This window comes from Tyto alba, unplaced genomic scaffold (genome assembly GCF_018691265.1).
Source record: "Tyto alba isolate M040663 unplaced genomic scaffold, T.alba_DEE_v4.0 Super-Scaffold_1000006, whole genome shotgun sequence".
NCBI classification, from domain to species: domain Eukaryota; kingdom Metazoa; phylum Chordata; class Aves; order Strigiformes; family Tytonidae; genus Tyto; species Tyto alba.
In genome coordinates, this window is record NW_024881272.1 from 11,575,422 (window position 1) to 11,647,510 (window position 72,089).

The 72,089-nt window shown below is 37.2% G+C and overlaps 1 protein-coding gene across 1 annotated transcript; it reads right to left on the reverse strand.

The window, feature by feature from the left end:
* Positions 1 to 33,752: 33,752 nt before the first annotated feature.
* On the reverse strand, positions 33,753 to 38,965 carry ZNF281 (zinc finger protein 281). Its single transcript, XM_042785717.1, has one exon. It carries the CDS (start codon positions 38,690 to 38,692, stop codon positions 36,059 to 36,061), a length of 2,634 nt encoding a protein of 877 aa, XP_042641651.1. The 5' UTR covers positions 38,693 to 38,965; the 3' UTR covers positions 33,753 to 36,058.
* Positions 38,966 to 72,089: the final 33,124 nt, after the last annotated feature.

The window sequence follows — 72,089 nt, forward strand, 5'->3', positions numbered from 1 at the left end:
TACTACAAATAAGAACAAACGAATGCCGGAAATGCATTTTACAGTACACCCCAAAACAAGGCAAGGATATGCCGCTTGCAGCAGCCCTGTGCCCACAGCAGAATCCTTGCTTGAGAGCCCAAAGAAAACCCGAGCAACAAAATATTTGATGGCAACCTAATGCTACTATGATACAGTGCTAATTTTCAGGAGAAAAAGAATGTCTATTAAAATACAGAATTTTGTGCTAGAAATGACAAAAAAAGGCATTTACAACTTTCACAGAAAAGGGAGAGTGCTGCATCCAGCTGCCTTGCACAGAAATTGCTGGAACAAGTCTTAAAACAGCTGCATTTCTTCTGAATACAGAGGATGAGTATCACACTGGTCAAGCCTCATGTTCTTATGAAAGCACTATATTAAAACATCCCAGTGCAGTTTCTGAAGAGCTCTGCTGTTTTGTACAAAAACCTGTTTGCATGAACACCAACTCTTTGTTACATGCCCAGACTGCTGCGCACGTGATCTTGTCTGTGTGTTATTTATTCAAATTGGAAATGTCTAATGTTTCCACGCAACATTCAAGATGCATGCTTGGGGGGTTTTGTTGTTTGGTTTGTTGGGGATTTTTCTTTCAGATTTAGTCCTCCACCTCTATTCTGCATCAGAGAAGTAAGATGGTTTATTGAACCCGGGTCTTGCAGTCAGAAACTTGCAGGGCCAACTGCTAGTATCTTATGCGATGCTGCAGAAGTCCCAAAAGACCCTGTACTTCAGCTGCCTTTCTATAGTATTCCCTACCTCCACAAAGCACTGCGAAAATAAACCCATGAATGATTGATAGGTGCTCACATATTATGGGGCTGAAGGCCATATGAGGCAGAAAGAAAATTAACATATTCAAAGACAGGATTACAACATGTTTCTCAGTTTTTTCAGCAGCTGGGATGTAATGTGTAAATAACACACAGAGTCATGATTGCTCAAAAGAAAAGTGACATTCAAAATACAAACAAGGAGAAAACAATCCTGCTGGCATACATCACAGCCCTTTATAAAATTAATGTTTTGGTTTGATTTTTTAATTCATCCAACAAAAGTCCCTTTCAGAATTAGAGAGATACAAGTTCCAGGTAATTAAATGTACCAGAGAAACCACTATCCCTGCTGCATTTGTATGTTAATCAGCCCCTCCCCGTGACTGCTAGCTGGTGGCAAAAGACAGCAGTTTCATGCAAGGCTGACAATGGTGGCAGTGACGAAGCCATGAAATATCACACTCTTTAATCACTGAAAAATCGACCCCACTCCTTTTTGATTTCTCCTCTGCATGATGGTACCATTTCTGGGTTATAGTCCCCCTGGCAAGCACCACCAGATCCATAAACTAACCTCACAGAGGAGTGAATTACTGTTGCTGTTTCTAGGTTAACATTGACAGGAACTAACACAGTCTTCAAAAACTTCACAAACTTTGGTTTAGAACTGCACACAATTGCTACATAGTGCACTGCAGGAACAGAGCTGTATAAGCAGATCCAGCACAGGTCAGATAGATGTGGTTTGTCATCATCTAAACCCTAACCTCTATCAGGAAGGGGGTGGGGAGAAGGGGAGGAGGGAGGGAGGGAGGGAGGGAGGGAGGGAGGGAGGGAGGGAGGGAGGGAGGGAGGGAGGGAGGGAGGGAGGGAGGGAGGGAGGGGTAGATGAAAGGGCAAAAAAAGAACTAGAAACACCTTAGACTATAGTATTTCTCGTACAGGTCCGACCCGTGTTAGATACAGCAATGTAACCTTGGGGAAAAAAAAAAAAAAATCAGTAAATAACTTAGAGTACTTTATAAGTGAACAACACAACAGCACTGCTCTGCACTGTCATCTGGGATACTCAGCTTCATTCATCATTATGGTCTCCCATCTCTCTCCCCAAGTCAGTTGGGACTCGAACTGCAGTGAAGAACAGCTCATTCATCCATGGGGGAAAGCGGCATGCTTCACATTGCTAAGGAGTTTCCTGTGATTCTCAGTGCCAAAGTATATTATTGTTTTCTTGTGACTCTCCGAAAATAAGAGGGCACTTTTTAAGCCCCTTTAACATTTGTTTGTATTAGAAACACAGTGGAAGAGCGATCCAGGCTGCTAACAGACCTCTACCAGCACTAGCATATGCATTCTATTTGCAAGCCTAACTCCACTCAAACTCTGGAGCCTGTTAGAATGGAATTACACACACAATGAGGTGCATTTAATCTATCACAGATTACCAATGGAAAGGTGAAAAGTAGTAGGTGAAGCCTTTGAAGACAATAACATCAAGGCCTCTTCCTCCAAAAACACCACGCAGGCAAGGTCAAGAAACAGTGAATGGGAAAGTAGTTGCCAAAAGCAGAACAGAAAAAATGTGCAGCCTTCAAGCAGTAGCATTGACTTTATTCAATATGACCCCTCCCCACCCCGCCCCCCCTCCCAAAAAAAGAAAAAGAAACAAACATATATCCTCAAAAAGAAGAAAACCTCAGTACAACACAAATAAGTTGTATGTCAGATGATTTCACTGTGATCATAAAAGTGATATGTAGCAGTAATAGCTGCTTAAAAGGTTGCTCTCCAAAGAAAATGGGCTTGGTCAAAATGCAGAACATTTCTCTAGCACGTCCTTCTCACAAAAATAATTACCAGAATAACTGAAGACAAACCATCATCGTAAAGTCTTTTCTTTTTTATCTTGGAAGTTATTAATCAAAACCTCTAGCAAATGGCAGACAGGATTCTGCAGAGTCTGCTCTGCCCCTGGTTACCAGGAGCTGCAGCAGCACAGCTTGCAGAGCGCGGCAGGGGGTGATGCAGCTGATCTAGACTTGTGTTATCAACTGCCACTCCCTGATCTGGGTAAGAGAATATTTAGTTTTACACAATCAGGCATTTGCTCTATCACTGAAGCTCTGTGTATAGAGCCTGAATGTGACACCCAAAATCATTAGCATGACTTCTGTGTCTCTATTTGCACAGAACATGAGGCAAAGCACAGCTCTTTAATAATACCACTACTTATGTTAACAAACTACTTTTGTTGTAATAAATAATGCAGTCTCCATTTTAACAAATGTGTGTGTCCCCCCTCCCGAGACAAGGCATCCGCAGCCGGCGCAGGGAGCAGGGAGGTACCGCTGCCACCTTTTGGTCACACATAGCAGTGCTGGAGAAAAAAACTGGTTTCTTTGTCGTTGTAGAACCAGGAGCATTGAAAACCTGATCGTAAATTGCAAGCACAACAGGGACCACTTCTGACATGAAGTTTTTGGACCTCTATGATTATGTATATTATATAATAAACAAATGACAAAAAGCTTTTGTTTATACTGTTTCTCAAACGAGTTCTATTTAGGCAATTTAAAGCTTTTGAGAATTTTGTACAAAGATTATAAAGACCTGAGCTTCAAGTCCAAAGACAAGTGATTAATGGTAAAGCACCTTTGAATATGCAAAATTCAACCATTATCCTTCTGTAAAAAAGAATGGGAATGGATGGTCACAGATGGGGTGGGAAGGGAGTGAAAAGGAAGGCTAATCAATTGCTAAAAGAAAGTCTGTACTGCATAGTAAAATTGGAAGAGCTTCCAGAGAAATACACTTGCTAGTGTGTAATTTATATAGACTTCTAATCTGTGCTCTTCTGTAAGTCTGTTCAAAAGGTCAACCAAGTGGCACTCAAATCTAAGCTAAAATGTCTATTGCAGTGTGCAGTGAGTTTGAACTTAAAAGAAAGGCTTTTGCACACTGCCAGTCAAAACCTTCTTCAGCCAAGTAATCCATATCAGAGCCCGCTGCATGATTCATGGAAAAACTTATTTTTCAAGTGTTGACTTGCAGGCAGCTCAGTATTCTGAAAAGACAAGAATTTGGTTTCTTTTCAAAAAGGGTCTGATGGATTAAATGGCAGCTTCCCTGTAACATCCTGTCAATGGATCCATACTCAAATGCTTACACCTACCCATACTTCATTCAGCTTCAGGCTTTGTTCTGCGACCAAATGAAGCAGTGATAAATAACTATCTTCTACAAGTCTATTTGGACGGCACTGACATTTATTTCAAAATCACCCAGATTTGTCCAAGTAAGCTCAATGAGTGACCTAGATCTGTGAGACAACATACCTTATGCCATCAACTCTTGAGGTACCCCACTGCTCCTTTCTTGTTCATTTCTAGTCATCCCTTCTACCTTTGCTAATTTGAAAATTTTGTTTGATACCAAGCTTTACATGTTATTTTTTCCACCCCCATTTTTAAATCAATTATTCAGGTCAATGCTTAAGAATCCGGAGCCACTGATCAAATCTTTACGAATTTCAGTGCAAAGCAAATAAATTGAGATGTACAGTTAAAGAGCTTTTTAAACAAGCCAGGGGTTTTAAGAAACAGATACCATGTCAAGGAGGCATAAGACCTTAAATTTCCTGTCCAGGTTGAAAGGTAAGAAACCGTCCTCTATCATGTTTAAATGTTCTCAGGCTTTAGACAATATATTGAGGTATAGGCTTCCAAAAAATCTGAGTTTTAACTTTACAAATTTCCAATCATCTTTGTAATAATAGTTCTCAGCACTGACAAGTATTGACATCTAAGAAACATTTAGGATTAGTCACTTTGTCCTAAAGCAGTAATTCCAAGTGGTTCAGGCTAGTAAGTAGAACCCCACTGCACTAAGTTTGTACATATTGCTAAAACTGCCTCCATCTCACATGGTTAGCAATGTAATGACTAAAAAACTGTCTGGCACAGCCAGACAATGAGTGCAAATCCAAAAGAACTGCTGGTAAATCGTGAGCAGCTAGACACCACTTTCTCTTGCCCATTTTCTATGCAACTAGTATCTATCCCTGTAACATGGTCAAGGAATGGTTTGGGTAGAATAAAGAAGATATATGGTGAAGTGAAAGAGCAAATGAATAGCCATACAAAACAACCAGGACATGAAACCAAGTGCCTCGTCACTGCTGTTCATTGCCTCACAGCTCACCTCCAACAGCACAGGCCTCTGCAAAATCATGAGAAAGCAGAAAACAGCATTACAGATTATACTTAAAAATATGTACATAAGTCTGAAAGGAGAAAAATAAAAAATTCCTACCACAAGAAATCCTACCATATTGATTCACAATTTGGAGGAAGGAGAGGGACCGTTTCTTTGGCCTGAGTGAACGCACAACGCAGCCATGTGCTAGTGCTGCTGAGAGCCCAAGCCACACAGCACACGCACACAGCACCTGGCCGTGCCAGGAGGAGTTCACTCGCTCCATGAGATGCTCGCAACTGAAAAAGGGACACGTTATTTCCAGCAGGTGACTCCTCCTCGGTGTTAGTGGAATGATGAGTTGCCAGGCAGGTGACTGAAATGCCATGCTCTCCACCCCTGCCTTGCTGCCTAGGGCCACGTTGGCTACTGGCATTAAAACAATCCTGAAGTGCTGAGACCTCAAAACATTCCCGAGATGCTGCTACTAGGGACACAGCCCCTGGTTTATAATCACAGAAATTAATAGTAATGGGGATTAACCTCATTCAAAGAGTAAGATAACACAGTTTCCACCAATGATCTCCACAACAGAGCATCTCACACCACCTGCGGGGCCAAAGAATAATCCATTTACATTGCCTTCACACCATTTGAAAGGGCAAAACTACAGGCATGGAACAAAGTCATAATAGTCAAATGCATTTGACACTTAGTACAGTCCAATGCAGACCAAGTAGATTTTCCTGAAAGCTTTTCTATTTCTACTAATTTCAAACTACTTGAGGTACAATTTGAGGATGGTCTTAAAAAGCATTCTTTTGTTATCAGTTTAAATTATTTTACTAAATTTCTGAGTTATATCATGCTCCAAGGAAGATAAAACTCTGCTAAAAGCCCACCATAACAGTCCTCTTCAGGGACTGTATGAGACAGAATTTCTGTATGCTCCTCCCTGATTTTATATGAATATTTTTGTTTATGAAATAGCACAAAAAATTCTTGTACTTCCCAGTGTTTGGAGAATATAATGATTTGCTGAAATTAAACTAACACCAATACCTTCGTAGAAATATTGTGACTTCAGTCAGGAAAGGTATTTCATTTCTATGACTTCAAAAACAAGCATCTACCATAAAAAACCTCAGTTCACTAACTTGAAATTACTTTTTAAAAAAATAAAATTAAGAAACTGCATTTCTGTTGCACTAACAGTTGAGTACTTAGAAAAGCTGAATGAGAATAACCAGACTAAAAGACATTTTTTAAGAGTTATGTTAAATAATTTGTTCCCTGCTGCAATCAGAATACATCAGCTTCTCTTTTAGTTTTTTTGGTTTGGTTTATTGGGATTCATGATCTCCCCTCCTCCCCCCCAATACCTGTATAAAACAAAAATTCACTAATTTGTCATGCTTTTTTTAAAAATCAATTTGAAAAAATTGGACGGGGAGAAACATTCAATGATACTAATCTTAGACTGAGAAGTTTAAATTAATCTGTTTTCTATTTATTATGTGTACAGATGAAGACAGAAAGACTATCTTCACCGTTCTAATATCCCTTCCCCTCCATTTCCCACACTATGTAGCTATTATACAAAGTGGATTTTGGTGATCTGGTATTTTTTTTCCCCCCTTAAGAGGCTGCCTTTTTTTTTTTTTTTTCCAAAAAAGATTGTAAGCAAGTTGCATAAAGTCTAGAATTCACAGTTATGTCAGCATTGCTGCTCCCAAACCCTTCATTTCATTTGACTAATCTCTGTAACTTAAAATATTAATTTATTTTCTAATCATATGAAGTTTATAATAAGCACAGAAGAGGCAATCTGAACACTCTTATTTACACTACTACTTTAGACCTTAAGCATTTCAAATAGAGAGGAGAAAATATGGCAAAAACTGCCTTCTTGTCTGCAGTATTTACATGCTTTACATAGTTTAAAAATATGTGGCTTATTAATGACTGATTTTTCAACCTCTCCAATAAGCTTTTTATTAACATGACAGTCCTTTACTTGCAAGTGTCAAGCAATTTCATACTGTGCATGTATCCTTTATGATGTTTAATACAAAAGATAGTACAGTATTTATATCCCTCACAATAAGAGAATGGATTGTTTTAAGGTTATACAGCCCAGTTGTGATAAAGAAAGAAGGAACCTTACAAAATGATAAATATTTTCATTAAAAAACTTTAAAACTAAAAGTTCAAAGATATGTTCTCCTCTCTTATATCTTGTCAAAACATGACTTAGGACCCAAAACTAATCTACTTTCAATTTTATTCCATATTTCAGTGCTGTCATAGTACTCAGCAGAGAGTATTGGAATACGATCATTTTTTATTTTGTTGATGTTACCGACAGCTTTATTTCACAAAGCAATCTTATACTATGTCTACCACTGGCAGGTCACAAAGGTCAAATAGTCTATCCTTACAGGTAGAGAGCTTATTAAATGGCACGTCTATTAAACCCAATGGACAACATAAAGAAACATTTCAGCAAAATACTTTTAACATAGTTCAGTGAAGACACAGTCGAAAGGGTATTAAATAATTTGAACCCAGACCAATAAGAATTTTTTATAAGTGTCTTCAAAATTATGCTTCATACAAAGCATTTCAAACAGACAGTAGGAGAAAGACCTGCAGAAAGATGAACCTCGTCTTTGCAAACATTTACTTTGCATTGGGCATTTGCAGCTGCACACTCGTAGCATATGTACTGCTATGTGGCTTACGAACGATAAGTTTTTGCTTTCTAGGACTGTTATTTAATTAAACTTTCAATTTAAAATTATCAAGAAATTTATAAGGTACCTTCTTCAGCAGTATTTATACATGTGATTTACATACTAACCTGGATCACTGTAGGATAATTCTTCAGAAGCAACATATTTTAGCTATTTATTTCCCAATAACATAATTAATCACATAATGGTTTGGGGAAAAATCCAATTACATAAATCAGAACAAGGCACTCAAAATCTTCATATAGTATCTTATAAAGTCTACATAATTCCTTTTAACTAAGAGGGTGTATGCTTTGCAAGACCGGAATATTTATAGACATATAATTGTGATTTTATCTCTCTTCCTGGCATCCTTTCATTATTTCACTATTTGCCAGTTACCTATCATATGTTGGATCTTGCTATTTCAATATTTGTATTTGCATGACTGAGTTTACAAAAGAATAACAAAATAAAGACATCTTTGGATTGCGAAACCTATACATTCAGATGTTCATTTTCAGACTTAACCCTTGCAGCTCTATCAAACAAAGCATTTCAGTTGCATTTCTAAATCATATATACTTATTTCTGCATAGCTAAATTCTGAGTATCAGTAGGCAGAGTCTGTGGAATCTCATATGCAGTTATTAGATACAATACTTGGTCTAGTTTTATCAGAAGATTCACCTCGTCAGATAATTAATAAGATACAGAAACATAAAACATGAGTTGTTAAAGTCTACAATTACCTTCCCTCACAGCTCCATTCTAAATGCACTGTCCTTGCTTTAACACATAGTAAATCATCTACCTAAATGTATTTGCACCCAATCATTTTTTAAAGTCACAATCTTTGTAGTGTCAACTTGTCAAGGGTCAAAGGGAAGAACAGGCAAGATTCCCAAATCAATCTGCTTGTAGAAACTGTCTCATTTCATTTCAAATTACCTGCTGTGGCTGAAGCAGTCTATGGACAAACTGCCTTCCTCCATAAACCATGACAGCACAGGTCGAACTTATGTGATCATTCATAAGGGGCAAGTCATGCTGGGTCTGTCATTAACTACTTTTAAACTGCTGTGCAGGGTTAAGTGATCTTGCAGGGCAGCAGCAGATATAAATACTAGTTGGACAGTTTAATGTCAGGCGACAACTCCTCTGGGATTAAAACCATGTAACCCAATAGTAGTGTTATCGATATAAGGATTAAGGTACTTTGGGACTGTTTCTTGCACTCACAACTTTTCCTGTGTTTTGCATGCTATTAAGATATCAGATGCATAAAATAACACCCCTTGAGAGGCTCCCTAAAATATTACCAGCAACACTCACTCTCTTCTGTGGAGGTATTCCCAGTTGGTTTAGTTTTGTCCTTGTGTAACTACCCAATCCAGGAGAGGATACTGCTAATCTAAGAACGTAAATATATTGCAGCAACAAAAACTATGTGGGGCTGCATGATTCATGGGCAAGGGAGACAGTTCAGAACTGATTCTCCTCAAAGACAGTTTGAGCAGGTGCCACAAATGTCCGTACTAACCAAGGTACTTCAGCAGATGCCCACTTTCAAATATGGGAGTGGATCTGTTAATTGAACCTGTTGCACAGCTAGCTGATACATATATAAAAGATCACTGCATGGCTTAATAAACTATACAAGTAATTACTACATAACAACTTACTTTGCGCTTTAGTCATTACTCCTCTGCTCACCATTATACTGATACACTCATATGAACAACAACAAAGGTACTTGTTAATAATTAAAAACAGCCATCATATTTTTCAACATCTGTGGTCAGCAAAAGCCAGAGGAGATCTGTTAGACTAGTGAATTAAGCTGGTCTCAGTATCAAAAAATAAAAGTTCTTAAAGGGCTACACAATTTTTCCTGATTCTTTCTTTATCACCATAGTCTTATTTAACAACTACAACATAGGTCACAGTATCCTTAATGCATTTATCTTCAGTCACGAAGCAGATGGGTATTTTTACAAGAACATGCAGGAAGAGACTAGCACTCCAGTTTGGTGAAGAAGACAAATTCTTGCTCATAGTATGATATATATGCAAAACCATACATGAAACAGCACGCTAACACAAGAGAGCTGATTCATCAGTGTCTCGTAAGGCACAACTGCCAGTGGCACTAAGAAAGAAGTAAACCTTAATCTAAATGAATTCCAAACTTAAGAGCCACCATAACTTAATACAGGAGGGTTCAAGAATACGTATGCTTTTGAAATAGAAAATATCAATACAACTTGTTCAGAATTGAATGTCACTTTCTGAGGCATACACAATGACACTGAGTTTTGGAGGTCAGCTTTCCAGTAGCAAAAGTGAGGTTGCAATGGTTGTTACAGATGGCCAGCCTGTTGGCATTACAGATCATCTCTTCCCTTATACTTAACTTTGCCTACTGATGACTTAGTGCTCTTACATAGCACCACACTTCTCGCCAGCATTTTTAAAAGGACAGCAACATATATCCACATCCACCACCCCCTTTCTTTTGCATCACTGGCTCTCAGGCCCCAGCTCCTTCCCTCCAGCTCCAGGTTTCTCACTGAAACATCAAGAGTCAAGAAGACTCTCTTCTGAACAACAGGCACAAGGATGTCATCACCACAGGAGGATGGAATTAAACAGGAAATCACACTTTATTCTTCTGCATACATCCCTCCACATGTACATAGCGTGTATTCAGAAGCTATTCTAGGAGTCCACAGGTGTGGAAGGCCCAGATCTCCCGAGTCCAGTTTAAATCCATAATGAACAAAATGGGGAGGAGAATTCATCCATAAGGATAGTTTCCATTGCCCTCCCGAGCACTCCAGGCCTGGCCACCCACTCACTGCACACAGCCCCCAAGGCAGAATTCAAAACTGCCCACGTGTCACTGTCCTGTGTCTGAGGACTGGCCCTAGGCAACCTACTGCTCTGGAACAACCATTGGGTCCCCAGCTTGTGACAAATACAACCACCTAATCCCACTTCTTTCTTTCCCTCCTAGAGAGAATCACATACCATTCTCAGTTCAGCAATCTCAAATCCAAAATCTGCTCACCAAATGGTACCTCTACGCTGACCCCTCTCCCAGATCAGACCCACCTTGTCCCTTACATACCGGCTCATGATTTGCACTTTCTTTGCACCCTCTGCCTCACTGTCAACCTCCACTCTCATTTTTAACACAGACTCCCAGAAAGCTCACTTTTGTTGTCTTTACTTCCTCCTCATGCTTTTGCCCACAGGGATTCCCCGTTTCCAGCTCAGATGCCCCAACAAGAGCCAGAAGCTGCCGTTGTTCAAAGGCCCGAACACCAGCCACGGCCACAACACGTACGTGTGCAGGCGGGGTCCTTGACCACTGTAGTTACTCCAGTGTATAGCAATGTTAAAGTTTCCCACAGTTTATAACTTTTCCAATTCAGACAAAATTTCGTAACGCTGTTGAAAAGACCAATCAATATAAGAGCATGTTAGATCAAAGAAAATAAACATAAGAATGTCAAAATGGGCAAAACTACCTGTTTTCCACTAATTTCACACATGAATACAAATGCATCCTGCTGTAATTTTTCAAGCAGTCACGTAAAATTTCAGACCAGTGGCTTCAGTTTAACAGTTATTCACAACTGAAAAGAAACATATGACAACATATGTTAGCAATATCAATCAAAATAGTGGAGTTCTGTCTGTGGCATCATGCTTCAGCCTTTTTTGGAGAAGATAACATCTTTTTTTGTCTTTATAAATCCACCAGCACATAACCAACACTGACATGAAATAATAACCCCAACTTACTCCTCTGATGAGGGTAATTTGCATAAATCAGGAAATAAATAACTTTACACTGGATGGAAAAATGACACATTGTCAATTTGTAAATCTATTACATAAAAAGGAAAGGACATGAGGAAAAAAAAACCCAAACACTGATGTTTGTGTGTGCAAATCACAGACATTCACTGCACACGCAGCACAGATAACATGTTTCTAGCTTTTCTGTCTACTTCATATCTGATAATCCAAAAAATAGAAAAAACAGTGTTAAGGATGATTCTTGAATACTGTTCTGAACAATAGTTTAACATTAAAAAAGAAAATACTGTTGAGACTTATAAGCATAAAGAATGTGTTTTAGAACTACAGATTAGGTTCAAATTATTTCAGGTCACTTCTATTTTCTGCTCTAGAATCTTTGGACAGTCTCCCAAATATGCATATATTATACCTGTTCTACAGTGATCCTCATGACAACAGCCACCATTGTTTTGTCTGTAAAAGTGGTATAGTGCTTGCTTCAAATTATTTTAGCCAATACTTATTAAGGGAATCAATCAGCCGATAAAAAGCTGCAAAGGATCTGTTACCCTCCATTTCCAGTCTTGCTTTCTAGAACAGTAGTAGAAGTAAAATAGCCAATGCAAGAGTGTTAAGTACTACAATTAGAAAAGGGAAGATAGCTCCAACAAAATCTTCTGAGGTCACAAATAACACATACTTACTATTAAAGAAAGTCTGCATTGCATAAACAACTACATAAAAACAAACTAGCTTAATTTTTTCCACTTTTTGTCCTTTAGATAGTATCATATAAGAAAATTCTGTTACATTCCAGTTCCATGGTGGTTTGTTGCTGGATTTAATTCTGTGGTATAAGCTTATTGATACCAATATAATAAGTATGCAAATCCTCAGAATATTTCCTAGGAGCTTTCTACATAAACTGTTGAACAAAGGAATTCAAACAGAATCAGTAGTCAAAAAAAACCCAAGACAAACTAGCCACTCAATCACCACTTTTTTTCCATCTGTCCAAGACTAAACATTTAGTAACAAAACTTCATAGTAACTATATTATTTGACTTACGGTCTCTTAAATGTATCCTTTCAGTGCTATTATTTACACATTTCAAATTAAAAGTACAACAGTCTCTAAATCTGAGGGAAACTTGCAAATTCCACCAGATTAAAAGAAAACATTGTAAACAGTGGGAGATTTGACTCAAATGATTTCAGGAGTTTTGATGCATGGGAATACATAGATACTAAACACCTTTCAGGATGCACTGTTTTGTAAATGATAATATATTTATTTTAAATTATTACTTCCATGCTAACACTACAGAAATTAGTAGAAATTATAAACTAATTTATACAGTAACAAAATGGTTTTCAACCTGTGGCACACAACTTAGATGTATTACACAGCTACACCATCACTGTAAAACGTTTAAGGCAGCCAAAAGACTAGATACCTGGTCCAAACCTTCAGGTCAAAAAGGGCAGACTAATAAAAAACAAAATGAAAGACAAAGTAGAGGAAGTTTGCTTGTTTAAAGATCATATTTCTCAGAGAAAACAAAAGAAAAATAATCTTTGAGTCATTTGTGAATTACATCCGTGACTCCTCAAAACAAGCTCAAATGCCATCATGAAAGACAAACAAAATTAAGAGAAAGACAAGTCCTGGGTTACCTCCTACCTATCTGCAACAGCTGGTTTGTTAAAAAAAGCAGTGAGCAGCTTCTTCACATCTCCCCTCGCTACAGTGTCCTAGCCATGGGTAGCAGAGGGAGGCTAAGGACAGTGTGGGCTGAGGATTCTGCACTAAGCAGGATGGAAATCGCAATTTAAAAACACCCTGCTAAATGAGCTTCCCTTTTTTTCTTATTTTTTCTTTATCTTTACACATAGTGGTATCAAGAAAATAATTTATCAGGTTCATTGCATACCTTCAGAGCTGTCGTTTATTTTGCAACTTCATGACATTGTAGCACATTTTCTTCCCCCTTACCTAGGGCAGAAAAACATAAAATCTAGAGCTGTTCAGCTTCTCCCCAGTCACCTGAAGAGAAATTTAAGCATATTCTTGACAAGTAATTATTGATAAAAAAAATCTTAAACATTATCTGAAAAATTCTTTACAGTTAAAAAGAAAAACAGAGTTGAAATGATAACTAGGTAGCCCTTTATACAATATACATAATTAAATTGAATTATTTAAATACTAAAACATCTGAGCCACCACAAACTCAATTGAAAAGCATTACCTGGAAGTTATCATATCTGCTATAAAATTATCGCCTTTGTAAGCCATGGCATGAAAAAATAACATCCAGTATCACCATGATATGGAAAAGAAACAACCCTGTTATCATTGGGATACAATGATCAGCTTAACCTACAGATACCTTACAACGCTGCCTAGTTGGTGGAAATGATTGAAGCAATTTGATCAAAACAGAACAACAACAACAAAAAAACCAAATCCAAACCTCTAAGAATCCTTACATTGATAACAGTATGCTCTAAATTAGATTAAAACTTGTGCAGATGCAACACGAGTTTAAGACAGTCCCCTGAAACAACGGGCTATGACTCCACTGAATAATAAACCATTACAGGACTTCTGACGACCCCTCCGTGAATGCCATCAAGTCTGTAGCTCCTGAGGGCTCATTCCTCCTCATGTCTTTTCTTTAAGGAGGAATGATTACAAGATACAACAAGTTTCAAACCTATCCATATGCAGATGTCAGCAAGCTATGTACCTTGTTAGGAAACAGAAACAAGTACAGTTACTTCGATAACACAGTATGCGATTACAATGAATATATGAATTAAAAACAGATGGCACAAGCTCGATTGAAAAATCATGTTGCTTGGCAGCAAAGTGCAATATGAGGAAATGTCTGACATAATTTTTATTACTAAAATTAATTCCCTTAAAAGAATACTGAAAGGTAACTTCATGGAAACTCCCAATTCATTCCAGGACATCTTAGACAATACTAAATCTTACATACTTGAATAAAAATAAAAGAATAAGAAATAAGAAAAAAACCCACAAACCACCAAACGACAAAAAAGCATCTTAACCATGACTGTTTTCCCATTTGATGGCAGGGAAAACACATCTGTTGACTATTTTGTAAATCGGCCTTAAGATTTTCATTCAAACTGAAGAAGTCTGAAGTTGATTACTTTCAAGGAATGAGCCAGGCTTTACAGTCTCTCGAAAAAATCATTGGAAAGAAGATGCAATGGAAATATGGTATTCAGAGCCTCTGACGTAAGCAAAGAGAAAGAGGAATAGCAGCATACAACCCTTCAGCTGGTCTTCACACCTTGCCACCTTCACCCCCTAGTATAAGGGCCCTGCTATAAATGCTGCTGTTCGGCAGAGAAAACGTAATTCCCACAGCAATTTAAATGATTTCCACTTTCCTGATCTTAAAGAGATTAGCTGTGGAAAAGCTACCCATTTAGTCATCAGCACTAGATCTCCAAAGCCCCATTTTCCTGGCGGTCTCTGCATCATCTGTTGGGAACAAAACGCCACACAGCAAAAGGATGCCAGCCCTTGCAGAGAAATGGAGGGGCAGAGGGACTTGAAAATGAGGGAAAAACCCTCTTCCTTCCCCGGGGAGGGCAGGCCAGCCAGGCTGCAGAGCCCCCTCACTAACCACCCCTCCGCTGCTCCTTCAGCTGCCACACTTAGCACCCCATACAGGTCCTTGCAACCCTCCTCATCTCCACCCCAAATACGGGCAGGTAAATAAGGATTAATTCCTCTAAATCCAGCACAGTGGCTCCCCCTTCACATGGGAGAGAAAGGTAAGTTTACAGCTGAGATTTTATTTAGACATTCGGGTTAAACAAAGGGATGCTGTTGCTTAAACAAGATTTAGAAAATAAAACCCATTGTCACACTAGGAAAAAGCAAGTAAACACTACAAACCTGAAAAACAGCCAATTTTCCTCTGCTTAGGATTTTCCAAGACCATTGTTTATATCCTCATACTAAAGCTTTCCCTATTTAGTAAACTAATTAAGTTAAACCAGTGCAGACACATGTGTAGGCCTTATTATTTTTGTTTTGATGGGCTGGGCAAAACAGTGAAATACAGGTATGAATCACGCATTTATTTTTAAGAAAACAGACCTTGAACTTTCCAAAAGGAGGAGGACACACAGAAAAATTAATTTTGAGCTAGCTAAAAAAAAAATCCTTCCATTCAGTGTCTACATGGAGTAGGTTCCTTTAGGACAGAGCAGAGATCAGCCATTCCAAGGAGACATATCCTAAAAATATTGTTATGTAAATGAATGCATCAAAGCTACATGCTGCAATGAAAATTTTAAGCACTGATGCAACTGGGGCAAAAAGTTAAGCAGAATACATTTCTTTAATAATTTTAACATGACAGATGCTGAACTCTTAACTCTTGTGTGTTTAGAGCCATCCAGAAGTCATCTAATTTGATTTTTTGTCCATAAAAAATTTTGAATTTCCACTAATTGGGATGTCGGACTGCTCTCACAGCACATCAAACCAATATTTACTTCAGTCATTCAATGATGTCTCAGAATCACCCCAGATGAAATATTTCTTGCAGACAGCAATTTATCTTCCCCACACTTTGCTGATTTTTGCTTTTAGTTCATACAACCACACAACCGACTTTGCTTTAAACCCAGAGCTCCTCTGCTCCCCAGTGTTTCCTTCCACCACACACTGCAAAGCCATCTCCCGCAGTGAAAAAGTTAAATGATATAAAATCCCTGTGATGCAGTCAAAGGGAAATACCAGTGCATGCACCCTGCAAGCAAGCATTTTCTTCACATGGAATGTGTATTATTTTGAGAAAAACCAGTTACGTTCACAGAAATCTTAATTTGATTAAGACGTACATTTAATTTAATTAAGATTTAAATACAGAGCATTAGTCGACTGAAGCCAACAAAATAAGAGGTAGTTTCTCTCCAAAAACAATCTTGTACATTAGCCCATGACACAGGTAAAGAAGAAATCATCTTTCTCTGTGTGTTAAAGGTCACAATAATAGCTGGACCGGCAGAGAAAGCAAAGGCAAGAACTATTAGCAGACGATGATTCAGGGTAAGAAAAAGGTAAGTGGAGGGACGCAGAAAGCGATAAGGCAAGAAGTTACGTAGAGAAAGGCTGAGGAAACTCAAATTCTGTATTTGAAAACCTACAAATTTACTACAAATGTATCAAATCTAAAGAAAAAAAAAAAAAACAAGTAGAGTTTGAGGCAAATATCAAAGCAGGTTTTCAGATGCTGTTCTAGATGTCAAAGGTGTCAAAAAACAACCTAACTAATCACGCTTCTGTTGATATTAATAATTAATGCTTACATCCAGTTAATAAACGTTCAAATTTTTTATTCTTCTAAGTATCATAAGGTTTACTAAATATTTAGGCTCTCATTTGCCCCTTGCAAATCTCAATCTTGTCTGCAAAGAGATCAAAACCTTGAGAGTCATAGCAAGAAAAATTTCAAACCAAATGTTTTGATTGCACTAAGTATTTCAAGAGCTAAGTATCCTCCACTCTGTTCCAATTTGAGACCATGTTGCTTCTATGTTACACTGAACTCACTCCGTGCTAATTTAGGCGATAACTACTTGTTCCAAAGATCTTTTTTTTTTCTTCCTTTTCAGATCAATGCTGAAAGGAACTATCAACTTAGAAAGAAAAATCTTTGTGATGATTGAAAGGCCTATAACATATGTAAATTATCAAAAATAGTTTTGGTACAAGTGACCTGCAGCTACCAGCCCTGAGAACTGTAAACTCATCTCCCAGTGTAACCTGTTTTTAACTCTTATTTCACTGTTTAAATTGAAACAGCCATAAAAAGATGAGATGCTTCTGAAGAAGCTTCCATCTAAAAACATGGAAACCAGTCCTGTGTTTTAACTACATCTATTTTTATTAGAATCAATAAAATACAAAAAACATCTTAAAATAAGTGCAAACCACTATTGCATTTCCACTATAACGAGAACATTTTTAAGGTTGGAAGGAAATGGGGGACACTTCACTGGTTAGTATGCAGAGTACGTGAACATACATTTATGTTTAATTGCAACTACTACCTTACACTATCACATGAAGGTTTGTACCTTCACTATATATTCACTGCATCTACCATTCTGTGCCCAACAACTACCTAATAACTTTGTTGTGTTTCATACAACTGTAAATGCTTTATAAATCTCTTCATTTCAAGGAAGGAAAAGAAAGACTAAAAATACGAAGCAGCTAAGCAAGTGTCATTGAATATGTTTTAAAAGGGAAAAAAAAAAGCATTGCATTTCCTCACTCAGTGAAATCTAATTTTGTGTGTATGTGTCAGATGAAGAGGAATGGGAAGTGAGGCAAGGTCTTGAGTGACTTTTCTGGTTACTTTGCATCCTTAAAGATGTTTATTAAACAAAACATTCACCGTACACGCTTTTACTTTCCAGCTTCTGTTTAGGATTCAATATACTATACTTACATCTTCATGGTTCCTGATGCTCCACCACATAGCTATTTGTCACATCCACATATGTTTGACTCCTTTGGACATTCCTGCAAAGCCAGTAGGGAATTTCTTCTTTAAGCAAATCCTTCCATGAGCTTTAAAAGTCTGGCCTATAATGCACTGATATAAAAGAGCATAGTAATAGTTGATTGACAGGCAGCTTGAAGGAAGTGAGAAAGAAAGAGAAAATATATAAACAATACTGTGCCAACTGTAGAGTAATAATAGTTTTTGCCTTGGTACTCTCAGCCAGAAAATACTGCTGGATGTCATTACCCTTTGTTATTATTGCTGACATTATTGTTCACATGACCAAATAATAACTTCACGTTTACTATGTACGCTACGAAAATACCTATTGCAAGATAGTGCAAGAAGCACAATTTGAAGCACCTAGGTTTATTTTCCAGGAAAACCCATTTTCCATCCATTCTCTTCAGTTTTAAGCCATTTACTTTTAAATGCTCATGACTAAATGAGTCTATGTTTTATTTTTAACACCCTCACACAGTATTTCCAGTAGGTGAGTTCTTGGTATACCATGATAATCAAGTGCTTCATTTCAGACGCCTTTGTGTCAGACGTTTTTTCCATTTCCTTTAAAAAGTAAGCAACGTGATGGCATTTGATAACAATTCACTGAAGCTTCTGCTTGAATTAAAAACAAAAAAAAATCGTTTAAAGATAAATGCCATGTATCCTTTAACGCTATTTTTTGAGACAAGAAAAAAAACAACAGAAATAGGAAGAGGCTTTTCCAAACAACAGCCCATCTCCTCTAGAGATGCAGAAGTACTCTTGCAGAAGGGAGGAACAGCATGAAGCAGACAGAGACCTTGTCTCACGCTTCTACTCTAACAAATAAAGTAGTTTCTATGTTAGAAAAGTAGTTGGAGAAACACCAGGTAGCACTGGGGGGAAGAGTGCCCTAGTTTTTATTCCTCTGTAAATACTAACATTTAGAATGTCTTATGCAGTCACTAAAAAAGAAAAGCCAAAAGAATAACAGAATAATTGCATGTGCTTTCTGCAAACATCCTTCTTCTTTGAAACCTAGGTGGCCTTCCAGATGTTCAAGGCTTCTCTACAGTTGTGGAAAAACTCCACACCATGAACTGTTACAATCCAGGGGCAAAAGAGGCTCTTCTGCAACTGGACTGCCACTACCTGGGGAGCTTGGGAACATCATCAGGACACAAGACTTACAACACAGATCGAAAGCAGTAACACATCTCAGAAGTGGCACATCAAAAGAAGAACTGGCTGTAGCTTCAGCTCACGTTAAGTGTACCTGACTGTAGTTAATTCTATTTTCCTAGAAAGCTACTGAAGTTTAATCAGCATCTCTGGCTGACAAAATTCTAGAGATTTATCTGTTAAGACCAGAAAAATAATTCAATGGCTTTGTTTCTCATAGGTAAATTGCTAGGCTGCCCGCAAATAGCAAATTTAAGGTAAAAATACAGTCTCATTTCTATTAAGCAACGTTAAACACTCCGACTTCCTCCCCTTTTAGCAAAAATAAAATGCCTCATGCTAATAGACCTCATTGCTGAAAACAAGAGCAAAGCAGCTGGGCAAAATAATGAGTTGAGAAACACATTCCCTTCTCCCAGGTCCCTTACACAAGCCTATACACAGCTGTGATCCCAGCACCCTCCCCCCCAGGTTCTATAAAAAAGAAAGAAGAATATATGTCTGTTCGTACCTTGTATAAAGCTTATTTCATTCAATCAATGCTTTTATCAATGGACAATCCCACAAGGTACAGAAATTTCAAAATTTCTACATGGCACAACTGTTTTACTTACAATCGCTTTCTTACACTAACTACCAAATCCACTTTGCTCAAAATAGTTAAGACCTTGGGTCAAGGAGACAGTGGCATTAGCACTCAACAGAAAATGTGCTTCTCTACACTAAAATAGCCACTTAAGCAAGAATGTGGAAATGATTTATCTTGCAATGTTTGAAGTTGGATCTTCACCTCAGCTATGTCATGACTGCACAATCAGTCAGAGGAAGACTGTTACACTTTCATACAAAGAAAAGGATATTCAACTCTTCACTATGGGTATCTAACAAGTAATATTACCTTTCAGAAAATAAGAAAAAGCATACATTTTAGCTAGTGAAAACATTCACATTTATAACATTGGACTTAAAGACCTTCAATGTTCCAGTCCCCAAATATAAATCGGTGTTTAATAATAGAAAGGTAATGCAATTTCACTGAAAGCTGTTTCATTTAAATAAAGCTTCATTTGTGATCCTAAATATTTCAGTGCTATACTAGTGTAAGATAATCAGAAAAATAACAAACTGAAAACTTAAATTGAAGCTTATTTTAAAAGTCTTGTAAATTAAACCAGATTTTGAGGCAAGAAAACAGCCAGGTAAGTTTGATTTGTGATTCAGTGATACTGTTTATGCATTCACTATCCTCTAACAGCTATACAACCTATAGGCAATTTCAAAAGTAAAAGACTATAAAAGGCTTTTCAATTATGTACACTCAATACTGATAATACTTATGCATCCACTAACAATTTGCAGGATCAGACCCCACAGAACAGCCAGATGGTCTTCTAGAGATATAATGAGTCCAATAAAATCACAAAACTATGCACCTGTGAGATTTTTTTTTTTTTTAACTAATGTATCTATTTTCCAGAGACCTAATTACCTTTAGAAATCCCCTTCCTTAAAAAAATCAATTAAGCTGCTAATATGAAAAATAACTTGCTGTAGTAACTCTGGGCACAAGTGCTTCTACTGGAATCAAGGAAGCTGGGAACTTGCAAAGTATCTGGCTCCACAATATATTTTGCCTCTATAACTTTTACCAATGTAGTGTCTAAATAAAACTCAACCACTGTTCTCTGGTACATTCTCTCAGCAAGACGACCAGAATTTGAAGAAATAATTGAGCAATTTGGGAATTTTAGCCAAAAAGTCTGCTAGTTTTCCTTCTCTTGATCTGTCAAAACTGTGTATGTCCTCAAAAACGGTGAAATTCTGATGGTCTTTAGTTGTCCAGTATTTCAAGGTTTCAGTCATTTTTCAGAAAAGTAGCAGCATAGTAATTAAGATAGCACAATCATAGCCATATTCCTAACCAGTATACACAAAAGGCTGGATACTAAACATTCTGCACTTGAATTGCAGTGTTTTTGAGAACTCACAGTATTCTTTATTTTATTAATCTAAATACGAAAAGAGAGATCTACACATTATAAATGAGAACAGCACAGGATTTCTTCTTGTCAGAAGTGAAAAATCTGTGCATACATCAAGCAGTGATACTCAACTTTCAAAAGGTCAACTGCAAATGAAGCTCTCTGCCATTTCTGCACTTTTACATGAATTTAGCAAAAAGTCTGTGTAACCAGTTAGAAAGAACAGGCATTATAACTGAAATAATTCTTTCCTAGCATACTATACACAATTACATATGTTTATATCACTTACAGCGACGTCACATATAAATTAAGTTATTCATGTTTATGTTTTGAAGAGAGTACCTAAACCCATAAATACTGCTTTTAAAGGGAGTATATCAGAGAAGGTACTAACGGCATGACATGGAGGGAGATGAATGCATGGGCCAGAGGCAACTCCATTCTGAAGGCATAGAAAATATGCCAGCAGACTTGACCTCCTGACCTGAAGTTCTAGATAGAGTACAACAAAGGAATGGGAACAATCAGCAATTAAACTAATGGGAAAAAATTGAAAAACATGTTGACGATCAATTTAAACCAAGTTTGTCACAGAAAAACACTAGCCCTGTCCTATTCACTGCCCCTCCACACACACCTGCACGGGGATAAGTATTTTGGTAAACCGTAAAAAATGGGATGAAGAGTATGATTTACATGAAGATGAACCTTCTTTTTTTGCTGGAAAGAACAAGCAACCAAGGACTGCAGAAGGTAGGCTGGCTTCTTTCAATAATAGTGACAGTTTAAAGTATTCAAAATACACCCTCAGAACACAAAACCACTGATGGTGCAAAAGACTAAATAAAAATCACACTGTTACTTCTTTCATCACAAAAAAGGTGGAATAAAAAATACCATTTCCTGCCAAACTTATCTACAGTACTCTTACACTCTGCACCAGTCAACAAGGCAGTGCTATGACAGACTGAAAAGTGGATACGTGATTCCATGTGATGCATTGCTTCAGTTTACAATAAAATTTTAAATCGAACTAAACTATAACATCTTTCCTGTGCTCAATCTGCACAATGAGACTTGTGCTATTGCCATTTAGCTTAAAATAGATAACTCCTCAACTTAAGCCAAGTTCATTTAGTTTAACTCAAAATCACACTTGTGGAAATTTTATTAAAATGGTTTAAAAAATACATTTTAAATACCGTTGACATAATCATTATTAGTCAGGGAGAAAAGATTGTCCAAGCATTTAACTAATTATCTGGCCAGTTACAGTTGCACTTCTCAAAACTATTGTTCAGTATTCCCTGCAGTTTGAGAGTAGTTCATCTATGTAATACTACCAATTTAACAAACCTAAACTAATTTCTGGCTGCAGGTACTACTAGAAGGGGAAGGTGTCTTTCCTACAGATTCTACATAAAGCTCCAATTATTTTTAAGAAGGCTGGGGGGAATTAATTTGGTATTTACTTTATATACAAATGTTCCAAAAAGTCAAATGTTTACTGTAATAAAATTTCATGCAAAAATTCTCCACTGGAATAAAAAATGGTTTTGGAGGGACAACAGAACCAGCAAGTCACATTCTTCTGGGACTTCCATATATGTAACCGTACAACCTGCTTATACTGCAGCTCATTCAATTAAATAGCCTTCAAAAGGAGAAGATGTCTGATGAATTACTGTATTACAACTGGATAATTTGCAGCACTAGATCATCTACAGGAATATGGAATTTACAACAGCTAGTTTATCTGATTTTGCATCTGGTCACATAACTTGCCCAAGGCAATGCAATTCCTGATGCTTTAATGGGAGTTGTAAAAAGTCCAGTCCATCTTCATTGCCTTTAATATTACTACAACTGATATACTCTAATTAACTGTGTATATTTTGCCTTCTAAAATGCTACTCCAAGACCTTTCAAGATCTTGTTGTCAGTAGCTTGTGATTGCACAGCTGATCACTCAGGCTAACACTTTCATCAACTCATTTGACACTGTCAGATGCTTTCTGTGCACACATGTACACGAAAATAAATATATACAATGTTTATTCAGAAATCCCTGGTCCCTTCTAAGAAGAATGCTAATAAAAAACACATTGTCTTAGCAATGGATAAAAAAAAAAAAAAAAAAAAGGCAGCTTTTTCTTTGGAAATGTCCGGTAATCCCAAAGACAACTGAGTTTCAACAGGAATGCATCCTTTGTATCAGGAGTACACTGCTGCTTATTTTAAATAAAAGCTATCTAAAAATTCATCTATGTAATATAAATTTCTGAAAAAGTGTAGTTGGCCCTATTCCTCCAGTTTGCTGGAATACGTACCTCCTGCCCTGCCAAGAAGGATAAAAACTAACTATCCATGTAAAGGCCACTTACAACAGCTCCATATCATGACAGTCATAAGATATCCAGGTTGCAAGCAAATACCAATCCTCTGTATCTCAAGCAGAAGAAATAAAATCTATACACAGACTAAAGGAAATAGCATATAGGGACAAGGAGTCTGGTGAAACTGGAACAGGAGGGAAGACTAGACTGTGTGGCTGGATGGAGAAACTGGTCAGGCAAGGAACGCAAGAACAGAAATAAGATTAGGATAGAAGAAGAAAGGTACACATAACAGATGATGGAATTAGGAAAGCAGGAGCCGAAAGAAGAGAGGCAAAGACTTGTAGAGCAGGGAGATCTGAATGAGGTGACTGTGATACTTCCTTATTAAGTTAAGAATTGCACTAAGAGAAGCAGGATTGGAACAAGATAAAAGGAACAAGGGACAAGTCCGAGATAACAAGTAAGAGTCCGTCTGCTAGAGTTACTGCTTCCTGGTCCACATTAAAAATCAAACTAACCAAGTACATCATTATTAAGATATCAGCATCTGTCCAAGAAAACAACTAGCAAAGATGTTTTCTCTACTGGTCCCGTTCCATGGAGAGTGACAACCAGCTCCTATCATCAATTACTTTGATAGCTCAAATGACAATAGTCCTTGTCACCCAAGGGCTTCAGACCTGCTGCTGAACTAGAACAACATTAATAGAAAGTCCATCTTTAAGCATTTTGCTTGTTTTCTCAGCTTGCCATCCTAAAAAAAAAAAAAAAAACAACAAAAAACCAACCAAGCAATCAAACAAAGAAAAGAGGAAAACCATATACAGAAAGACTGTACAAGAATATCAAGATTACAATTTGAAAGCCATAGATTCGTCTTGAGGCTAGTTGTTAAAGATGTTCTGACAAACTCCGTAAATCCAGTAACTACAGACTGATACACACGTACAAAAGGCTGGCTTTCCACACTACTAGAGCAAAATGTTTCATAAAAATCAATAATCACAGTATTCAGCCACAATATGGCTTTGCATTTCAAAGAGGATAGTATCTTCTAACACTTTGGTGGAATATTAGTCATGTACCTACCCTTTAAAAAAAATTTATCTTCCCATTGCAACACCTCGGAGAACCAGGGAATTTCACAGAAATTTTTACTGCATTTACATCATGTATACTTGTCAAACTAAGTACACACAGAGTATGCGTTGAAGAGGGTTTAAGAGCATGAAAAAAAATATATCTGTAAGCATAAACCAACAAAGACTTGTTGTTTATAGAAGCCAGAAAAGTTGAAGATGGAAATATTGAGTTAGTCCAAACAACACCCACTGATAAAACCCAAGGACTGTGATGAAATCAAGTCTAACAAACAAAAGCAGCGCAGGGCACAGAAATGAAAGGCCTATTGCTGCTATGCCAGAAAAATGCTGACCTCTGTTAAAAGCCAGTGCTTAAAACTAGTCCTACAATAGATGTTTGAAAAGTTTGAAACTTCCCATTATTATTGGTAACTATCACCACATGGAAACCCAGGCTTCACTGCAACATCATTTAGCATTGCTGCCCTGATCCTGAGAAACAGACACACCAGACTCACCAAAGAAGACCCAAATTACATCGCCATAATATCCAGCCTTGATTAAGCTTTGAAAAACATCTGGAATACAAAACTTATGTTCCTGCTACATACATTTTAATCCCCATCCTTTTTAATCATTTTTTTGCTTTTGGTTTAAAGAAAAAAATATAAAATCTGGCTCAACCAGTCAAGACAATCTTTTTTAACAACCAAGCCCGTGACCAGCACAACAGCTAACAGCAATGCCTGAAACAGCTTAATGCTGTTACAACTTATCAACAGACTGATAAGATAATGTTCTGTGCCTGCCTTTTTCCAGCAGAAAGATTTCGAGTTAAAGTCTGGCCCAAAACCAGAAGCTGCATTCTCCCTGCTTTGCTTTTTTCTTTGCTCTTGCATGAGCTCTGAACAAGAACAGCTTCAAGCCAGGCCTTTTAAGCTAACTTTGCGGGAGAAGAGGCAAAAAGCAATTACCATTTCCCAAATTGTAAAAATGATTGTCAGCCAGATGTTTCCTCATGGTGACCTTCTACCATTAACAAGAAGGGAAAGAAGGAAAGTTAGCAAAATATAAAGAAGCAAACAGGCTTTTATTTCAAAATGCTTTCACTCTTTTCTTCTTAATCTTTAATAAAAGACTAAGGAAGTCTTGTCATGGAAAATGCCTGCAAGTTAAAGCAGACTTGAGGGCCCAAGCTAGACATCTGAAACATTTAACTGCTTAGCACTGCATAAAGAAAGGATTCCCAACAACATCTTGAATTCTCTAGCCCATTTGCTGCATTAAAGAATGCACTTTCAGACACCCCATCGTACTACTTCCTAGAGACAAATACTGTCCCCTCAGCATAAAATCTGTCATTGTTGTTTGGCACAGACCAATGATCAAACAAAACTATAGAGAATCACAGAACTGTTGATGTTGGAAAGGACCTCTTGAGGTCATCTTGTCCAAATCCCCTGCTCAAGCCAGGTCAGCTAGGGCAGGCTGTCCAGGACCATGTCCAGTCAGGCTTTAAGTTTCTCCACAGATGGAGACTCCACAACTTCTCTGGCAACCTATTACTGTGTTTGACAACCTTCTCAGTAAAAAAAGTGTTTTACTGTGCTCAGATGGAGTTTCACGTGTTTTAATTTGTGCTCATTGCCTCTTGTCTTGTCAGTGGGCACTATTGCAGCGTCTGGCTCCCCTGTCTTCATTCTTTCCCATGATGTATTTGCACACATTGATAAGATCCCCCTGAGCATTGTCTTCTCCAGGCTGAACACTCCCAGCTTTCTCAGCCTCTCCTAATATGAAAGAGACTCCAGGTCCTTAACCATCTCTTGTGGGGTACTGCTGTACTGCACTGGACTCATTCCAGTAAGTCTGTCTGTCTCTTGTCCTGGAGAGCCCTGTATGTGGCCTCACCAGTGCTGAGTAGATGAGAAGGACACCTTCCTTGACCACTGGCAACACTTCTCCTGATGTATCTCAGGATACTGTTAAGCCTTTTTTGCCATGAGGGCACATTGCTGGCTCCTGGTCAGCTGCTTATCCACCAGGACCCAAAGTCCTTCTCAGAAAAGCTGCTTTCCAGCCAGTTGGCCCCCAGTATGTACTGATGCATAGGGTTAATTCCTCCCCAGATGAAGGATAGAGCTGAACTTCATGAAATTCCCATCAGCCCACTTCTTCAGCCTGCTAAATGCTTGACATGGCAGCTTGCAGTTTTTGTTTCATATTAGCACGTTAAGGTAAAAAAGTAGAAATCATTGGTTTACCATAACTTTGCTAGCATATGCAGAAACTACATAACACTTGATCTTCACTAAGATTTTACCTCAATTCTTGGCACATGTTTTCCCCTGGAAAAAAAATAAAAACAATCTTTCCACTTCCCATCGCCCAGAGAATCTGACATCAAGTTGCAAAAATAAAAGTCTCTGGTATCAGATTAGTCAGGTCCTAGCTTATAAAGTAAGCTTTATGGGTAAGTCTTCTCATTTGTATAGAAGAACAAGTTAACTAAATCTTTCTAACCAACTATTAACCTACTGTCACATATCTTTTGATCTTCACATATTAGTCACTTCTCACTGTCCACTAGACCTGCTTATGCCATATTAGCATATTCTTTTCCTGTTGTATTTTTTAAAGACTTACAATATTATACGGTAAGTGTTGTTGCACTCTTTCAGTTTAGATAGCTCTGAAATAACATGTGCATCCTACAAACTTTTCTTTTTTTAAACAGACATCCTTTTGATGAAGCATATTCTCAGAGGCACACTCCCAAAGTACCTGGTTCAGATGCTCACCCAGGCTGTGGCCTTATGAGAGTAGCATCCACCATCATTGAGGAAACAACATGCTCTTCAAAGGAGCATGTAGCCAGGTCCTTGGCTGAAAAAAAAAGAAAAAAATCCCACAACCTACTTTTACTCTGTTGCTTGATTAAAAAGAAAATAAATAAAATCATTATCATGAAAACCATTTCTATAGATACTTCTTACAAAAAAAGAACAAATCTCCATTCATTACCTTCACTGCAGATATTAGAGTTTGCTCTGCTACACAGGCCCCTCCTCTACAAGAGACAGCACAGTTCAGATCGACATTGCCGAAACCTTGAGAAAATCCTAAACTAGCAGGTAGTGCCATTATTTAAGAATGACAGATGATTCTCTATGGTTAAAGACAATTGCTGAGCACTGCAATTCAAAAACCTCTGCTAAAGTTGGATGGAGCAACAGGGTCTCCCCATTAGGAAACAGCCGCAACATTTATGTGCTTTCTGAAAAATGCTTTGCTTTTTTTATACAGGTCACCAAGAAATTTGAGCCTTCCTGTATTTCAACACAGTGCATTACAAGCCTGCAGATACACATAAAAGTAAGTGGAAAATGAATGACATAAAGATTTATGATTGTTCTAGATTCAAAATTATAAGAAGCTACTGGTAATCTTGAATGCCACACTGCTCTTTAGCCAAAATCAAAACAGACTATTACGGAATACCTTAAGAAACCAGAAGGCCCTTTACCAGTCACATGGCCTCTCTACTTTCCTTCTTTTCCCAACTCTTTGCCACACATCATTCCTGTAACACCATCTATATTGAGCAAGAACTCCATGTTATTTACAGACTTTGCAAACTGACAATTTACAATGCATTTTCTAATCCTTTTATTTTGTTCACTGATGGGAGAAGGGGGATCCTCTGTTTTATTTGTGTCCCTTCTGGCGGAGAAATAATAATAAAAAAAGAACAGCTCTTTGAGAAGCTTGTGTCAGCCTCATTGTTAAGACAAAGGTCACTGCATTCCTATTCATGATGACCTACAACTGTACCCATTTAAAGACTTCATTACGCTATATTAGAGGGACCTCTTTCTCAGAGGTTTTAATTTAGCTTCATTGTGAGAAGAACAAAACATGCAAGCATCAGAATATGGCATTAAAAATGGTAAAAACTGATGATTTTAGCTACCAGCCGTTTTATTCCGTTTGTCATCCACTCTTAAGATGGCATGTGTGAAGTATGATTTCCAGAACCACGTAAAACAGAATACGGAACTACTTTTACTCTATAGTGCCTCTCTAACTCCAACATAAATAATCAAATTTAGTGTACCTACACAAAAATGATTGCAAGCTCTCAAAAAATCCAAGTTCCAACATCTCAAGATGAATAATTGGTTTAACCCTCATCTCCCCAGACTAATATTAAATGACTATTATAGAAGAAAACCTGAAATAAGTTTTAATTAAGAATGCTCAGGAAATAACCTTTGAAATCACCCACACATTTCACACAGACCTACCTCTAGACCTACCTATCATCAAGTGTACGTGTTTAGTTATAGGGTTTGATGGACCAACTACATGAACTGCTTCATGACATAATTCGACCTAGCTTTCTAAGGCTGACAAATTTCTTAGGCTAAACAGGTTGGATATTTTTAGTGACACATCTCCATTTATTACTGTTAAATAACCGTCTAGACTAAAGCTGGCTAGACCAGAGATAGCATAATTTTGGCACAGATAACCTGCATTTAATTTTCACAAAGTGAATCAATACTTGGAAATGACAGGTTTTCAAGAAAAAACCTAGGTGTTCTGAGAAATGGAACTTGCCGTGTTGTCTCTCTCACTTCCAAATCACTGACCACAGCCCAGCTGCAAAAGGAAGGCCACATTCTCTCTACCAAGATTGTGAGATTGCCTACTGCTCCTTAAGACATGATGCGGCCACGAGCTTCTATGATGTGTTATCACCAGCATGACCGAATTCCAAGCAAATAGATAACACAACTTAAATGCCCTCTTCAGCTGCATAAGCAAATCCTTATTAGTCTAATTTACCAATATTATCAAGCACTGCCTGAGATATTTTTTTCATTCTAAAGATTTTTTTTGTCTAAGACATAAGAAGATCCACAGGTATGTTTTACCCACCATAATTTAAAACAGTTCAGCAAAACATGCAAACTGTTTTATTACACATGTATATATTTCCATTACAAGAAAACAAATTAAAGGGATTCTAAACCTTGTCACTCATGGAGTTGCACATGGATTTTTTTGTAAATTCTACTCTTCAAAACAGGTTTCAGCCTGTTTTTATTCCCACTCATCTCAGAATGTAAGAGCATCAAAAAAAAAAAAACCTCCCACCTGTGAGATTTTTTCCCCTCCAGAAAAAAATATTCAGAATCTTTCAGCAGACTGAATTATCCTTACCATCATCAATATAATTTCCAGCTATATGCCAGCACCTGCACACGTTATATCCCAGTCAAGACTCATATCCACCGGGAGTAGAGTACAAGCAGAAAGAGAAATACACACTGTAAGGAGAAATTTGGGATTAAAAACAACCAGTCCTTTGGCCTTTGAGAAAAATCAAAATGAAATCTCTTTTGCCAACAGCCCAAAGTAAAGGTTCCTTCTCAACAAGAACACAGGAATATTCTGAATGGCAATAACCTAGCTTTAGATAAAGCAGGTATTAGCATCGAAGGTGGCATACATGCTACCACAGAATATCTGATGCTTGCTGCAGATCATGCATAATAACCATTATATGCCTCAATAGTTCACAGAATGTTTTGCTATTTGCAGCACTAAAATAAGAGACTATTTAAAATACATTTTAAGGTAAAATAGAATATATTAAAATAACCCTAAAAATATGTTCTTAAATTAGCTCTGAATTCTTTCTTCATTTTGAATCTGGCTAGGTAATATTTTATCAAGTTTCAGACCAAGTCCCCAAGCACACAGGCAGCTTTCTAGTATAGCATCATGTCATTACTTAAGACAGCCTCGGGTGTCAAATTAACAAATCCACTGGAAATTTAATAAAACAAAATAATGAAAAGTATCAATATGAAAATATAGCAGTATGCTATATACTAAAATTTACATTACTACAAAGATTATGAATCGAGCATGTTAAGTTTAAAAAAATGCGAGAACTAAATCATCCTTTTAATCTTCAATTCACCTCATCCTGTATGTGCATTATGACAGACTGATTACATGATGACACAGTATTTTTTCCCAAGCAACACTGCCTTGCTGTTTGTATATACAACTAATCGGATGGCAAGACTCAGAGAATAAAGCAGGACTACGCTTAATGAGGCTGCTGTCTGCAGAACCTAGTTTCACTTGTTGCAGATGCTAGATTTACAGTGAACACAAAAGGGAAAAGACAACTGTGTGGTTGAGGCTCTTGAATGTCACCTTACAGAATTAAATTACCCCACGACTCTGTCTCACAGCTTCTACTTGATTCTAGCCAATCAGCTATTCCACATTTACTAAGCTGGTGTGCTACTCCTCCATCTCTCTCCACACAGACAGTTTGAAACAGCAGGGGTCTTACACCAAGGAACTCAACTTCAATCAGTGTCAGAGATGAAATTCCAGTACCTATCCCTCTAGGTCATAGATATCTAAATGAAACTGGGCATCCAAAAGTAAATTTTTAGCATCAGTACCCATAAAACCCATAGGATTAGAATATCAGTATAAGGATATCAAAAAATAAATTTGTTTTGCAATGTAGCAAACGTTATAGGCTATGAGAAAACAAACAATGCTGAAATAAATCTGGGTTTTATCCGCAAGTGAAAAAAGGGACACAATAAATATGTTTTGAACAAGGACAACAAAGTGTATCATAGCTGTTCATTTGCTAAACAGGGTATATATCCTGTGTTTCAAATGCTGTGCATGATACCCTTTTTCTTAAGTGTTTGTACAAAAACAAAAGAAATGCACAAAAATCACTGTAGAATATTAAAAGTGAAGATGCTACAGTTTATATAAGAAGCCAGAAAACAAATTCCAGACTGAGAATACGCAACATATGCCCCCATATAGGACACATTAGAAGAAACTGCCATTTGGAGTGACACACCAATTATAACAGCCCGACCCATTCTCCTGGAGGGGTCATCTTTGGAGATATAGGCACCAAACTTTCAAAACCCCGAATATAAAAGCATTTTCAAAAACTCAAAATTGATTATTATCAGGTTTTCAAGAACAGTGATTCAAGGGACCCCCATCAACCTAATTTAAAGTCCTAGCTTGCGGGGAGACAATTCTGATTTGGTTTTGAAGCAGCATAGGACGAAAAGGCCAGTGGAACAAGAAAGTTTTCTTCCTTAATCTTATTTTAGGAAATACGTGAGCAATTTTTGCAGAAGTTTCCCACAGAAAGATAGTGTGTAGTGTGAGACAGACAAAGCCTGGAAAATTCCAGCCCAAATGGTTAAAGGTGGTAGTCAGCAGGGGCTGAAAACAGAATCTTCCATTTTAAATTGACCTGACTTTCTTCAACACACACAATTAAAACAGTGAGGCAGTAACACATTCTCACATGTATCTTCTTAAGTATAACAAACATTTCCACAGTCACAACAGCTGCAACTTCACATGAACAACACTGATTTCTAGCTGGTGGGAAAAAAAAGCAGAAGCATCAATCAGACAAATACACTGTTTTCATGCATATAATAGAGGGGAGCGGGAGAGCAGGAGAAAACCAAAGAATTGAAAGAACAAACCACTAATGGAACACACTGAATTACTGCAGTATCTTCTCAAGGTCTCCATGATGCAGCAGGTAGCTTTCCTTCATCAGTAGCCCATAAACATAAAATTGTGATTTTCCTTTGCACCATCATATTTTCACATTTTTTTATCCCCCTTTCATTTCACCAGTTTCTTACTCTAAAATTTCACCCACTACCCACAAATCTGAGTCCAATTTAAATAATTCAGGAACTACTACAAATTTTAGCTAGCTCTTCTAGATCATCTGCAGGCAGGTCAGACATGCACTTTTAGTGCCTTGGGGCATACAGACGCATTCACAATTTCAGGGTACCATAACGCACTTGCTCCAACATAAAAACATGTTACGCGATCTACTGCAATAAAAAGTGCAACAGTTTATGCACAATTTTCTATCATCATGCATATCAATTTTTCTTTGCACTCCGATTAGTGGTAGGAAAAAGATTATCATTCCCCTTCAGTAATTCCTTTAAAAACAACAAAAACCTAAACCAGGAACTACAGTAGAAAAAAAACCTCAAAGGCCATTTTGCTTTCCTTTTTCCTTCTCTCATTGTCATATCCCTAAATAAAGCTTTAGTCCATGTGGGTTACTACTACTTATACTACATATTCTTTCTAATATCTAGCAGGCAAAAGCCGTACCCTGATTTCTGTGCATTTTACCATACTCTTAACCTTTGTTATTTAGAGAAAAATAAATCTGAACTCCATATTCAATTAGGAAATGGTCTAGTTCTGTTCTGTTTAGAAACATTTGTGAATGACTGCTAAGATGTGGAAAGAATGTACAAACGATTCCTAGTGATGTTCTGAATACGAAACACTTAGCATACTTCTTATTTACTTTGGAAAGTTTTTGTCATTTGCTTTTCAGCATTCTAAAAATTTTTCTCGTCATGTCATTGCCTTGATTTAAACTGCTGTCTTCTGTTCAATACTCTACTTTTCAACCATTTTGAGACTTTCAGCGCTGACACTCTTATATTCACATCTAAAGAAAAATACAAATTAAGGAAATCCACAAATTAGCTTCAGATTACCTAAAATGCTTTTAAGTATTTTGCTATCATACTATTTTTACTAGGCTTTCCTTATAATGCAAAGTTAGAGCAGTGAAAAAAAAAACAAAACAAAACAAAACAAACAAACAAAACCACAAAAAATAAGCCAACCAAAAAAAACCACTAGAGTACTTTCTAAAATCTTTACTTTGAACAAAAACCGTATTATATATGTGTCATTCTGGATTTCCAGCAGTTACAAAATATCTTTGAAGTTAACAATATGCAATTTATATATTTTTAACCAAATCCATACATAAAAAGACAGATTTTAAAAGATGGGGTTGTATGAACATTTTACCTTAAGGAAATTTGTTAGTTTTTGCCCTGGAAGCTAAAGATATGAGATAGAGCCCCGATTTCTAGTAGTGCATTCAGATACCTGACCCAAAAATAAACTGAAGAAAACAAGCTGAAAACATGTCATTAAATTGTATTATTCCTTCTCAAAGTTTAATCGCATAAAGTTTCCTTAATAGGTTCTCAAAAGTGTGACTGGATAATAGAAGTGATATCTTTATGATTTGGTGAATAATGGGTTTTATTAGTATTAAGTTAAAGCAAACAGCCAGAACAATACATATGCAACTTCTACTACACACAATATAAAGAATGTAAATTATAACCTCTGTAAAACAAAAGGTACTGAAAAAGCCAACACAGTGGTTATGGACTATTCCATCCATGGTAACAGCCTGGGTTCTGTGTTTAGAGAGCTGTTGTTGTTTGCTTATTTAAACTGAAATAGGGTGAAACACATAATCAAGTATAAAGAAAAAGTTAATGGAGTTACATGGATTCTATGAGAACAAACTCTAGTTTAGTAAGGAAGAGGGGAGAAAGAAAAAAAAAAAAAAAAAGATAGTTCATCTATTAAAAGAGATAACAAGTGGGCTCAGGTTTCAATTTTTAGTGGTGAGGGACAATGGGAAAAATTACCCAGGATTTCTGTAACAATTCATTTAATAATACACCACTTTCATAACAGAAGTGTTTTACACTTGCACAATGTTAATAACTTTATTATACATGGAAGCCTGTAATAGGCTGATTACACAATAAGACTGCAAACAACCACTGGTACTTTCCTGCCACCAGAAAAGTACGTTAAGACTGAAACATCACCAAGAGTACATAAAAAACCATCAGCATAAACATCACCAAAATTACATTAAAAAACTAATCAAAAAATACATTTGCAAAAAGTGGTTTAGAGCAGTGCCACTGCCTTTCAGCAGCTTTGAATGGCCACCAGTATTTCTAGCAGGTTTCCGTGGCTCCACAGGCATTAATCAGGATTCACATATAATAAATAATGTACCACAAAATATACATAAAGTAAGGCAATAATTCCAAAGAAAAGTTCTGTTGATATTAACAAGCCACTCAAGCTCTACTTTTGTAGTTGATGTCATCACCAGAAGCCTTTGATGGAATTGCAGCCTTAGGCCCTAAAAGCCTGCAATGATGAACTGCTGCAAACCCCTATATCCGGAGAGAGCTCCAGTGACACCACTGGTATGCTGCTGGGCACAGGGGGCCATGTTAGCTGATCCTGATGCAGGATAGGGGCCTTAGTATGTACAATTGGGAGTATATTATTTCTTATTGTACATGGAAACCTTGACATAATTCTAAAACATGTGGGTGTTTATTGTTAATCATCTGATGTCGTGAGACATCAGAAAGTACATAGTAAGATATGCACTTTCTGGAATGTAAATCTTTTTAAATGCTAGCTATTAAGTTGGGGTGAGTGAGTAGGGTAGAAGGGGAAGAAAAGGTGTAAATTGGAAGTGGAGGGGGCGGGGGGAGGGATGTGTGGAGAAAAACCCAAGATCAAGTCTGGACGAATTGGTAGCACAACAAAAGAAAGGGAACCTTATACACTAAAAGCATGTGGAAAAATGGAAGAGCAAGAGACTGACTTTTTTGAACCATGTATAATAAATAATGTATCCCAAAAGCCTATCTGGATTATGACTGTAGTTTCAGGCTGGGGTTCTAATGACATGAACCAGACGCACACGTTTTGTTCTCACAGTTTGTGTCAACAGAATCTCTTTATGGAATTACAGTCTTACACAGGAGTTCTGGGGACATTATTGTTTATATTAAAGCTACCATTCCGGGCTCTTCGTACAGACCCAAGAATATTTGCTCCACCTGTCTGGAATGAGCATCACCTGGAAGAACAGGAATACTTTAAAAACAATGAGATTTAGGTAGCAAAATTCTTTCAGATCAGCCCAGACGTAAGAGACAGCAATTTGAAATGTCATAGATCCTTTCCTCAAAAAGCTGAGATATATGTCACTATCTGTAAATTGGAAGTTCCGATACACTAGTGGTGCATAGAATTCCCATGCTTCATTATACTTTCCTGAGAGTAAAGCAATTAGAATAAACCTTAGTCCTAGGAACAAAGTTAATTTTTTGCATTTTAAACTTTTGGGCTATTCCCTGACAATCTATATAATGTAAATTTGATTGCTAAACATTGTCACTTGAACAAAACCACTATTTTAATCTATTGATTTTTGATTAAAAACCATAATAAACAGATCTAAAAAAATCACACTAACAAAATAAACTAAATATGAAAAGTTGCATTGAAAGGGCATGTTACATTATTCTTAATAGGACCGTGTAGAAACATTCCAATGGCAGTGTTGTCAAAGTAAAACAAAATTACATTAAGAAGACCCCACAGCCTGGTCACAGTCGGGACCTTACCTGTAACTCTGGCTGGTTGGGGTTTTTACTCGTGTACTACATGGCTCACTTACATCAGACATCATATTTGTATACCCTGAGAAATCTGACACTGAAGTCCTTACTCTATGGTCCACTTCTCCATTAGAGTTAGTGATAAAAGTCATTGGCACCCTGCTGCCCGACTTAAACTGAGAACCAAACGCTTGTGCAAAGTTCTCAATCTGGTAGGTTGCTCTAGGCTCTATGTCCTTCTGAGGATCTATCTGGCTAGTTAACTCCTGAGATGGGATCTGAAAGCTTGTTGAGGATTCTAAGTTCTTCTGTTCCTTCTGGCCAGTCAGTTTCTGAGATGTCGACTGGTAGTTAGATGAAGTCTCTAAGTTTTTCTGCGGATCAATGAGATCATCCAGCTCTTGAGAAGGAGTCAACTGTTGATGCGTAGCCTCCAAAGCAGACAAATAAAAGCCTGGCTGAGATCCAAGTAACATCCCAAACGGAGGTTTTGGCAACGCAGTTGGCAATACTGAGGTAACGGATTGGCTGAAGCCACACTCAAGTGGAGATGTAGTGTATATCTGCTTGTCTTGAAACAGGGTGTGGTTATGGAGAGTTACAAATTGGAAACTGGGTCCAAAAGCAAAACCAGTGCTATTGGTTGTTCTTTCAAAGGCTTGTTGGAGGTATTTGGAGTACTCTTGCAACATGCTTGCCTTATCATTTGAAACTGTTTGAGAGTTCGGGCTCAAGTTTTCTTCCTGAACCATCTCCGAATGTTCTCCTGAGGTGTGCAAGTCCACACGCTGTTCAGTTATACTGAAAGGATCTTCTTTCTGGCCTTCTGATTTGTGAGAGTACTGGTCCAAAAGGCTCTGTAAGACTTCATCAGGAATACCAGACTTGTCGTGGCAAGACTTTATGTCACTATTTAAAGATGCTGAATCGATAAGAGATAATGGAGCTTCGTTATCCATAACACTAACACCTGCAGACTGGATGACGGACTGCTGGGAAGTCATGTGTCCGACATTAATTGAAAAGGCACTGTTACTGCTTGCAGTTTGTAAGTATCTTCTCTTCTTTGAAAACTGCATGGCATCATCGTAATTGCTACCTATTTGACCTGGTTTACCACCTGTACTTTGGAGAAGGCCAATAGTTTCTACACTGGTATTGGCTACTAGGCCCAGAGAGCCACTCTGTTTCCCAGACAGTGGTTTTTGCCCCAAAATATCTGGCAGTGGTGATACAAAATTAAGGTAATGTTTGTCTGCCTGTTTTCTGCTTCCTTTTTTCAAGACCAATTTTGGCACCTTTTTCTGAAGTTCTTCTATGCCTGTGCCAACTAGACCACCACTGGAAGACACGATAGGAATATCAACTGCATAATTTGGCATGGCCACATTACTTGTAACTTGAGATTCAGTTACTTTGCTGCTACACCTATTTCCTTTGTTTTCAGTGGATGTACTTTTTGTTTTACTTTTTCTCCTTGAGGAACTGGTATTTCCCTGAGACAACGCAGCCAAGCTACCCATGCTATTTGACGATCCGGGCTCCATTCCAGCCCCTACTTTACCTATGGCTTCACCACATGTTCTTCTGTGCTTCAACAGTCTATCAGTCCTCGAAAAATACTGCTGACAAGTGTCACATTTGTATGGCTTTTCTCCGCTATGCGTCCTCTTGTGTCTTTCCATGTGGTACTTCTGGATGAACTTCATGCTACACTGGTCGCACCCAAACGGCTTCTCACGACTGTGGATCTTCTCATGTCTCTGCAGCAAGTACTTCTGGATGAAACCCATGCTGCACTGGCTGCACTGGAAAGGCCTCTCCCCCGTGTGAATGAGCACATGTCTGCGCAAGTGGTAGGAGCTCCTGAAGGCAGCGCTGCAGTGTTCGCAGACGTGAGGTTTCTGGCTGGGGGACGCAATGGCACCTTCTGCATCTCCCACCAGGGGGGGTTTGGATGAAGCGCTTGGCTTCCGCTTGGCTTTGATTCCCTGAGATTCTGGCTTTGGCCTCTTGGCCTTCTTGACCTGGGCATCGTGCTTTGGCTCACCCACACTGCCAGGGGCGCCCTCGCCTCTGCCACTCAGTAACAGGTCGCGGTGGGGATGCTGGTGCAGGTGGTGAAGAAGGCTGAGGTCCTGAATCACACTCTGGCCGGTCCCTTCCCCGCTGCTGCTCCCCAGGCCAGGGGGTCTCTCGTCCCCCGCTCCCCCGAAGAGCCCCCCGTAGTGGTGGTGGTGCTGCGGCTGCTGCTGCTCGTCCTCCTCCTGCTCGCTGGGCTTCTCCTGCTTGATGCTCACGAGAGACTGCAGAAAGCCCCAGGGGCTCCTCTGCGAGGAGGAGGGCGCGGATGGAAAAGCCCCCGCCGGCTCCTTCTTGAAAGTCATGTCCTGAGGGGGAGGAGGCGCCGGGGGGTCGGCCGCCGCCGTGGAGGAAGCGGCGGAGGCCGGAGGTAACACGCACTGCGGGGGGTGCTGGGCCGCCGGGGGGGGCGCGGCCGCCCGGGTGAAGCTGGTGACCGGGGGCAGGCGGTGGTTGAACATCACCATGCCGGGGGGGAACGTGGGCTCCATGGCCGCCGCCCTCTTGCTGCCGCCGCCGCCGCCGCCGCCGAGGAAGCCGCTGCCGAGTTTCATCCCCCGGGAAGGCGGGCCGGAGAGGAGGCGCGGCCCAGAGGGGCTGCGGGACCCGCCGCCCGCCCGCCCGCCGGACACCGCTCGCCGCCGCGCTGGCGGGCGCCCCGCTCAGCGGCTGGCTCCCGCGGCGGCCCGGCAGCCGCCGCCCGGGCGCATCGCCGCCACCCCCACCCGCGCCGACGGGCGGCCCCCGGCCCGGGCTGCACTTACGGCTCCCGCCGCCGCCTCCAGTTAAAAATAACGCCGCGTCCGCTCCACAATGGAATTAGCAGCCCCTGCGCCCCGCACTGCACATGCGCGGCGCGGGGCACGCTGGGTACGGCCCGGCCGGCCGGGCAGCCAGCAGGCAGGCAGTGCGCAGGCGCGACGGGTCCCCGCCCGCCGCCACCGCCGCCCTCGCCTGGCGTGGGCGGGGGGGGCGCCGGCGGTGCCATGTTGGTGGGCGCCGCGGCGGAGGGGCCGGCGCCGCGGGTGCGGAGGCGGGGCCGGGGCCGCGCGTCAGGCTTGCCGCCGCGGCGCGAGGATCGGGGCACGCGGCGTCCCGCCGGCCAGCTAACGGGCCCGCGCCGCGCGGGAGGCGCGAGCGGCCGCTGAGGGCACAGGTGCGGGCCCGGCGGAGCTGAAAGGGTGCGCGGTTACCGGGAAGCCGGTGCCGCGGTTCGGCACGGCTGATTACGTCAGGTCGGACGGCGGCTGTTGCTGCTGCTTTTGTCTCGCAGCAGTGACATTGAGGCGCGTGGAACGGCACTGAGTGCCCGAAGTTACTCCCAGTAGTGAGATACTACCGCTAAGAACAAATACTTCAATCTGATCGCTCCCTCAGCTGTATTTCACGCTAACAGCCCCCGCGCCACTGGTGCACATTCCACTGGGAACCTGCGCCACTGGTGCCCGTTCCACTGGAAACCCATATCACTGGTGCACATTCCACTGGAAACCCACAGCATTGCTGCACGTTCCACTGGAAACCTGCATGCAAACGGGGAAGCGTGTCCAGGGCCCCCAGCCTGCGGCCTGCCCGTGCTGGGACAGGACGTGGGCGGCGGGCCCCGGCGAGCCCACCCGTGGGCCCAGGCGCCTGCGTGCCCTGCCCTGGAGCCCACGTGCGGGGTGCTCAGGCCCACTCCTACAGCAAACACCACACTGCTAGTAACGCTGCTCGGTCGAGGTGCATGTATGGAAATAATTCATCCATATAACAGAAACAAGATAAAAGTTTCATTATTTTGAAATAGCTTTGTTAAGGGGTGAAAGTAATCGAGAGACCTTTATTTTCTAATAGAGGATGCTAATCTGCAGAGAATTCTGCTTCATTTCTAGCTATTGTCTTTGAAAGCCTTTTATATTTCTGTAGAGTTTTGCTACTGAATTCCAAATTCTATTAAAATGTAAACTTGCAGAGGTAGCTTAGCTTAAAACCTTGGCATTGAACATATTAACACACATTTTTATCATTGACATGATGGAACTAGTGCAACAAGGTGGATAGATTCCTTACGATTTTTATGCTTTATCTGTCAAAAATATTTCCCCTTGTGACAGTTCAACCTGCAAAGATCAAGTACTTCACATAGGCCTAACTGGTACAAAGCCTTGGGTCAGATTTTAAAGTCTTAAAAATATCCAATTAATGTAAAAAATAGAATTTGATGCAATTTCTATACCAAACAAAATTTCTGAAGTAAAACTTGTTCCTTTTACAATTTAAATAGTTTACTTTAAATAGCATATAAACTAAGAATTCATTTTTAGATGTAAATTATATTGTGAAAGTTTAGAACTGTCAGGTTTAGCTAAGTGTTAACAGAAAGACCAGGAATTCAAAAAACTTAAAGCAGCAGTAAAATATTAGTCAATGCCTATGAGAAATGAGTCTGTCCCTTTATTCAGGGTGTCTGTGTTTAATGGTAAGCTGGGATGCATATAAGCTAGTCCAAGCATGAAGGGCAGTAGGACACTCATATGGAAAGCCAACTTTGTCCCTCAGTTATCAAGATAAGAAACCTGTCATTTCTCTCATTCACTCTGTCAGCCTTGAGATACTCCAAGCAGACTTACCTCTGTGTTGTACACCCCATATATCAGGAAGATGAAGAGACCCTGTAAAATAAAATGGAGGGAAAAAGCTGTTAACTCTAATCATTTCAGCAGTAGAAATACCTGAAATAAACTTTCCTGGGAACAGACAAAAGAAGACACACTTCATCAAGGTCAATTTATTTTTCTATTTTTCAACATTATAAGCTGTACCTTGAGCATTTATTTGATAACGTGGGAGTGCATCACCTACAGTATTTGTGGTATTGAACTCTGGCAATGAAGAACTTAGCACTAAAGGAGCTAAAACATTAATTAGGAAAATTAATTTTATGTTTGAATGGTCTTCTGAACAAAACCACAAAATACATTAAAAAAAAAAAAAGTGAAAACACAAAGGTGCCAAAGTGAACTGAGAAGGAGCAAACATCTCTACTTCTGTTTTTTTTTTTTTTTTTTTTAACTGAAATTAGGAAAACATATATTACCAAATTCTACACTAGAAATATATTCCTGCATATATATTGAAAAAATGTATACACCCCACTTAATTATTTTAGTCATTTAAATAGAAAATAAGAGATGTATGAGAACAGAAAAAAGAGATAATGCAAGCAAGCAAATAGATTACATGATTTATCAAAGCTCCTTTAACAGCTTGCTTCAAATTGGTCTATTATTAGAAAAAACAAGCTAAAAGGAAACAAAACACTCACTTCAGGGAGTTTTTCTGAACATTTTCACGTTATTGAAGGATGTGTTTCCAGGATCTAAATTAACAGTGCGACATGTTACCAATTCTTGCAATCTGCAGGCAAAATCCTGAAAAATACAGGGAAATTACTGGTAAGAACAGAATAGCAAATGGAAATAAAATGTAAAAGATAAAGTTTCCTAAGAAAAGGCATCTGTAACTCAGATTCACCACAAGCTTATAACCTATTTTAAAATTTATTTGTAAAATAACCCTATCTTGTAATACTAATATTTATACAGGTCATTTGAATATATCAAGAAAAAAACCTTTCAGACAAAATACCTTCTGAAAAGAAACTCCATTTGAGTAACAAAGAAATTAAAACTTTTTAGTCCAACATGCAAATTACTTGAAGGCAGCTGGATTTATTTATCTGCAAAATCACTGTTAGTAGGCTGGGAGTACTAAGAGATATCATTTATATGTAATATTTCCATGGATTACCCAATGCCACCATAAAATCCTTGGGAGAGGTAGTAGTTTTGTTTCATTTATTTTGCCTAGTTTTTAAAAAAACTCCAATTCCAATACTTCCTTTCAGTTATTTGAAATTACATTAGTGACCTCAACAATAAGTAAGAATAGATTCAAAGAACAGACAGCTACATTTTTGAGAATGCCTTCATATGAAATATACCACAACTGCTTATCTGTAAGCAGAACAAGAATCGAGAAGCTTGGCAACTCAAGTAAGTAAATTACTCACATGCAAAATTATTTGTAGAATAAAATTCCAGTTCTCTCTTTAAATATAGTGTTAGTGGACCATTCTGAGACCTTTCACAGTATCACCTGAAACCTGCATTTAGACCATGGGGAAAAAAAAAAAATACAGGAAACTTTCTCTAAAGTTACACTGAAGTAAAATTAGTTATATCTGAGATTAAATACTGAAGTTACAGGAGGTAAGATGGGCACATCATAATTGCACTGGACATAGGCAACTGATTCAATTATTCAGCATACGGCTATGTAAGCAGCACCACAGGTATTTTGTAACTGAGTGTTCTGCAAAAATTCATTGTAAACAAAGTCCCTTGGTACCAAGCTTTTGAAGAATCATTTAAGTTTGATAGCACTGAAAGCTGCCAGTGGTAGCTTTTAATGTCAATGCTAACTACAGAAATGTAGATAATGTAAAAATACATAATATAAGCTGCTTTATTTGTGAATCTGAGGACCTGCTTTATACATACATTAAAAAGGGGGGAGTTGTAAAGTGTACACCTTTATTTCCTCCTATTTACCTTCCAAGTTCCCAGGATTTTAGGGTTTTCTCTCCCAGACAATAGGCTGGAATGGGTAGATGCCATAGCAAGAGACAGAGAATAATCAGCTATTGTTAAAATCAAGGAAATAAAATAATAATTAATTTCTGAGGCTGCTCCCACAAGAGTGAGTAAAATCACGTGCTGCTTGCTATTCAGGTAGTTTCATGAGTGAGAAGTCTTGTCAAAACTTTCAGTCCAAATGATACTGTCTGCTGTGCTATTAAGACTAAAACAAGAGGAAAAATTACTGCAAACATTCAAGCCTTCCAACACACTGGAATTCTTTCTTTTTAACATAGAAATGCACAAATCATGCTTTTAATTGCTTCTCAATCTCTTCTGAAATCTGTGAATCTCTCCTTATCACAGGTAAACAAACTAGTTAGCTACTTGGCTTTGGATTTTTGGTAATCTTACAGAAAATTCAGAAACAAATTATTAAAGATTGCAGATCTTAAATTAGTATGCCAAGATTTTGCTTTTCTTGAGCTTGTTATCAGCTCATTTAAATATTTAACTGTTAGAGAGATGAAGTGCTGTGGACATTCTTATCTTAATTCTTCTTGTAGATTTCTGGGAGTTTTTTGTCTTGTTTTGTTTTATCGTTGTGGTGGCAGTGTTTTTTTTTTTTCCGTTAGCATCAATAAATTATGCTAACAGAATCATCTCAAGAAGGCTTGCAATGAGTTACAAGGTCTTGACACCCACAACTGATAAATGAGGGGTAATTTTACACACAACACTGTTCATCGACAGTTACCTGTATAGTTTGTGGTCTGTCTGAGATCAAAATAAAGAGGTAAAGATCCTCAGGTGGTTTGAAGTATTAAAAATGATAGTGTCTTACATAATTGAGAGTTCAGTTTCTTTAGCTCATTAATTGCGAAAAATAAGAGCTTCTCTCTTTCTTCAGTGGGCCATGGTGTTACCTGCAGGATGATTCTGCGAGTGGCTGCCTCAACCCTTCAGTTGCTCAGGCTGGTCAGATGTTCTTTGCCTCCTGGGAATTAACAAGTGTTGTGGTCAAGCTAGTCATTTTATCCAGAACTGTTTATTATATCTGTTGGGATTTAAAAAAAAATAAAAATAAAAAAATCCTTCACTAAGAAGCATAGGAGGAACATTTTATTTTTTCTTTGTATCTTTTCTTCTCTGATACCACGAATGAACACCCAGAAGCACTGCAACCACATTATGCCAAGTAGCACATAAAGATACCCTGAGAAGGTTAAAGGTTACTAGACAGAAAAACTGTGAGAGAAAGGAGAACATACAAGCACACCTGTCATTTTTCAAGTCTCATCAAAAAGTAGGACATGTTCTTGGTAGACAGCAACTAGAAGTTAGCCTTCAACTGAGCTAGAATCCTGCCTTTTGGAGACTCAAGAACAGAACTGCTCCACGCTTAATTACAGTTCTATTTGTCACTCCATGCAGGGCATAAATGGATTGCTCAGCTTTTAAATGTGGCAGGTCTTAACAGAATCGTCCTTGCTATCTTGAATAAATCAGTCTATGGACAGTTCTAATCTTTAGCAAGTTTGTCAGGATCTGTTCCAATTTGGGTGGTACCACTGAAAGTTGACACTCTTATCAGAAGTTCATTCTGCTTTAGGGCAACAGAAACCTGCATGGCAGTTCTTTTATCAGAAGTTTCTTTCCCTGATTTTAACATGTGTGTCTCAATCTGTTACTATTTGACACTTCCTAAAAGCTTCCTTTTATAGACAACATATTACATTAAAGATTAAACAATAATGTATAATATTTTTTTGGTGTGGTAGAGAATGTTACACTGATACTTTTAATATTTCAAATTTCAGCACTTTTTCAAGATACCCATTTTCAAATATGTGGAATTACTTCATCCTTCTCCTGTTAATTTTTAAGCCTTTGATCTTTCATGTGTTTGACATAACTGAAAAGGATTTTTAAGATTCCTCAACTACGAAAATCCATGCTGGAGTACTTCAAAAGGTCAATTAAATAAAACCATATTAGCAAAATATACATGTAACACTACATAGAAGAATTGTAGAAGAATTAAAATTAATTAAATACATTCTTAGGAAATAAATACCTAATGAAAACAATATTATAAAGCATGCCTCTAGTATGAGCTTAGTTTCCATCACTGGAAAAGTTTGTGTTGCAAGAAATTTTCTGCTATATGGGAGAGAGAAAGATAGTAGATCATATGCAGCTATACTGAACTAATTTTGTCATAAATTAAAAAAATATCTGTATTGCAGCAATAGAAACTGCAGATTGCAAATATAACTCATTTTACTCACCCAATCAGTCTTCCCATAATCCTAAAAGAATTAAAGATTGTTTTGGCAAGGATAGATTAGGGGTTTACTATTTTTTTTAAATACAGACCAGTGATAGAATCTGTAAGTCTCAGGAAACCTGTGTCATACATCAGCAGGGTTAATGCAAATTCCAAAATTACAGGATTTTTCTACCATAGATGAAGAAGTTAGAAGTCGTCTACAGTTAAGAAGTTTAACATCTGAAACAGTACTGTTGGGAAATTTCAGAGTCACTGCCCCACAAGTGACTACACTTCAGCTCTTGTAGTTATCACTTAAATTAGTAGTTGCAGACTTAGAAAATAGGAGACAGTGTGACTTTGCTTCAGATTTTCTGCCTATAAAATCTAGAAGTTAAAAAAAAAAAGGCAAGCAGAAATTTCATAATGCTACCAAATTAACAGATCCTTAGAAATTTGGTAGTAATAAACTGTCATTGCAAAGGCCCTGAAGGAAATCAGCACCCACCCTGTTAAAGATTCTCTGGTGTGGCTTTTATGGCCTTGCAGAGTAACTCCGCTTTGCCTCAGTTGCATAAAGAACCAGATGGTACTTCCTTAGTTCAGAGCCATGTTAGAAAAATACTTCCATTAACGTCAGATGAAGTGGAGATGGATAGGTAGAACATCACTCCAGATTCCACACCAAGAACCTCTGCAAGACATGAAGTACACAAGCAGTTTTTCAGGCTTTGTTCTGTACACACTGCCACAAAGACAAATCTATCCTGTAATGAAAATTATATCTACCAAGAGCCTGAAACATAAAGTCTGTCTTTTAGCCATTGAAATTATTATGATTCAAAAAGGGACAATGGCTTTGGAAACACTGGTTCAACTGCTCTTATGGAAGGGAGCAGCAACAGTTGAAAAAAAGTCTGATTTTAGCTGGATGACTGGCCTACTGTCGTAATTCTTAGAGTTTAATGACAAAAAACCCCCACTTGAGATACCAAGGATGCTGTAGCACATTTCCTTCTCAGAATCACATGCTGCTAAGGAGCCACATAGGACATTCTAGGTGATATTCTACATAATACGTGCAGTAGAACAACTGGGATCCAGTATATCAAAAGAGCAGCTCAGATTCTCCGCAGCCTTAGCAAATTAGCATTCCATGTTACCAAATGTAAGCCTACCCTGAAGTTTGTTTTAGATAAAGTCAGCAATAACCTCTCTGCACAAAGATTTGTATAGAATGATAGGAAATTTTCATAAAAGAAAAAAAAAAACAAAAAAAAAAGGGTTAGAAGGGACTTACAGAGGTCGTCTGTGCACCTCTCTGCTTAAGCAAGGATAGGCTGTTTAGGTGTCAGAATAAGCTACCATGTGGCATATACAGCAAATTTCTGATGTGACTTAAGTATGTGATCTGACAGGTTCTTTTAGCCACCTTACCAAGATCCTATTGGAGCACCTAAATAAGCCTGTGTTGATCTAATTTTTGAGGTGATCCGGGTCCTTTCTTCCACCTGTCTTTAAAAAGGACAATTTGACCTCTGGAACAAGTCTGCAAGCATTACAGTCAAGGCTACAGGATTTTTTTTTTTTTTTTTTTTTAATGGGAATTTATCGTACTGTAAAGAGGATTCCTGCTTGTGTTGCTTTTTTTCACAGTTACACTTTACAAATCAAGATATTCTTTTGTAGCATACTGACTACATGCAAAGACTAGACAAAGTCGTTTTTTTTTTCTGATCAAATTAATTACCATAATCACACCACCACCATATACATCAAAAATCTAAAGACAGATACAGCTCCAGTCACAGAGAAATAGAAGAGACTGTCACACTTCTGTCCATTTTTTTTCAGTAGTCTGTTGTTCACAAACATAGACACAAAGTGGTTTGAAAAAAAAATGATGGGTGCTCAGAGCCTGGTTTTGCTATGCTGTTGCATGATTCCACTGCTGTACAAAAAGTGTCTTTCTATACAACATTGTACTTAGAATACTGGCTGTTGGGAAAGAACTGTAAATTTCATTCTACCTGCTTACTTTTACCAGCTTGTAACTTCTTCCAACTGCTATCTATTCCTCAGGCTTGTTTTCAGCCCAGAGGTTACTTTCTCAGTTATTAAACCACACTTCCTCATTTTATAAAAATTTCTCCAAGTACTTTTACTGAGCTAAGGAACATGCAGGGAAATGGATTGTATTTCACCCAAATAATTAATCCATGCTCTTTAAAACAATAAAATCTCTTTAAAACCTTTTGTATTGAAAAAATTTTGTACTACATTCTCAATCTAAATGTTGGTCTGTTCCACCCAAAACAAGTAACACACATACAAATAAGCACAAAACCTGATTGTAACATGTTACGTGGTGCATAAAATGTTGATTAACACCACATTGAGCTAAATTCTGTATTCCTTACATTTACTAGCATCTCACAACATGGTTAGCCAATTTAGTCTAAACTATTCTCAAGCCTTACAATATTGTTAACTGTGACTAGAGGGGAGAAGAACCTCTTAAGAAAGGAAACATTTAGCATTACAATAGTGCAGTTTATACTATAAGTATCACTGTAAGATCTCTATAAGAAAGCTAGAATACAGTCAAAGTGTAATCCTAGTATTATTGTCATTTACAAGTTTATATTTGAAAGTGTTTCTCCACCTTATATATACAGGCATATGTATTGCAAAATATCCCAAGGCTGTAACACATGCTGGAAGCAGCTGTGTGTTCCCCTCCTTTTTACTATATAGCAATTTAAAGCCTAAGGTTACAGCTTCTCTGAATCTGTAGACCCCAGAAAAACTTCAGTGAACTATACTGAATGCAGCATCTGTTTCTTTAAATTTCTTTTCTTGGCCTTCTTAGAAATAATAGGCTGAGCCCTATAAACCTACAGTCAATGGCTGGAAACCACCTGAGTGTTTCCCATTCAAACCAACAGGATCTGTTCCACAGATTTGAATGCATTTAGAACAGCTGCTCACTCTATCCTAAGCATTCTTATTTCATGATAACAAAAACTGTACAATAATAACTACTCATGATTAATGGTTGAATCTGTTGGGTTTATTTTTAAGCTATAACTCTAGACAGAATCTATATAGCTTTAAATATTCCTTTAAGATGTCAAGATACACATACACGTTCACACATTCTAGATGGAGTGTTAGTCATCCTAGATTTCATTACTAGTCAAAAAAAAACCTCATAAAAGCTTTCTATCTAAATTCTCTTCAGTCAGATGAATTCATGATAGACACTCTTTCCCATAGAGCTAATCTCCTTATTATGTGACTGAACAGTTTTGCCACATCCTCTCCCCCATTTTTCACGAGATCAATTCTGTTTGGATTAGATGTGGAGATACACTGCAAAAGAAACAGTATTTGAGGCATCATTCCAAATACCTATTTTCCTATTACTTGAGGTTCCTGATGCTGTCATCCTCTATTAGCAAAAGCCCTTTTGGGATTTCAAGTGGGAGTTTGCCAGAGTACACAGAAGGCTCTTGGCTCACAACAGTACAGTTATTGGTGCAAACTCCTTGAACGATTAGAAAAAGGCATAAAGACAAAACAGCCCTAAGGGCTGTCTGTAGCTCCTCCAGTGCTAGGTCAGTGAATCCTTCTCTTAAAATAATACTCACCTTTTCATATTAGAGGGAGATCAGTGTATCTGTGGCCTTTCAGATATTACTGCTGCCCTGTTGTTGCTGCAAGAATAACTGCCTTAAAATCAAACACAGAACATGTTCATAAAAAAACCTGTTATCAGAAATTATTTGAATGCTACCTCTTATCAGATACCACACATTTCTATTGGTTCTGAATTTCTGTGACAGGTAATAACTTAGGTCCAAGATTCGCACAGGTTTTCAGACATCTCAGTTGTACTGATTCCAAATTAAATTTCAGAATGAGTTAGACTTTAATTGCTGTTGCAGATCTGAGAAATCTTTGATGGGCCCATGATAACACACTATTATATTCAAAACCATATATTAACTTACTGATATTATGGTTGTGGATCTGAACTTCTTGGCAGAATGAGCAACCACACAGAAATAGAGTTGTGTGTTTTGTTTTTTTCCCCCCCCGCCTGTTTTTCTGTCTTTTATTCCTTCTTTTCAAGATGCAGTCTGGTTTTAATAATAATCTGAAAAAAATTACAAATACTAGTTTTGTAACTTCCGATTTATATTTTCAAAAGTATAATAATTCAGATAAAAAAGAAAGAATCCAGATGTTTCCAAACCAAAGATCCAGGTGTCAAATATCAACTCTATTATTTTGAGAGAAACTTAGAAATGTATTATGAGTCTAAAAAGGTTAATGTGAAAATAGTTTCCAAAGGTCATGCTTACATTGTCTTGGTTGTCCCACAGCCAGTATGTTCAGTTCACAATTTGAGTTCTATTATGAGCCAGCCCTGTCACGTGATTGTAAAAGCCACGATGGATTCTGATTGCTTATGCATGATTAAGCTATCTCAAACATTTAGATTTATACTATATGTTGGGTTCCAAATATGCCTTTGAAATTTTGTTTTCAATTGTGTGTTGTTGCAGTTAGAGTAAGAAACACTATGCTTACATGCTTTGAAGGACTGTTCGTAGTTTTCCTGCATACTGTGGAATGACTTGAACTGCTCAGTTGATGATGGTAGTTGACCTTTAGAAAAAATTTGAGAAACACTTAATAGAAAACAGTATCTTGGATATAATTAATAAAAAGAACTTGCAGCACTTTACCTTACAAAAAAGTCCATTTAACTGTAAGGCTGTATAAGGAATGGATTTTTCAATCACTGAAAAGACACCTGAATTAATTGCTACTTCAGGATTGACCCAAAATGTACGTGTTCACAGTCCTTATAGCAAAATAAACAAAAACATTTAATTGGGGATGTGGGGGCTAAAAAGAACCCAAACAAAACCCAGAAAAAACAAAACATACACCTCAATTTCATTTGGCTACTTTTTGGAGTTTTTAAAAGCCCTCCCCAAAGTATATTCTAAAATGGTGACTTTTAAAAGGATGAGCATATTAAAACAAATTTTTTACTCCTAAAAACAACCCCCATTTTCAAGGTTCTTTCTGAGAAAACAGGTCTCAAAATTTGATGGAAGTTCACACATCAATTCTGTTGAACTGAGTTTTCATTTCTGCCCAGCACTAAATAATTCATAATTCAGATAAACAAATGTGATTGAAAGTGAAAAAAAAATTCTATTTCCACATTACTTTGCAAATGTGGCAATGTGCTCTAGCAACATATTTTATGAAAAGCAGTCATTTAAATTTTGTATTCCAAAGAACCATCTCACTCTCCTTTGCAGCACTTTTCAGTTATTATTGACCATCCATAACTATCATGGAGAATTTTCATGCCAGCCTTCCCACTCTTCTTGTAGCATTATCCTCCTTAACATTACACATGTGGTTAGCAAGAATGGGAAAGCAGCTACTTCAGATGAGATACAAAGCAATACGGGGGCAACATTATCAGCAGGTCTGTGAGGAAAGGTAAGGAGGTCAAGAGGAAAGGAAAGAGTCAAGAAGAGGAGCAGAAAAATGTCAAGTAGGAGACTGTATCAGGCTGCTCAGACAGGTGCAATAAAAATAGATTAGAACAGATGGGCTAAATGCCAGAAACTTAGTCCCAAACCTAGCCAGCAGAATAATTCTTAAAAAATAACAGTGGAAAAAAGTGATGGTTCTACAGCTTTCACGATTCAGTATAGGCTATGAATAGGATATCTGCACAAGGAAGGTATTAATTGAATGCAAGTGGTATTAAATCCTCCTTTCAAAATAGAGGTTAGTGTCTGCAATTCAACCTATTGTTAATCTAACCAGAAAATGCCCTTAAAAGGTACAGTGACAGTTAGAATATAATGTCTAATTCATCTCTGTGCAGTGTGATTTAAATCAGATCTTTGCTGACTACTCAAGGAAGCACTGAAAGTGGCTGTAGAGAGACAGAAATTAATATGGTTTGCTACTAGTGTCTTCCTTTTACTTTTTTTTCTTTTTTTTTTTTACACATATTACCAATAATTAATTCTATGTTTAAAGATTAGGTAGCCATTTTGATTTGGCTGTGCATGGCACAACTGTCAGTTTACTTGAGCTAATTACAAGGGCAGACCAAAGTGATTCAGGTTTCTTTTGAAAAACTCTTATAACAGAGGCTCAATAAATATGTAAATAAACTCAAGAGTTTACTATGACCTGAAGGATTTGTACAGTAATTTTAGATAAAACAATGCTCACAAGGTCTTCTCATAGAAAAGTGAGGATTTTGTTTTGGTTTGGGTTTTCTTGATTTGTTTTTAAGTTACTCGGTTAAGTCAAATAAACAGCATTCCTTTTACATCAGATTTAATACTTGGAAATGTGCAGTTAGTCTGGAGAACCTGCATATATAAACAATGCAATGCTGAGTGGAAGAGGAGATTTCATATTCTAACCTGTCTGATAGCGAAGCAGGGTTTTCTTCATATACCTCCTCCACGTATTTTACATTTTTCTTCTAGGAAGTATTTTTCACCGTGAAAGGGTAGATTGCATGAAATTTTAATTTAAAGAGACATGTTCTAATAGCAATAAGCCATGCCAGGGTGTGCATTACTAGACTTATTGGCAATCCTTTCAAGTGATTGAAGATATTTGGTCTTCAGCCTGTTCCTTTGCAGTGTACCCAGGACACGCACCAATAGCCTACAAACATACATCTTTGCGTGGCTTATTACTACTACATATTAATCACCATAGCAGTCTGAGGTTGGTTACTAGTCATTCCCCTACAGCTAGAGAGTACTGAAAACCAAACAAAGATTGTGTTTGCCGTTAAAAGACCACAGTGTCTTTAGGGTGTTGGGAGAACCACAATTTTCAGTCTAAAGACGCAATACTTGGAGTTCCAGTCAGCACTGGACACAGGCAACCTCAGATGCAATGCTGTCATTCTGTACTAAAAGCTGATCATAAACACAAAACGGGCAAGCTGATCCTACAGTATATCTAAACTAAAAAAGGAGAGTAAAAAAGTAAAAAAAATAGAGGACCACAAAAAATACATTGAGATCTCAGTCCCTCAAGAGCACTGGATAGACTCTACTACATTTACTAGCTGTATTTACCTGCTGAATTTACAAAGCAGAGCATCCTAACAAAAAGGTGGCTGAAATTAAGAGGGCATAATTCTTAGTCTGTATAAACTCATTCATCAATACGTGCAAATGCCTATACACAGTGTGCTTTTCCTGAGTCTTTTTCATATTTCTGATGACGTTTTCCAGTATTACTTGTAATGGATTGGTGTGTTACCTCACACATGTATGCACAATATGCAACACTAATTATATTCATGACATGAAACATTTTCTTTGGCTGATGGACTGAAAAAAAGAACTCTGACTTACATGATTACTGCATTAAAAAATAATTTGATATCTAGCTCATTATGGAACACATGTAAGAGCTACGGGGCATCTGTTCTGGAACTTCAGGGTTCCTATAGAATCCTGCGTGATTTGTTTATGATGTGGTGATGATTGACTGTCAGTTACTAATAAATGGTAAATAAAAAAGTAACCCGTGATATTAAAGTACTACATTAGCTACATTGTGATTAAATTACAGTAACACCACCAGCTATAAACCTTTATAGAATCTCCTCAGCCATGCAGTAATTCTCCTAACTATACTATTATGTAGAGCACAAATATTTCTTTGTAAGTCCAAAGCAATACATCAGAGAAGCATTTACTGCTAAAGCTAGATTGAGAGTAAATGCATCTTGGGTTGCTATGAATAAAGCTCTAGCTTCTCATTACTTTATGACAAGACACAGAAATTCACTTTACTTTTCATTTAAGCTTTTCTGCTTCAGTTTATAGATGTATGCCTTCACGCTTTTATTCCCTTCTCGCTTCAGCCGTACGTAATAAATGATTATAAATTTTCACATTTGACCACCTCTCTGCTAGTCTCATGCTTAATGCACAAAGTTAGGAAGCTGCAGGTAAAAATTTCACAAACACTTTTATTTATGATGTTGTCCTTGGTAACGGAAATTTCAATGTACTGAAATGAAAAGTATGATTAAAGGGATACGACGTCCTGACAAGGATAGTAGAGGGCAGCCTTCTATTTCCCACTGAAAATATATAATACTTTTTTGACATCAATTTCATAGAGAATAGACATGGGCTAGTCATGAAAAAAAAAGACACAACATGTTTCTAAGTTCAGTGTTGTTGTGCTGTCTTAAACGAAACTTATTTCAGAAATATTTTGTCCAAGTTACATAGCTTTCAAGTTAAAGTCAGGTACAAAGCTGATTTTTGTGTAAACAAGATACTGTGCAGAAAAAAAAAAAAAGTCTTACTGATAATTTTCTACAAAATTTAAAAAATAAAACATGCCTCTTCTCCTGTTAAGAGAGATATTCTTTTCTCATCTCCTCTTGTCACTTTCCCCATCATTTTACCTCTATGATAGGATCTATTGCTTGGAGCTTTTGTCTGGTTTTGATTCTAAATTCATTTTAGCTAACTCATATTGTCTTAGGCAGCTGAAAAGTTGTGACATGCTTGGATCATTTTAGAATTAGTACCCTAATAATGACTGGGTTATTTTTAAACAAACCCATTTTGTCTTTGCTTATATAAAAAAAAAAAAGTTTAGAAATTCCATACAGCATTAAGGGTACTGATCCAATTTACGTGTAATGGGGGGGAACTGACATAATATTAAGGTTATGCTACTAAAATGTATAGTTTTTAGACTACATGAAAAATAAATTAATCTAAAATCTCAAGTTAATTCCATATTCTTGAACAATTTTTAAAATAAATCAGTTTAGTATCTCACTCTCAGAAGTGACAGATATATTTGGCAGGCAATATTACCAATTAAAATAACTTAATAATTTTAAAATAATTAAAAAAAAAAAAAAAATCACCAAACACCTGTTAGAGTTTACCACCCACACTAATATTCTATTTCCAACGGCATAGATACAAATATAAAACATTCTTTTGAAATTTCATGTTTATGAAAATAAGAATTGAACAATCAAGTCCAAACAAATTAAATTATGTTTAAATCTGTTTAAGAAGGATTCAAGAAAATAAAGCCTCTGCATTTCGGCTTTTTAGCAAAAACAGACAAACCAACCTATGTAGAAGAAGGGCACAGTTCAGGAGTTCTGTACATGAAACACTGAACTTTTCACCCCTTAATTACTGTTTCAAATCCTGCTTGGACAGACTAAAACTTGCTTTTATACACCGGATGTTCAACAATATATACAAAGCTCTCATTTTATATTCCCTGTCAGATGCATCTGTGTACAATTCATAGTGAATGGGTTTTAGTAACTAGCATTAACTGGCATACTTATCAGAGAAATAGTAATAACCAAACTATTCTTCTAATCCTATGAATTTCATAGATGAATACCTTGGCAGGGCAACTCTAGCAAGTTACACCTTTTCTTTAACAGTACTAATGATTTAAATAAAAAAATCTGGAATATCATACTGGTATTAAAAAGTTATGCTTATTAAATTCTTGAGGCATTGTTTCCCAAACAAGGGTTGAAGATTTATTATTTTATTTTTTACAGACCGATAAACAATTTGTTCTGTTGCAGATACCCAGTCATTATGTTATTAAACCAAAAACCTCATGGATGTACACTCATAATGTTTTTCAGTTGGTACTTGTAACATCATCATACCTTTCTCACCAACAGGAGCTGCAAATATTTTGTGACAGATTCCATTTGTTAGCTAGCTATCACAGAACCCTGAAAAATACATTATATCTTATATCAATTATTAAAAGAAATACCACAAATTATAATGAAAACAAAATTACCAGCAATTATCATTTGAATGTCTATCTTAATGCATTTCAGATTTACTGCTACTCTGAGGTTTTACACCTTGCTATTTTTCTCTCCTACCTTGCCACACAATTACAAACTACTGTGGTCATTTAAATTAGTCCTTTTATAATCATTGCTATTATAATACCAGCAATCTACATTACTGAGCATTCTGCATAGTGTCCTTACTGAAGCACAGTCTCTTCTAAATGCATTTGAATATTTGTAGTTTGAAACCTGAACAAAAAAAATAGACACCTTAGAGTAGACATGTGGGATCAATTATGCGAAATAAAGCGTACAGGTTAGAAGTACCACAGCAGAGCTCACACTTTCTTTTTAACTTGCTAATGTCTCTGACCCCTCTGTAAAAAAAACACTTTAATCAACATTCATAGATTACTTTTTTTCAGCCTTACCATTTAACAGGCTGCAAAAAATGTTTAGCAATCAATTACACACATCAAGTTGATATGCTGCAGGACTGAGGGTCATTTAAGCTTACAGCTACAGCTGAAAGAGTTTGGGAAAGCCACATGGGGAGCAAACTAGCTTTTCCCTTTTAAACTTGCAAGCAAAAGGACAGCTTAATTAACCCAAATAGAAAGCGTCTCCTTTCTGAAGCTCTTGGTAAAAGCACTGACGACTGTTCTTTTGGGCCTCAGGAGCATTTGCTTTATGTCTCCAAGCTCTAGCTGTGCATACATACAGTGCCAATAAGAAATGTCACAATCAAGTGATCATATTAGACAAATTTGATTCTGATCGCATGGCCTAATCCACTGCTGGAACAATAACCTAAATCTGGACCTGGCTACTGATGTCTGGTATGAGATATGGGTCAGTGAACCTAAGTGCTCTATTTGTAATCATAAAAAGAGAGATAATGCAAAGGATGCTAAACTATTGCTTTGCCTCCCCTTCATCTTATGGGGAAATTGATGGTCCATATTCTCCAGAAGGATAGGGAGAAGATGTGGCTGATTAGGAATCAGGGGTTTGCTCTGCCTCTGTATCTTTTAAAGAGATCTTTCCTCTCTTACCACTATTTTCAGAACATGAGTCATAAGAGTAGATTCCCCACTGTTCAACTAAGGCATTGCTTTCAGGGAAGGGAGGTCTGCTTCACTACTTTATTGATCAAAACGACCACTCAACTCATTCTATGTTCTTAGGCAGCCCAGCATGGTTTCTCGGACAGCTCCACCTACTCTTCCTAAGGTTCACACACAGGCTAACGTTTCAGCTTTTGGAGAATCTCCAGGATGTCACATTCCTTGCAGAGGCTCTTTGCTAGTCGCCTGCTAAGCTAGTGGGAAGAACTGCAGTTTTGTAGCTTTTTTTCTGCCACTGTCTCTGATGGGGAGCATGAAACTTCATTTGCCAAGAATTTTACTTTTGCTAATATTAATCCCATAGCATCTAACCAGACCAATCAAACTGTCTGTTCAGGATTTTCTTGGTAATTCACTGTGTCTAGATAAAACAAACAAAAAAAGGCCATTTCACTGACATTCTTATTTTCAGATAAGTGCTTATTCATAGCACAAGTAAACAATTAAATGGGGAATATAATTTAGAGGCTTGATTTCTTTCTTCTTTACTGTAGTCTTCAAAAATAGGAAAACCAGAATTCTTCCAGAACTGTATATAAAATGAGGTGCACAGTGCATGCACAGGACACAGTACACGCTCTAAGTACATCCTGCATATTCACAATGTCTCAGCACAAGTGCTGCAGGGTTAACACACGTGCAAACACCTGATTCCACCTAATAGACATTTTAGGGTTGAAAAGATCCAGGAAAATCTAGACAGATGGTAGCTCTGTCAAAAAAATCTTTTAATAAGTAAGGAAGTTCTGTAGTTGTACAAGTTAAATACTAAAATGTGTTTTAGTGCAGAAGAAAGACTTCAAGAATATTGTTTCTTGCTATGTTTTCTGGTGGTTCTTAACCTGAATTGGGCATTTGTCTGAATTATTATAGATGCATTGATCTGACTTCAACCTGAAGTTACTGAGGTTTTATAAGACTGCAATAAAGCTTTCTTTGCATTAACCAGCCAAGCACATAAACATTTTAATGAACTGTTTTTACATGGTTCGTTGAGTAGCTCCTAGTCTCGTATAATACAAATCACTTCTCTGTCACACTCAGCCCTCTCATACAGGCCTCTCTTCTCAGTGTACAGAATGCAAATAGAATAGCAGTTCCATGGAAATTCAGCAAATATTACATTCTAGTATACACCTCCCAATAGTAAAAATGTTTAAGCTATTGCGTCATGTGAAGAAAATCTCCAGCAATCACAAGCAATGAAATAGAACATGTAGAAAAGCAAGCTTCACTGTTACCACCAAGCAAACTGTTAGGGATCACTACAAAATAAGCCTCTTGGAGCTACCGCATTGTACCGCAAACGTTTCAGACAATGAACTACAGTGTTGCCATGGAGTACTGAGGGAACTAAATTGTCATTAATCATAAAACAGACCATCTCCCAAACAGGTATTTATTTTATATTGACCTAGAGGTTGAAATCAATTATTGAAATCAACATCAGTGTAGACCAAATCTCTTTGGAATAATTAAATGACATTATGACAAGCATTTTGGTGTTTTCTAGTCAACCTTAAAAAAGCAACATTAAAAGCATAAAATATTTATTGTTATGTTTTCAAATAGACTTTACGACACATTATGTATTTTTGAGATTAAAGATTAGTTCTAACACATGATTTAATAATGAATGCAAATTATAAATGAATATTTAACAAACCATATCACGTTTTATGTCTTAACATTTCCTTTGCCATTACTGTGACTGAATGAGAAATGGCTCTGTGATGTATTATCTTGCTGCTTAGGGCCCTGGTGTTTTCACCTTGATATGGCCTTTAAAATAAATTAATTTGTTAACATTGAAGAACTCTGTGTAAGAGTTGACATAAAACATTTATAAGTCTGTTTATGATTGAACAAGCCATGCACTAATCAGATAATATTTATTTTAAAAATAATTTATTTGGCCAATTGTTCCATGAAAAAAGATTTGGAAGTGTTTATTTCCAAATTGAGTTTAGGATTAAGTGGTACTAATGGTATCATAAAGATGTTATATAGTGTTAATATAACCTGAGTATTAAAAACATAATGAATTTGCTATTTATGAACCATTAAGTTTTACCTCAACCCTAGAATAAACTTCCTATCATTACAGAACTATTAATAACTTTTCTGTCTTTTTTTCTTCTCTTCATCCTTACTCCCTTCTTTGCTTTCTTCTACATGGTCTCAGTCATATTTCTGATCTTTGCAAAATGAATTAAAGTATATTTTTAAAAGCAATATTTTATTTTATCCTGGACAATATTTTTTAGAATTTTGTTTGCTTAAGTGACAATACAGACTACTACCACAGAAAGACAGAGAATATTTTTGTTTACTTTTCATTTTTAGTTTTTAATGCTATGTCTAACCATATTAAATTTATTTTGATGTTGCAGATAAAAAATACAAAGAAATACAGACTTCTCAGTTTCATAATTTTGTTCCTTTTAAGTGGACTAATTCAGACTTCCTATTAAGAGAATACACTACATGCAACTTAAACTGAAGTATGGCCATTACACTGGGTGGGAGTTTCACTAAATTCTCCAACAAGTTTTAGTGACTCAGATAATAAATCTCATGTCTGACAGTGCTCAGCTGAGCTGCCCATGTAGATCACTGTCCCAATTTAATCAGCTAGGAATCAGACTTACTTACAGTAAGTTATAACAAGAACTTGGCTTGTTATGTTTTATATTTACAGAAGATTCTACATATTTAAAGATTAATAAAAAAATAAAAATATTTTGATAATAATTTTCCTCTACTAGCCCCTTCAAGTCAGTATTTCCATACCACTTGTAACCCAAATAAGGTGTTTAAAGAAGAGAGCATCAGATATTTGAGGAGAAACTGAACAAAAAACGAAGAATGGAAAGAAGAGGATGGGACAGGAAGGATGAGATTCAAAAGGACACTATGACTGAAGGACAGTAAGAAACAATGAAATCATTACCCTTAGGTGAGGAAGAAATTAGAGGCAGAAATTAAAAATGAGTTTGTTAAGTGGCAAGAGAATTCTTACAAAAGCAATCCTTACTCGCTTCTCTCAGTGTCTGCCTTGTCTGTTGAGCACGCTATCACATAGCGGTTTGGGTGTTCATTTGTTTTTGGATTATTTTCTCACATTTCCTAGGCATCCCTACTTCCTCCTGTCATCTTCTTGCAGTCATCTCTCCCTATTAATTTTTGCCATTATTTTCTTCACATTTCAGTCTCCAGTGCCATCCTTCTCATTGCTGTTCTCTTGTGTTCACTACACAGTGTTTCTGACATAAGCTATGCTACCTTGCAAGACTTACAATCAATTTGGGAATTACTACTATTTAGGCTCCATCCCATTGTAGAATTTTTTTTTCATGTGCTGCTTCCCATATTTTGGGGAAAACTGCTGCCATCACCAATTCTCCATCATTTCACAGCTCTTGAAAGAGATCTAAGAGTATCCACTACTTCATCATGGACTGAAAATGTAGTTGCTGCTTAATAGATTTGGAAAGCCTTTATTTTATTTTATTTTAAATCATTAACATCTTTCAAGAGCGGCTAATAAACTCAGTTCAGACTTCACAGTTATTAACATGAGAAAGTAAAAGCAAGCAGATCCTGGTAGGCTCAAGTAGTAGCTGTCCACTGAGCTGCTATAGTTCTACGTCCTCGGTTTATATCAAGCACTGACTGATCCCAAGCTAACCATAATACAGTAAAGATAAAAGGAAAGGTGAGAAAGACAATTGTATGAGGGTTACTCAGTGTGTACCCTTGTTTTCAATTCAAAAAGATATCATTCTCATGACACACTGTGCTCATCTCTTCACATACAGACAAAAGCCAAAGCTGAATGCTGGATGACAGAGTAGTTTCACTCAGTAAAACATTTAAATTCTCCACAGTATTACTCATGACCCAGGATGCTTTTGTTCAAGACCTAAATCCAGAAGTTAACAACCTTGTTTCTCTTTCCCACATTTCTTTCCCTCCCATACTGAAACTAAAACTGCCCTCAAACACTTTACAACAGTGTCTTTTCGATTTACAGACTGAACAGTTAAAAAAGGTGAAGTAAAGCATCATACTTAAGAAATGAAGAATTTTAAAAGCCAAGGAGCACATCAGGCTACAGTGTGAGAACTAACAGAACTTAGGTTTAACTGTCCATGTTCTCAGAGTGCTAGCATGTTCTATCAAGCCTGATGCACTTTTCAAATCTGATCTATTTTTAATTTTTTTTTTCAGTCATCTTAGCTTTACTCCAAGGATGACAATCTCCGTAATTCAACAGAAGGATTTGCAGGGGAGATGCGAGGGTTTGCTTGCACTGCCACCCTGTCACCATCTTTTCTCAAAATTCTCAACAAGCAACCAACCCCCACTGAATACCCCGATATTCATTCCAGTCCTTACTCATCACCCGCTAAAGCCAACCAAAACAATTTCAAATACTTTGATAATGTTTTACATGAGGCTCAGAGGTAGCCAATGACCATAAATCAGGTAAGCAGTTTCATAGATTCTTCTCTCTCACTGAACTCTCTTGAGCTCTCTTAAAAAGCACGCAGTAGGTACAGTCTGATGTACTAAATAAGAAACGTTAAAATCTTATGCATCACTGTACAGTAAAGCCAAGATCATGAAAATCACTTCACCTGTAACAACATAAAATTTGTGTCAAGGTTCACACAAACTAGCATTACAGTATTATGTTCATGTTCACATTACAGTTGTTCTGCCATGCGTCTAAGTTACAATCTCTGCTTTGAAAATCAGCAGTTACATTTATGGCCAGAGAAAAGGAAGGAAGCAAAATTCAGGTATGTGAGAAAGCATTATGTAAACTGGTAAGACAGAAATAATGGACAGTAATCAAAAGGCTGCTTCAGAAAGCAACAATGCTTTCAGCATTACCACCTGAAAACTTTGGAAGGAAGAAAACAAAAACAATTCCTGGCTGAAGTATAGACAAAGAAGATAACCCCCCCATAGGAGCACAGCATGATAAGTAGCCACAGGGAGAATCACTGCGATCAGTCAGAAAGGCAGGAGAGTTATTAGCTTAGCCCTGAACCTCCTACTTAATGTGGGGCCAGTGGTGATAGTTAACAGACCCTGGCTAAGGTGACAAGCTTTGGACCTGCTTGAGGAAATCCAATTGAGAAGCAGCCATGAGGAACAACAAGCTAGAAACAGATGTTCCAGCTACCAGGATGTGCACACATTTAACCTGAATATGTAGAAAAAATATTATTTTCTATAGATAGTGATTTCATCTCCTTCTGCTTCAGGTACTGTCAGATTTCATTATCCACAGCTGAAGTGCTTCCTTCACATTTTGGAATAGATCTTAAATCCAAGCAGAACTATTTGAGTGATGGCTACTGAATGAAGAATTCAAGGCACTAGATTGATATTCTGAAGATAATTTTAGTATTCAAGCAAAACAAGGCTAAACTCATAGGAATACAAAAAGTTAAATTTCAACACGAAGTTAAAATAATTACTAATACCCATTTAACCCAGCATAAACCATCAGGAAAGCTATCTTTCTTTCAGCTGTCAATTCATATTTAGCAACTTATGTTGATTACATGTACTTCTGTCAATAAATATCTAGACCACTGCCAAAACGGGACAGGAACAGGTCTGTCAAAAGGAGCTAATTATACTCAAAGGCAATTATGCCAAATACAACAAACAAAATGTCAGAGTCTTAAGCTAGTCTTTTGTACATCTCTCACTTCCATAGCATATAAAAGACAGTATGAAAGTCCTATGGGATGTTAATATCATATATACAATATATACTCTGGTGTACATTTTCCTTTGCAGTTCTGTAAATCTCATTAACATTCATGAAAACTATATATGCACCTCAAGAGGAGAAAATGCCCTGCTATGTTGATTTTTACAAGAAATTTACTATTCTCAACACAACATATGCCTGTTCCAGATTTCAAACACAACCTATTTTAGGGTCATACAACATCCCTAAATAGTTACAGCTAAATTTGTTTATGGTTCTACATTAAATAGTAAAATAAATAAAATATGTATAAAAGAAAGCAGTACCATTGACTTCAATTGCAAAAGCCCATCTCTGAGCACATGAGGAACAGTGAAACAGCTTTACAACCAACATTTTGTTCTATGCCTGCCTTAACTTCTAAGCTTGTATAGTTTCAGGGGATAGGAGTAAATTAAAATACTCTTTCAACCTCTTAATTTTATGTATTGAAAATAAGTTAAAGTGATATGACTTTACATTCTCTTTTGCTGCCATTTCCAATGCAAATAATCTTAGTAATTTCCAAGATAATAGTAAAATAAAAAGTCTCTGGCTAAAGATATTTTTTTTCATCACTTCTAATTAAGGTAAAGCATGATAAATTATTCTCATATTTACCATAAAACCAAGGATGTTTTCAGTTGCTCTTCTCCATTTAAGTAGTATCATAGCAGAGAGGAAAAAAAAAAAAGGGGCATAAGTACATAAAATTAAAAACTTCACTATCTAACCAAAAAGGTATCAACTTAGAATGATATATAAACTCCATGGGGCGGTATGAAGCCTTTTGTCATTCTTAATTCTTCTAAATTCTCTAAAATTGGATGTTAACAATGGCTGGTTTTCCAAATTGTAAGCACTTATGATTAACATAATGATACAGAAATTCTTATTAAATATAGCTTTGTAGTACAGTATTACTTATGAACCCAAAGCAAAACTTCTAAAAAATATTTCTTCAACTTGTTTTAAATGACAATAATTTAGAGAACATGTGGAGACAAAGTTTCTTCATAATGTAGCTTCTATTTCAGTGGAACTCAGTGGTCAAAAAGCCAGGAATCTACCTCTCTCTTCATATATACTTAAACATTTTATTCAACTACTTCAAGAAGCTACAAGCTTCTCCCAGCTGAACAATATTAACTTCCCTAAAATAAAAGAGTTTTTTTAAGAAATTACATGTTAAAACCTGTACTGAATAAAATATCTGTTCCACTTGCATGAAGTATGCAATTCAGTTTATTCTCTTCTCTTGTTTCTGCCATCATTCCCTTGAAAATGTTATCTTCATGAGCAAAGTTTTGTGCAAACAATTGTCCATTTTATACATGTAAATAACTAGAAGGTCCTAAACTTCAAGAAACAAACCATCTTTTTCTAAAGCAGAGTGTAAAAAAATTAAATTGATCTTTGAAAAAGGAAACTGCTAAAATAAAAATCAAATCTGTAAAAATGTATACATCACTTTTTAAAGCGAAGTATAATTTTCATTAACTCTATGTAATATTTCCTTACATTTTAAGTAATGGAAAGTATTGCATGCTAGAATGACTAAAATGAAGCTGGTATCTGATAGCAAAGATGCCAAATGCTGAGTTTCTTGGAAAGTCCAACCATTTAAATAACAATATGCTAAAGAATAGTTCTGCCTGCAGGAAATCTAGATAGATGTTGGGGTTCCACCACAGAAGCAGACTTTGTCTTTTGTATACTATGAATTTCAGGGTTCAGTCCTACGTTTCTTCACTGAATACTAAGCAGATGTTCTAAAATATTTAAAATATTCAGTAGAACATAACAGCATATGTATCACAGTCTTCAACTAAGATGTGTTATGAGAACCTCTAAGAGCAAGAAAACTACTGATTAGGAAAAAGCACCAGAAATTATCACTTTCCAATCAAAATCAAGTTTTCTTTTAGCAGGATAATACGTGAAAATGTAATAATAGATACTTGCCGTTCCTATGGTGCTTCATGTAAAATTCTTTATGCTGGTGAAAATGGGAAGTTGTCATTATTTGTATCTTATACTTGCAGAAGCTGAAAGACAATGCATTCAGGTAAGAAATACCATAATGCCTACCCTGAATTTTACTAGCCCAGGGGATCAGGGGCAGGGATAAATAAAAATCAAGACATACTAGTTTCTGCAACTATCATCAGGCAAGGGTGTGATATGGTTAGCATGCCATCATTTTAAGCTGCTTTGTCATCTCAAATGACTGTTTATACTTGGGTCCACTAGAGCCAGTTTTTGGCACCCCACAGTCAAGGCTTAAAATTCATACATCTGGACCACACCAATATGCTTCAGTTGCTCTGCAGCCTACTTTCCATGAACTACAGTGATATATTTTACATCACGGATCAACACCTGTGTTACTAGCATTACTAACAAAGCCAGCTCTTCTAGTGATGAAAGGATTCACAACTCCAACCTACACAACAGTTCAATTCCTTATTTTGAGTACAATTCTGTTAAATTAAAAAAGAATTTTTCTCCAATGGATGCCTAGCTGCTTCCACGTAGTGCAGCTGGAACTTTGCAAGTATAATGGACAATTATCCACAGAAGTCACTAAGACTGCTAAGGTTTCCTCTGTCCCCAGACTGAGATATGCATACCGCTTTGCAAGCATGATTATATACTCCAAGTGACCAAGTATTATCCCCATTAACAGGTGGATAAACTAAAGGCAAAGACAATTACCAAACACCATTCATCCACAAACGGACTTCAAAATTGTGTGGAACACTTAAATACTAATCAGTGCATAGACCTGGCTTTCATGTGTCCCAGTGATAGGTTTTACATGCTTATCAGATGACTTGGAAGTTACTTTTACTTCCAAGAAGTAAAGAAGTGTCTTCTTTAACTGAAAGAGCTGAGATTATAAACAGACATTTCAATATCTGTCAGACAGTACTGCTACTCTGTCATGTCCGTGTTTTTTCTGGTTCTATATATGACACTAGACTTGGACTGCAAATACATTTTTTTCTTCACAATTCCTTGAAAAGAAAAGTTATTTCCTAGTTCTCTTCCATTTATTTCCTGGATGTAGCTTATCTGGCTTCTAAATTTCAGACAGACTTTCTCAATTTTTATTTCAGTACTTCTAACAAAAGACACAGTAAGAATCAGATGATTAGGGTCTAACAAATAATCAACATTCCTATGAAATACTAAGTGCCTCTGGCAGAATCTAAACAATATACTTTCATGAAAGATACCAAAGGATAGTTATGCAATGTTTTATTTGTTAGTTAGGCAGATACAAGTCACACACCTCATACAAGATACCAGAATCATCTTCAATGCAGCAGGAAAAGTTCTAAAAGAATCCTTTCTTGGGAAACAAAAAGGTAAAATGTTTTTTTTTCATTAATTTCAGGGGGGAAATTAAAAAAAAATAAAATTAAGAAATCACAGAACAACCACTTTCATTGTAAAGGTAGGCTAAAATACCCTCAAGGATTGAGGGTCATTCCACTCAACCATGATGAACTACACTGAGTGGCTTATATACAGGTTGATCTTACTTAGCACTGAGAAGAAATGTCCCAGCGCAGGCTGAAAAAAAAGCACACAAAAACCCCAATACATAGGTGCCATCATCTCTACGGTCTCTACCACAAATAAGTGAAGTTAATATACAAGGAAACAAGGATAAAAAGAATGTCAGATCCAAATGTCCTTGCTTTTGTGTGCTTTGGTCAGACTTCGACTGTCATTTGTTGCGCAATCAGGCTGAGATATCTTTGTTTTCAGCGCAATCAGGCTGAGATACCTTTGTTTTCAACGCCACTCAAAATATAATTTCCTGATCTAATCCTGTTTATTACCAGTGTGAACATTTTTGACCCTAAAAGGTATCCTAGCAACATTAAGGACCCAAACATTAATTCTTAAAAAGACAGTATGCCAGTTTACTGTTACGGATTCCTTTTTGCCCCCAAGTAATCACACAAAAAAGCCTCCTAAGAGATAAGTGAGGGTCTTACCCACAGAACCGCCTTCCCTCAAATAAGTTAGTCAGTCCAAGATAAGGCAGCATAGCAATTTTGTAAAAGTATAAAATTAAACCTAAATGCCTTCTTTTTGCATCAGAAAAGGAAGATAAAACTATTTTTACCAAGAAACAGCAACAAAAAAAGGTATCTAGATGATCCCCCAGTAAAGCCTTTCTTAACCTGATGATCTGTAGCTTTGACATCTTTGGTCATCACGTGTTTCATGGAGTATTGTATTATATAGAAACAACAGGAATAAATTTCAAAACAAAGTATTTTATATTTATATCTGAAATGCAGATGCATGTCTCTCACAAATGACTGGTGTGTTTAAAGTACAAAGTTGATTGACACATGCTTTCACTTAATGATGGTAATTACAAAGAATAACAACTCCAAACCACATCTGTTCAATGTAACAATCTTCTTGTGCTATGCAGATTACATTGAGAGCTGTCAGAAATGCCAATTTTACCTCAAATCATGCATAAGCACATTTGTAAGACAAGAAACAGATTAATAAGCATCAACACTTTTCTGTAAACACTTGTTGAAGAGAATAAAAGCTGTTAGCACTGAAGGAAATTATACAACAGTGGATGCTTTCTCTATCAAGCTTGAAATAAGAAATCACAAAGAGGACAAAAGTGCAGACTGGATCCCCAGAAAACAAGTCCCCCCGTAGCAGATCAAGATGTGGAAAACCCAACCACCACACTTCACATGAACAATGTATAATCACATTTTCTCTTTCCTTTTGATATGTTCTCACTTAAAATCTTCATTTTACATGGCACTAGATAATAAGCAAACAGGACATTTTAAATTGTACTGAATTAAAATATCTAAAATACTGTACAAAAAAATAAATATTAATTCTAAAGTGAGTAAGCACAGGTACAACTTCACAGGTGTTATTTGTCCACTATTTTAATATGTTAACATTCTGGAAAAAGTAGTGCTTTCAGTATGGCTAACTTTTTTCTTTTTTTTTAATTGCAAAACATGAAAATGAAAGTTGAAGCTAAAACCACTAAATGAAGAAAACTTAAATAACTAAGTCATAAACGTGAACTTTTTTATCATATCATAATCGTGGGTGCCTTTATTCGAAAGCTGTTTAAGATTCAGGGTCATGTTTTTTCTGTAGGAAAGGAGCATGGAATTATAGGCAGGCAGTCATATGATCTCAGACAAGTCATTAATGTAACAACTTTGTTTGCTTTTGTATGACAGAAGACATTACAAGATGTAGCTGACATGCAATATAATTGTAGAATAAATAAATAGCATCATTTTAAACCAAAAAAAGGTTCTTAGACATGCTTGTCCCCATAATACAAATTTGAAATTGGAACGAAAAAAATATTTTTTCTTTTTAATCTCTCCGAGAAGTATTTTTTCACTAATATGACTTAGTTGACTCTAATTAATAAACACAGGAACTGTATGTGCACATATAATAGAAACTTAACAAATCTTCCTTTTGGTCATAAGTATTTTTTTCCCAAATTGTCTAAACTTACTCTTGTTCACAGACTGCCACAGCACATAAACTGTGTACTATGTCAGTGGATCAATTCGACATCCTGCAGATTTAGCCAGATATGAGACCTTATGTGTGCATCATTTGATTTTAAGTTTAGCTTTCCTTTGCCTGAAGCTCCTCAGAATATTTTTTTTAATATTTATTGATAATGCTGATACAGCTGCGTCAGGCATTTAAAGCATAGAGAGAAGCCAACAATGATTTACATCACACCCAAAGATTATATGAAAAGACTATTTACCACCTAAATATTATCAACTAGAACATGTCTAGAAAGAGTAGTACAATTAGTTTAATGCTCTAGGCTCATTCAGTTTCCAATAAAATGAACAAAATATTTTTGTAACTAATAGAAGAGACCTTACAAAACATGAAGTCTCAAACCCTGCAAAGCATTTCATCACTACACAATCCTCCTCAAATCCATGAAGTTACATGCAAAGTTTGGATCACAGAATCGTAGAATAACGGGTTAGAAGGGACCTCAAGGATCATCTGGTCCCACCTTTCTTGGCAAAATCCAAGGTCAAGACCTTATTTTATATAAAATCCACATACCTCTAACTTTTCTGTTAAAACTGCATGATTCCTATGAAGGTACCTAGCTGTGTCTGTAATCACACTGGAGGTCACAGTTCCCAGTAAGAAAACCAGGAAAATATCTTCAGAACATATTCAGAACTTCTAAAACTTGCATTTATGAATAGATCCCCTGAATATTACAGCAAAAAAATGGCAGCTACTGGGAGTTTAAACACATAGTAGCATTGCTTCTATCAAGCCATTAGCAATAAAATTAACAATCAATGATTATTTATTGCAGCTGTCAAGCAGAAACAGTGATATTGCGTAGCCAGCAGGTCTGCAAACAGTGTCACTGTGCAAGCCAGGGTTGAAAGTTCTTGACTAAGGAGCACACCTGCCCACCAGAACCATCCTTTAACCCTCTCTTCAGGGTGTAGCACAGCCTGCTTCCTAGAGCAATAGAAAAGGACTCTCTAACATAATATTCTTCATCACAACAAATATGTAAGCCTAAACAAATTTTCTCAGAAACAGCTGCTTCCATGGTGTCTTGGCATTTGAGTAAACGATTTGCAGAAATTCCACAGGGAAGGAGGTACTTTAAAGGCTGCCAGGGAGTGTGATAGGGCTAGAAGAAGAGTGAAGAGGCACAGCTGTGACAGCTGAAAGCAGGATAAGCTGCCACTGATCTGTTTCTATGCTTATCACAACACCCATTAATCAATTCCAATCACAGCAGGCCCACCAACTAAACTATACTCCACCTCTCAAAAACTGACTACTCAGCCTTGTAATCCTCCTGAAAAATTGCTCATCTGAAAAAATGTCAGAGGGACAGTGTATTATTTACTTTATTAAAAAAAACTCTATTACATTTGCATTTTGAAAAAAAAATTTAAATCAAGCAACAGTTGAAATATCCATAGGCCTTTCTTCCCAAAACTGTTCAAAATTTCACTTATTTTTTTGTGTGTAATTTTAAATGAAAAGAATGCATTTCCCTTCTGCCTTCTCTAAGTTGTGCCATAGATGCTAAATTTAGTGAACTGAAGTTCAACAGTACACCCACCTGCATCTTCAGGACAACTTAGACTGTAAACAGTTTTTATCCTATCATTTAAAAAAGTCTCTTTCAAGTATAGTTCTCATCATGTGAAAAAATTAAAACTAGAAATACATTTTAAAATGGCAAAATACACAACTACATAGAACGCACCAAATGGCACATGAAACATAATTAGATATGTTCTAGTTGATGGTAGCTTTCCCATTATTTTAAAAATTTTCTTCAATAAGTATATTTCCCATTGACATTAATGCTACTACGAATCCGGGTTTTGTTCTGAGCAAAGGGCTGAAGGGACACCACTGACCACTATTTGTCTACATCACCAGCTCATCTGGATGTGCAAATCCTGCAGGTTTTGAAGGAATAGTTTAATTTGTTCAGTACATAAGTTGCAGTAATATTTGTTCAGTAGAACAACTGAGTAGGCAGTTCTGTAATTTGTATGCCTGTTCACTAACTCCTAGTCATTAATTCATTTTATAATTACTGCTTCTGTTGACCCTAGGTCTGTCCACACAAAAACAAAGTTGAAGTTTCTGAGAATATAACACGAATGAATTAAAAGCAGAAAAAAGAAAAATATTTCTACCCTTTGCAAGTTCCACAAAATGTCAAAGGGACACCTTTCCATAGATTTTAGAAGGTGAAACTGCTTGAGTGAAATCTCTTGGAACAAGGAGTGGAGATTTTGGAATTTCAGGCCCCTAGTACTCTCCGTTACACAAAATTCAGTCTGGTGTTGACAGGCCAGAAGCTTTAAGCTTGACTAGGCATCAAAGAAAGCACTTAATCAGAAGCCTGGCTACTTAAAGCTACCACTTGGAAGGATTAAGTGCACTTTTGTCTATCTCTTTGCAATGTTAGTTTAAAGCTTGGAAGGAGGTTTTCAGAATAACCAAATAGATTTAGAAGCCGGAGTCCCTGTACCATCTAGTGGTATCTGTGTACCCAAAGAACATAGCGGGTTTGAGAAAACCTCCCAATATAATATATTAGTTATGACAGCTGCATAAATAAGAAAGTTGCTAGTCACTGAAGGATTGTATACAATCTTTTTATAAAATGCTGTGTATTTTAACAGTGGTAAGGGTTTACAAGAGTTAGATGTCTGTTGTGACATTTGTGAAATTTTACTACTTACCAGACAATAGCAGAGGTATTTTCCAAAGACCACATTACAAATGCATGCAATTTATAGGGCTTCAAAACATGCATGTTTGCTGAGAATTGCTATTATTTACACAGTATCAACAGTTTTCTAGTTGATACACAAGGAAAAGAAAGAGCCTAACATAATTAGTGTACAACAGCACAGAACATCGTAACAGCAAAATTTATACTACTTGTTCAAGGAAGCAGTACTCCACAGTTACCACTGGCAAATAATTTGCTTAACTTTTTAATTCTTCCTTTATTTAATAGGATGGTGTCAACCATCTAAGTGTCAAGAGAGGTCTTTCATGCTAATCTTAAATCTCTTTTACTACCAGGACAAAATTCTGAGAGATCCTATATACTGTTCATAGAATACATATTATCATGCAATATCATATGACCTACTTTTATGCTTATTTTTAAAATTATTTTGACAAATGGATGACTATGCCATATGCACTGGCACTGCAGAATGGACACAGTAAACATGCTAGGAAAATTCTGAATTTAGAATCAAATCATCTAAGTGGTATGGTATTTTCAACTACTGTTCCAAACCTATGAAAAACTTGCTAAGTACAACACAACTGTTATTAATGTTAAAATGCATTACCTTCCTACCTTTTGTCACCATGATATTGGAGACTACAGGATTTATTTTTTTTTCTCCTTCCTTGGCCCCCCTTAAAAACAGGTACAATTCACTCTCCTAGATGGCATTTCTAGGAACAAAAGCATAATGTAAGAATACTATCTGTATAATATAAAGGAATTCTGATTCTCAGGCCCAGCTATAGTTTCCAAATTAACTTTTTTCCCCCACACATTTTGCAGCTCTAAACAATTTGGGACAGAGCTTTCCTCTAGATTTAGAAAACATCTATCAAATAGTGAGCATTTATATAATTTAAGTAATAACAAATATCTTTACTTAGGCAAATTCTTGATGATGCATCTCCAGTGTCAAACTAAAAAAAGCTTCACCATCTTCAAATTACTTTTACAAACTGATTTTGCATTTACACTAAAACAGAAATGTCTATATATTGTTCATTTAAAAATAAACAAGAAAAACTGAAGGGAAAAAAATTGCTTCCAGCAGACAAAGCACAGGCTAAGAAACTACAGACAGCGTCAACCTAGAGGTCTGCATCTCATGAAAATCGAATATACCAATATGCTCTGAATAATGTGCCATTTAAAAGTACGGAACTAACATAAAACAGATCAGATGTGCACACACATAAGAATGTGCTTACTCTTTATTTATAAAGAAAACATAGTAGCATAGAAATCCATTACGTATCAGGTTTAGAAGAATCTAACAGGAGTCTAATAACTCTGTCACAAACCACTATTCTACATGAATATGGCTTTTATTGACCTCTTCTGATAACGAAAAGAGCATTGATAAGCTGTCAAAAGAAATGTATGTGGCTCCCAATTTACGCAAATACTCGAATGTTACAATCAGAAAAAGTGACTGCAAAAATAAAATGAACTTATTCAACACAAAAGCCAACTTTGTGCATTCTGAGTTCTACTTTCAATTCTACAGTAACAAAAGTGTTACTAGTACATTTTATTGTGATTATACAGCCCAAACAGAAATGGGAAAGGAAGCTGGTGCACTGCTCTGCCTACTGAATTATTAAGTTCCTATTGAAAATGCCTGGCAGCTGTCTCCTTCCTTACAGAAGACATAGGAAATTAATACATTCATGACAGGGAAATTTCTGTTAGGCAGTAATCTCCCTAATGCTGCATAACTGTAAAAAGTATCAGCATCCTGCTAAATACACGGCTTCCACATTCTAACACCTAGGCAAGGCAGAGAAGTATTTCAGAGTCACATTATGCCTTTAGCCTCAAAGAAACTTCCCAATTTAACTTAAATGTACCAGCCACAAGAACCTATCTTTAGGTTTAACTGCTTGTA

Bases quoted from the DNA above. Each gene is read 5' to 3' on its own strand.
- ZNF281 (XM_042785717.1), bottom strand. From the start codon at position 38,692: ATGAAACTCGGCAGCGGCTTCCTCGGCGGCGGCGGCGGCGGCGGCAGC.